Raw genomic sequence first — 72,089 nt, forward strand, 5'->3', positions numbered from 1 at the left:
ATATTTATATTTATATTATAGTACTATATTAGTACTACTTTATTATTACTACATTTGCTTTCTTTCACATAGATGTGACTAAAATTTGTTTTTAGTTGCACACTTGCACACTTGCACATATTATATATATACATACAATATATCCGAGAACCCCCACAACCAACTTGTATTGTTTTCTGTTTGTGTTTCTATTCAACCACATATATTAGTCAAATATTGTACAAGTCAATAACACTATATATGTATTAATCAAATAGCCTAACAAACCTTACCATTTTTTTATTTCTATATTCTATCTATCTATATGTCTCTGCTTCTAGTCGATTACTTAAAAATCACCTTTATCAATTCCAAGCTCCCATCAACAGCCACAATCATCTTTGTTCTCTGCAACCTTTGATCACCATTAATCACCCAAACCGCTACCACCTTGTAACTTTGAGCCATCTATCTCTCTCTCCTAATCTCCATTGTGGATCACCATTTTTTTTTATCGACCTTGATCACCCCTTGTAACCATCTTCAACCATAACCACCATCATCCACCACCTTAAACTTCACCACCTTCTTGAATCATACATCACCACGGTTCCATTTTGATCACTACAACCATCATCCCTCAATTTTGTTTCGGTTACTTTCTTGTTAAGCACCGGCCACCGCTACACCATACCGGACTACCACTTTGTACAACCACCTTCGAACCACCCAACATCTGCCATCTCTATCTCTCTCTTCTATCTCTATTTTAAAACCAAAAAAAAAAAAAAAAAACACCATCGCCTACATATTCCCGCTGCTACCTGCGTACGGTTTCTGTTCCTAGTTCTGCTCGAAACCATGTTGTCATTCGATTGAGCTGTTACGATATGTATATATTTCTTTTCCGTATGATCAGCCATCAAGAACGAAGCCCAACTCTATTCTTTTTGTGAAATATCAAGTCTATTATAAACAACCCCTTAAACGGCCCATACCATCACCATACATCAAAATAACGGTTACTACTACTGTCCAGCGAAAACAATGATGTTACGAAGATAATGTTAACAACGAAGATGATTCGAAGATATTTTGATTTTTATGTTGATACTATTACTGTGTTCTTTTCCTATTTCTTCTTCTATCCCTAATAAGTATTAAAATGATGATGAGAACGATGATGATCAGGAGAGGAAGATGAGAATTGTGATGACATGCATATGATGGTCATAAATTGTGATGATGATCACGATTTATGTATGACGATGGTAAGGTTACAGCTAGATTTCATGATGATAATGATCGTGATTATTATTTTTTTTTTCTGTTTCGTTAACCAAATTGTAATTAAGAAGATTGGATGATAGATGATGATTACAATCTTGGAGGCGATACAGTGATGGTATTAAGGAACCGAATTCTTTAAAAATACATGGACTCATTACTAGATGGGTTTAATAATATAAGTTATTGGGCCGTGACTTGTTTAGGTTATTGGGTAGTGTAATTGTTTTTGTTGTTGGGCCAAGAGCTGTTATATTCTAGTGGGCCAAGAGTTAAGAAAAATGATGATGATTGTCTGATCGAAGTAATGAAGGAGAAAAAGAAGCTGGACGAAATTATGGTTTAAATTAAATTGGTCTGTAAATTAATCCAGAAATGAAATAGTTAGAGGAATGGTGTGAGTGAGTGTTGGGTTAATGAGAGGTTGCAAGTTCGATCCTTGTCTGGGGGATTTTGTTATTGGAAAAGCCATTTAAGGTAGTATTACATTTTTATTATTATTATTATTATTATTATTATTATTATTATTATTATTATTATTATTATTATCACTAACACAAGTATTATTAAATTATCATTTATTATTATTATTATTATTATTATAATTACAATTATGGTTATCATTATTATTATTATTATTATTAGTATTATTATCAAAACTATTAATATCAGTATCATTACTAAATCTAATTATTTTTAGCATTATTATTATCATAAAAAAAAGATACAAATTTTTATTTATTATTATTATTATTATTATTATTATTATTATTATTATTATTATTATTATTATTATTATTATTATTATTTTATCAAATACATAGCTATATAAGAATATATTTAATACATCTCACATAACAACATTAATATTTTCATAATAAATACTAAAAGTATATCAAATAAATATAGCTAATTTAGTTATTAATAAAACATACAAGTTACTAAAATAACAATTACTAATAATACATAAACTTGTTCGATTACGATTATATGTTTTAATATATATAACTGATATAGGTTCATGACTGATATAGGTTCATGAATCTGAGGCCAACCTTGCATTGTTCAATTCCGTCGTATGCATATTTTTACTACAAAATATCGTATTGTGAGTTTCATTTGCCCTTTTTACTCTTTACATTTTTGGGCTGAGAATACATGCAAATTCTTTATTAACTGTTTTACAATATTTATATGCGTGAGTTTCATTTGCTCCCTTTTACTCTTTACATTTTGGGACTGAGAATACATGCGCTGTTTTTATAACTATTTTATTAAATGCTTTTGAAATATATTTGAAACTGCGAATACATGAAATGCTTTTATAAGTGTTTGAAGAGATAGACACATGCAAAACATTCCTCGAATGAATTATTATCCAGACAGAAGTTCTGAGGATTATTATTGAATTATGTGGACATGATAATTGTCACTATTGAATCATGTGGATATGATAATTGCCACCATTGAATTATGTGGACATGATAATTGCCACCAGTTGATGTGAATGTTATATATCGAGAGAATGATTTTATACACAAGTTATGTGTATGTTATTTTTGTACACAAGATATGTGTACGGTTACTATAATTTATGAAAATGGTTTCGTACACGAGAAAGATGTACTGTATTTAAAAGATATCGCATGTACATTACAGGTGGGTATAGGATTCGGGCCCATTTGTACCATGTAGCATTTAAATCTTGTGGTCTATCAAAATGATGAATTTTATTGTTTTATGATAAACCTATGAACTCACCAACCTTTTGGTTGACACTTGAAAGCATGTTTATTATCAGGTATGAAAGAAATCTTCCGCTGTGCATTTGCTCATTGTAAAGACATTATTTGGAGTCGATCATCGCAATGGAACCAGATGTTGGTGACTTTGTCCAGATGGATTGGGACGGGGTATGACACATGGTCGATTGCAGGTCAGACCATGGGAGTCATGTAACTTGGTTTATGAGAAACCAGGTGCACGGTTGACTCCACGGCTGACCGTGGATCGATCGCAGTTCGTTCTGTCCAAATGTCTTGACCAAATAAAGTTTAACCACTTTGGAGCATCTATAATTCACGAAACCTTTTTCAACATGCTTAGAATAGTTGCCCTCTTCATATCCAAAAGTTTTTTTGTCACTAGAACGCTAATCTTGGTTAATCACACTTAATGACATCTTAGTGATGTTTTAGCCTTGATTAAGGATAACACATAAGTGTTACAAAATAACTTGCTCCTAAAATATATCTAGACATACTTAGGATGGTCATCAAGTCCCAATTAAGAGTTGCTCTTTCCTTGTACATGTGTTGGACATTAATATACTTATACATTAATCTTGCAAAGTGTCGTATTAAAAGTAAAATTACATAGCCTTGGTGTATTGCTATGTCACCACTATGTATTTGGTACTAGATTAATCATTAGTAAACTCTTTCTATCACTACATAAGTATTACTTGATTACTTGCTAATGTACATGAGTATTGCTTGACTATGTGCTAATTGCAAACTTGCTTATACTCATTTAATATGTATAAATGAATCTTGTCTTGCTATAAGCTATAAGTTAGGAAATCACAAATGTATGCTTAACCTACCCAAATGCATTAAGCGTAACTTGATTGATAATATTTGAAGGTTCATAATCAAATGGTCTTATATGTTTAGGATCATTAATATACAAATCGATATGTCACAAGAAACATGCTTAAGTCTAGCAATATGTCCAAGTATGATTTAGTCTTGTTTAATATGATGTCTTGCTTACAATGAGCTTAATTGAACTTGCATGTTAATCTATGTGCAAGCTTAAAGATAAATTATAATATGCCTAGTGATTAATTAGGATAATGACATGTTGACTAGCCAATAGTATTTAAGCATGTGTATTGAATACAAACAAGTGACTAGCCAATAAGCATGTGTGTTAAATACAAACAAATGGTTATGACAAATCTGAGATTACCTCAAATGATTATCAAGAAGTGTATCCAAGAAAAGTAGACTTGCCTCTTTGGTTTTGACAAGTTACTATCAAGGTAATACATCCAAGAGGAATCAAGCACTAAATGAAGTAAAGAGGCCTAAAGAATCAGGTTTGAATGGATTCAAACGGCCATATAACAGCTAGGTGAAAATGACCTGACGACGTGTGGTCAGCCCACGGTCGACCGTGGGCTGAGCCGTGACAACGGCTATATTTTTCTATCTCACTATAAATAGCGGACTTAGAGAGATTCAAATGGGGACTCTCTTGTAAGCTTCAATTCCAAATATATCAGAAGAATCACAAGACCTACATTCATATATGTTTGAATTTGGCAAGAAAGATATTCTATAATCTCATAGATTGTAGAATTCATGTAAACTTACTTTCAAATTACTATCTTTGTGAGTTAACTTAGTGTGATATTATCCTTTGAATTGTCTTGTTAGTATCATCACTAGAAGAGTGAATCTTGTACTTTGTAATAGAAGCAAAAGCTATCTTAGGGATCATCTTCCTTAAAGGGAACTAGAAGGTTAAGTAATTCCATTAGGAATTAATACTTGTCCAATGTGAAGACAAGTTGATCTAAGTTGGAAGTAATCTTTCAAAGGGATAGAAAGATTAGATGTGTTGTCTACAAAGAGTACAATATTTGTAAACTGGATCTCTACCGGGTTTGGAGAAATGGCTTAGTGAAGCAAAATCTCGATTAGTGAATCGGGAAATGGATTAAGGTAGATTAGTTAATATCCAACCGAACCACTATAAATCCTTGTGTTTATGTTCTTTACTTTACTTTCCACATTACTTCAAACATAAACACTACACATATTGAGTTTCAGTTGATTAAGTTAATCAAGGTTAATTAAATCTTGTTAATCATCGAAAAAGTTGTAAGAACGTATTAAGTAACTATTCACCCCCTCTAGTTACTTGCACAGTTTGTTAGCCATATCACTCATCATCATAATATGCTCACGTATACCACTAACCCCATTATACTTGGTAGTCAGCATTTTGAGGATCAAAGTACTTGCATGGACTTTTGAAGTTCCCTTAAATTGTTCCTCTACGGAGCTTAAATATTCCTTTGCATTATCGAATTCAGGAATGGCTCCTCGAATAGCAACGAATAAGGAGTTTTTTTGGTCCCTTGATAAACAACGGGAGTATTGTGGGGGGTGAATACAATTCTTCTTTATTAACTTAATCAGTTAAGGCAGTTTAGTATTCAAGCAAGTAAATTACATAGTGTAACATCCCGCCTTTTTCCGGTTACTTTCCGTTTAACTATTTTAAAGTCCGTTATATATTTATAACATCTTTCGTTAATACGCGTTTTAAATTATTTCGATTAAGTAATTCACGTACCCGATTCAAACTTGAGGGACTAAACTTGCCAAAATTCTAAAATGGTGACTAGGTCAAAGGAGTCAAACTCCTCTCACCCATTCATTTCATCTCCTCCATCTTTCTTCTTCTTCTTTTTCTCTCAAAAACACCAACAAGAATTCATCATCTAAATTCGGATTAGGAAGTTAGCAACAAAACAAATTACAAATTCGTGATCCTTGCATCTTCCTCTTCGATTCCATACCGATTTCATTACATTAGGGTCAAGACTAGCATTGTTCTTTGCACATGTTTACTTGTTGAAGTACTTTACTACTCGTGCACTCAAGGTGAGATCATAGTCCCACTTTTACTCTTTTGAAACTTACATTTGGGATGAGAAAACATAAACGTTCCTTTTTAACTAAGTGAACACAAGTACGGGAAAACAAACATTCTACATACGAGTTTAGAACAAAAATCCTCAATTTGATTATCATTAGTTACACTTGCCGGGTGTAAGCGAGAACTTATGTTATATGGCCATATGGGTTTGACAAACCCTCATTCAAACGGTTCGCTACCGTTTACGAATGAAATATATTTTCGAGAAACAGTGTATGTTCTAGCACTAAGGTGATGGGGTTCTATGGAAGGAATGTTAAGCATTGATAATTGGGTGCTCGTGATAACAAATTTTTGGAATGGTTAACTATTATTGAAATGTTATAAATCTTGTGGTTCATTTGTACTTACTTACTTAAACCTATGATTTCACCAACGTTTTCGTTGACAGATTTCTATGTTTTTCTCAGGTCCTTGAACGATACATGATACATGCTTCCGCTCATTATTTTGATACTTGCATTGGATGTCGAGTATATATGCATACATGGAGCGTCTTTTGGCTACTTTTAAATTGTGTCGCATAAGTTTCATTTGTACTTATAACTTTGTAACGTAACTTGTGGTGGAACTATTCTTATAAACTTTGAACAATCTTTACATTTGAAATAAATGCGACATATCTTTTGGTCAAATGTTGTTTTAAAGACTTATGACCACGTAACGGGACCTAAGTAGACGGCGCTGTCAATGACGATTTTGTCGGGTCACTACAGATGGTATCAGAGCGTTGGTTGTAGGGATTTAGAGTTCATTGGTGTCAACCTCGAGTCATAAGGTACATTGGTGAGTCTAGACTACAACCGGCATATAGACTTGAAGTAGGAATTACTTGACTACTTGTGCATTTATACTCGAACGCTTCTACTCATATCTACTCTTAGTTCATCTTAATCTCACGTTGTTTAATTTGATTGACACGCCACCTTGACTATATGAAATGATGTCGAATGCACATATGAATCAGGGTAATATAATTTCCGGGATTATATTACGGTGACTCATATGAACGTTCCGACATTGTGGCATAAAGAATTTAAGGCGAGTCAAGGAAAATTTTCTCTCTATCTTTATTCCGTATCACGGTTAGTATTATTTAGAATACTAACCAACGGTATTCTTTTGTTTTGAAGGAACAATGCCTCCTCGCCGTGCGCCACGCCGTGAAACTCCCGAACAAGCTCTACAACGCATGATAGCCACCGCCGTAGATGCGGCCATGGACAGTCACTCATCCAACAACAATAATAATAACAACCACAACAACAACAACAACAACAACAACAACAACAACAATGGAGCCGGTAACTCAAAAGAGGGATGCTCCTATAAAGCTTTCATGGGGTGCAAACCTCACACTTTCGATGGAACCGGAGGACCGGTTGCTCTCACTCGATGGTTTGAGCAAACGGAAGCCGTTTTTAGCATAAGCGGTTGTCGGGACCAAGACAAGGTCAAGTACTCCACTCACACTTTCTCCGGCGTCACTCTCACTTGGTGGAACACCTATGTACAATCGGTGGGTACCGATGAAGCCCACGCTCTCTCTTGGTCCGATTTGAAAGGAAAGATGATCACCGAATACTTTCCGCGCGAGGAAACCCGAAAGCTCAAACAAGAGCTAAGAACTCTAAAAGCGGTCAGAAACGATCTCAAGGCCTATAATCAGCGATTTTCTGAACTAGCCTTGATGTGCCCAAACCTTGTGAACCCCGAGTCTTTAAGGGTTGAACTTTACATGGATGGTCTTCCAAAGAGCATCAAACACGGAGTAATGTCATCCAAACCCCCTAATCATCAAGAAGCTTTGAACATGGCCCGCAAATTCATAGAGACGGTGGACGAAATCGTAGTACCGGCACCTAAAGCCGAGGACAAGTCGGGTAACAACAAAAGAAAATGGGAAGCTCCCCAATCAAGCAACAATAACTTTGCCAAGAAATCTTTCACCTCCGACGGCAAGAAGGGTTATGCCGGAAATCTACCTCTTTGCAACAAATGCAACAAACATCACTTTGGCGAATGTAGTAAGCTAATTTGCCATCGGTGCCAAGGAATTGGTCATAAGGCCAACGATTGTAAAAGTGCCACTCCCGTCGCTCGAAAGTGGCCCAATGCACCAAAGACGGGCACTTGTTATGAATGTGGCCAAACGGGTCATTATAGAAATGCATGCCCAAAGAAGAAAGATAACCCCAACACGTGCGGCCGAGCTTTCAACATCAACATCGAGGAAGCCCGGGATGACACTGAACTAGTCACGGGTACGTTTCTTCTCAACAATTCTTATGTCTCTTGCTTATTCGATTCGGGTACCGATAAATGCTTTGTATCCAAGACTTTGACTCATTCTTTTAGCACTCCACCTCTTCCATTAGATACCACTTATACCATTGAAGTGGCTAACGGGAAACTATTAAGTGCCGACACATATTACCGGGGGTGTACGTTAAACATTTTGGGTAAGGAATTTGAAATTAACTTGATACCCATGGAACTAGGAAGCTTTGATGTAATAATCGGTATGAATTGGTTAGTCAAAATGAAATCTCACATCCTTTGTGATCTTAACGCAATCCGAATTCCTATCCAGAATGGTGAACCTTTGATTGTTTATGGCGATATGAGTTGCACCAGACTCAACCTCGTTTTGTGCCTTAAAGTTAGAAAACTACTCCGTAAGGGTTGTTTTGCGATCCTTGCCCACGTTAAGAAAGTCGAGTCCGATGAGAAGCATATCGATGATGTGCCAATTGTTAGTGACTTTTCCGATGTATTTCCCGACGAATTGCCGGGTCTTCCACCTCATCGACCGGTAGAATTCCAAATCGATCTTATTCCGGGAGCCGCACCCATAGAATGTGCACCGTATAGACTTGCTCCATCCGAAATGCAAGAATTGCAAAGTCAAATCCAAGAACTACTTGACCGTGGTTTTATCCAACCTAGCCATTCACCATGGGGCGCTCCGATTTTGTTTGTTAAAAAGAAAGACGGATCCCTACGAATGTGCATTGATTATCGTGAACTAAATAAATTGACGGTTAAGAACCGATATCCTCTTCCTCACATCGATGACCTCTTTGATCAACTACAAGGGTCTTGTGTATATTCGAAAATCGATCTCCGCTCGGGTTATCATCAATTAAGGGTTAAGGGGGAAGATGTCTCCAAAACCACTTTCCGGACTCGTTATGGTAGTTATGAATTCCTTGTCATGCCATTTGGTCTCACTAACGCACCGGCGGTGTTCATGGATCTTATGAACCGCGTGTGCAAACCGTATCTCGATAAATTCGTTATTGTGTTCATCGATGACATATTGATCTATTCTAAAAATGAAGAAGAGCACGAACAACATCTCCGATTTGTGCTTGAACTCTTGAGATAAGAACGACTTTATGCCAAATTCTCCAAGTGTGAATTTTGGTTGAAGGAAGTTCAATTTCTTGGTCATGTTGTAAGTGATCAAGGTATTAAAGTCGATCCCACGAAAATCGAAGCCATTAGTAAATGGGAGACTCCTACTACTCCTACTCACATTCGTCAATTCTTGGGTCTCGCCGGGTACTATCGTAGATTCATCGAAAACTTCTCTTTGGTTGCACGTCCTCTAACCGCATTAACTCACAAGGGAAAGAAATTCATTTGGGCGACCGAGCAAGAATCCGCGTTTCAAATCTTGAAGACAAAGCTAACCACCGCTCCTATCTTGTCACTTCCCGAAGGCAATGATGATTTTGTTGTATATTGCGATGCCTCGAAACATGGTTTTGGGTGTGTATTGATGCAACGGAAGAAAGTCATTGCTTATGCCTCTCGACAACTAAAAATTCATGAACGGAATTACAAGACTCATGATCTCGAACTCGGAGCCGTTGTCTTTGCACTTAAAATGTGGAGATACTATTTTTATGGAACCAAGAGTACTATCTTCACCGATCACAAAAGCCTTCAACACATCTTCGATCAAAAGCAACTAAACATGAGACAACGACGGTGGATTGAAACTTTGAACGATTACGATTGCGAGCTTCGTTACCATCCCGGGAAGGCAAACGTAGTAGCCGATGCCTTAAGTCGAAAAGAAAGAGCGGTGCCTCTTGGTGTCCGAGCTTTAAACATCACCATTCACACCAACCTCAATAGTCAAATTCGTGTAGCCCAAGATGAAGCTCTCAAGGATGAAAACATCTCTCTCGAACACTTGAACGTCCTCACCTCTCGATTCGAAGTTAAAGAAACCGGACTCCGATATTTCGCCGGAAGAATTTGGGTACCTAGTTATGGGGACTTGCGAAGCCTTATTTTGGACGAAGCCCATAAGTCAAGATATTCGATTCACCCCGGTGCCAATAAGATGTACCACGATCTCAAAGAACAATATTGGTGGCCGAACATTAAAAGGGACGTCGCTACTTATGTTGGAAAGTGCCTAACTTGCTCCAAAGTCAAAGCCGAACATCAAAGACCGTCCGGACTACTTCAACAACCCGAAATCCCGCAATGGAAATGGGAAAGGATAACGATGGATTTTATCACCAAACTACCAAAGAAGGTTGGCGGTTATGATACTATTTGGGTCATTGTTGACCGACTCACCAAATCTGCGCACTTCCTAGCCATGAAGGAAATTGACAACATGGAGAAACTCGCACAACTCTACATCAAAGAAATCGTAGCCCGACACGGTGTACCCTTATCGAATATCTCCGACCGAGATGGCCGTTTTGTTTCTAGATTTTGGCGTACTTTGCAAGAAGCATTGGGAACGCGTTTAGACATGAGCACCGCATATCATCCACAAACTGACGGACAAAGCGAACGCACAATTCAAACCTTGGAAGACATGCTATGAGCTTGCGTTGTCGACTTTGGAAAAGCTTGGGATAAGCACTTGCCTCTCGCCGAATTCTCCTACAACAATAGTTATCACGCGAGTATTAACGCCGCACCATTCGAAGCATTATATGGCCGAAAATGTCATTCTCCTCTTTGTTGGGCCGAAGTAGGCGACAAACAAATCACCGGTCCCGAACTTATTCATGAAACAACCGAGAAGATCGTTCAAATCCGAGATAGGCTTAGGACGGCCCGTAGTCGTCAAAAGAGCTATACCGACACTAGACGCAACGACCTCGAATTCCAAGTCGGTGATCGCGTAATGTTAAAAGTCGCACCTTGGAAAGGTGTAATTTGTTTCGGGAAACGCGGGAAGCTAAATCCGCGGTATAGTGGTCCTTTCGAAATCTTGGAGCGTGTTGGAACCGTTGCTTATCGTTTAGATCTTCCGCCTCAACTGAGTTCCGTTCATCCTACTTTCCATGTATCTAACTTGAAAAAGTGTTTAGCCGAACCCGAACTCGTCATCCCTCTCGAGGAGCTTACTATCGATGACAAACTTCATTTTGTGGAGGAACCGGTTGAAATTGTGGACACCTCCGTCAAAACGTTAAAACAAAGCCGAATTCCAATTGTCAAGGTCCGTTGGAATGCCAAAAGGGGACCCGAGTTTACTTGGGAAAGACAAGATCAAATGCAAAGGAAGTATCCTCATCTATTCGTGAATTCGGAAACGCAAGATCTCGAGGAAGAAACAACGACTACTACGCCTACTTAAATTTCGGGACGAAATTTCTTTTAAGGAGTAGGTAATGTAACATCCCGCCTTTTTCCGGTTACTTTCCGTTTAACTATTTTAAAGTCCGTTATATATTTATAACATCTTTCGTTAATACGCGTTTTAAATTATTTCGATTAGGTAATTCACGCACCCGATTCAAACTTGAGGGACTAAACTTGCCAAAATTCCAAAATGGTGACTAGGTCAAAGGAGTCAAACTCCTCTCACCCATTCATTTCATCTCCTCCATCTTTCTTCTTCTTCTTTTTCTCTCAAAAACACCAACAAGAATTCATCATCTAAATTCGGATTAGGAAGTTAGCAACAAAACAAATTACAAATTCGTGATCCTTGCATCTTCCTCTTCGATTCCATACCGATTTCATTACATTTGGGTCAAGACTAGCATTGTTCTTTGTACACGTTTACTTGTTGAAGTACTTTACTACTCGTGCACTCAAGGTGAGATCATAGTCCCACTTTTACTCTTTTGAAACTTACATTTGGGATGAGAAAACATAAACGTTCCTTTTTAACTAAGTAAACACAAGTACGGGAAAACAAACATTCTACATACGAGTTTAGAAAAAAAAATCCTCAATTCGATTATCATTAGTTACACTTGTCGGGTGTAAGCGAGAACTTATGTTATATGGCCATATGGGTTTGACAAACCCTCATTCAAACGGTTCGCTACCGTTTACGAATGAAATATATTTTCGAGAAACAGTGTATGTTCTAGCACTAAGGTGATGGGGTTCTATGGAAGGAATGTTAAGCATTGATAATTGGGTGCTCGTGATAACAAATTTTTGGAATGGTTAACTATTATTGAAATGTTATAAATCTTGTGGTTCATTTGTACTTACTTACTTAAACCTATGATTTCACCAACGTTTTCGTTGACAGATTTCTATGTTTTTCTCAGGTCCTTGAACGATACATGATACATGCTTCCGCTCATTATTTTGATACTTGCATTGGATGTCGAGTATATATGCATACATGGAGCGTCTTTTGGCTACTTTTAAATTGTGTCGCATAAGTTTCATTTGTACTTATAACTTTGTAACGTAACTTGTGGTGGAACTATTCTTGTAAACTTTGAACAATCTTCACATTTGAAATGAATGCGACATATCTTTTGGTCAAACGTTGTTTTAAAGACTTATAACCACGTAACGGGACCTAAGTAGACGGCACCGTCAATGACGATTTTGTCGGGTCGCTACACATAGAGTCAAAGATAATTTTCAACGGTTTATTCTTTATTGATTGAATCACAAAGAATTACAACTATCCTTGATGGAATGATAGTTGGTTGATACAAATTTACCTAAGTTATAGCTATTGGGGATATTCTAAAGCTATTACACATTTGAACTCTAAATAAATAAAACCCACACCACTAGTTGTTACAATAGTGGATACACTAATTTATAGTAGTCCTATTAACTGTGTAATTATTCTATTATCCACTGGTACATAAGATGTCTGTACTTGTGAGGACAACTGCATCAGAGAGCGTGCTCTCCTCTTTCCTCTTTGGTAGCTATTTGCAGGAACACCCCAATTCAGTTTGGCACCACTATTTGATTAAACAAATAGAATGTTGTGTTCCCTAGGCGTTGACAAAGAATAACCCACGTGGTCTTGTAAGGTCACTTGTCAGCCGCCGACGCGTGTCATTTTCTGTTCAACTTTGTCTTCGACTTCTGTTGAATGGTACAATTGATGTAGACCACTCAGGAAACCACTATGCTTGTAATGGAGCATAGCTGTCTTGTGTAGTAAGCTGCATTCCAACCATGCTGGTTCTTCATTGCTGAGTCACTTGATATTCTTAAATTGCTGGGTACACATCCCGTGCTAATTGAAGAATACTGTCTACCTTGTGCTGGTAGACTAGGCAGCAAACTAAACACTTGATACGGCAATATTTGATGTCTATATATAAACAAACTTGTGATGGCTGCACATTACATTTTAGTGCAAATAAATTTCTGTTTTGTCATAATTAAATCCTTAATTATATTGGGGACTCAACAGAGTTCTTAATGATCATGAGAGAAATATGGTTAGATCGCTCCCACTGTTCATAAGCACGTTTCTGATATGAAGTACTAGCATCAGTAACTGCAGTAGGAGAATCAGTATGAAGTGCATGATCGAGATCCATAACTCCGAGAGTAAGTTTCACTTTATCTCTCCATATTGAAAAGTTAGTACCAGTTAACGGTTCAATTTCGGATAAGTAACCCGTATTAGAAGTTGATGTAGATGCTGAAATAGATTGACAATTAAATGTATACTCAAATAAAGCTAATAAATATTAATTGGATATAAACGAGTAAAGTCAAGTATATTAGTAAAACATAAAACCTATTATGAACACCAAAATAATAGACATATAAGATGTTGTGCTCTATTATTAACCTCACGTTGGTTTAGTTGATAATAGATCCATTAGACATATTTAACTAAACTAAGCATTCATGCATATTACATATCACCGTTGGGCAGAAACGTAGCACGTACGCTAATTATGCTTACAATATATAACATATTTCATTATTCAAGTTATCGTACAATTAGCCGTTGAGTTCATTGAATAACAACACTTAAACAATTATATACTATGGTAATGCTTAAACTTCTATGTTAATTAAAAAAAACCATTCGTTGGGCCGGTTATCTAAATTAACATACCATAAAAAACCATTCAATTATTAGTGTTAGACAAATAGAAGGCAACAACAATCATAACATTGTTGACATGCTCTCATTATCCATGAATGATATCATGACTTGATTAAAATTTGTCTTTCAAAATTATACTAACAATTCATGAGGTATCATATATTCATATCGCAATCTTTCATACAAGTTCATATATAATGGTGTCAGTTAATGGTCACAGAGTATGTGATACTCGTATATCATTATATAATTATCATTATGACAATTAATAATTAAATCGAACAGAAAACATTAATTATTAAATGCTTCATTGGTGCACTAATAATTTATGAACATTAGTTACTTCATTAACCATTTTTTTAATTAAACTTAATTAAAACCATTGAAGTCATCCATAAATTTAAATAAAGTTATTGAAGTAATCGATGGAGAAATTAATATTAACATTTAATATTAATAATAATAACAATTCATAAATTATAATCATGATTCACGCATGATTCTTTTGAATAGATCAAAATTTTGTGAATCAAAGTCACTACCGGACGGTATACACATTTAATTGAAGTTAAGGCTATCATCAATTTCAACATATTAAATAAAAATTATTGATTGTCGGTTACTTTGGTTTCATGATTCTCCATGAACAGAATCATGAATCTAAAATCGTATCATCAGACAGTCAATTACGATTTACTTTAACGATTAAAATATAAAATTAATACATGGATTACATGTTCTTAATCGCTCTGATACCACATGTTGATTAATTCATAATATTATACATGATCAAACACATGTAATCACAAATTAACAAGAACATTAACGTAAAACTTACTTTATGGAAGAATCAATTTACCACTAGGGTTTGATGATGAAGCCATGATTAAGGTTAATTAATTCCGGTAGTAAATCCAATAGTCCAATGGAGGGATTTTATCTCTTAGAGTTACGGTGTTCTTCAGAGAATATTGAACTGGCAGAATACTGAAAAATGAACCACGCCTGAATTCTTATAGTTATGATAGTTATTTATTAAATAACTGTCAATTATTAGTTAGGGGTGATTATTGTCATTTAAGCAAACATAAGTGGATAAAATGTCAAATGATAATAGTTCATTTAATATGGACGTATCTAACAATTGTAACAATCTAAAATTGAAGTATGATCAAACATTTTCAATGCTCATTGACCGACAGACAATCACACACTTGATCTCCATACTTCAATTCAAAACATACAACTTTCACCGTTTGTGATTTGTGATATACTCCATACTTCAATTCAAAACGTACAACTTTCACCGTTTGTGAATTGTGATATATACAGGTTCTCTACCAGCACGTATATCTGATTCTTAAAGTATCAATTCCAGTCTACTGAGCTACTCAGCTACTTGAAGTAAACTGATAAAAAAGATTACTCAGCTACTTGAAGTAAACTGATAAAAAAGATTTGTTTTATCAATGACATTCATTACGCATATGATATTAAACTTGACAAGACATAAGATGTATAATGATTCTTAAGGAGTGAAGAAATGGTCTGTTCGTTGCTACGAGAAATAATTTGTTAGATAACTTGAACATTGTTTTAACAATAGAGATGAACCGCGCATTTGTGGAAAATTGTTTGCAACAAATATATGGTTTCGCTATATGCATTAGACACTTTTTCAATAATAAGATGAAAAATAATGTGATTGTTATGATATGGATGGATTCTCATTTTGTACGCATGCAGATGAATAGAGATGATTGATAATCATGCACAGTAAAATTATGAATTATTGATTACTATTTCACCTACTCTATAATTGATTGTGAAAACGAGTAATGTACAGTTAACTTTTAGTATTATAAATTCTCACTCAATTGTAAGGATATGTACACCATTCTTGAATAAGAATTTAATCTCTTCTATCTTCCTTCATATTAGTATCTTCCTTCATATTAGTAAGATATATTTCATATACAATATGAAATTATAACACGTTATCAGCACGAAGAGCTCCGTATAATCATGTTGATTCTTCTAGTTACTCAACCACCACTTCCACCTCTCAAGATTCCCGCCGGACATCGTCCTCCGCCGCTAAAACCACCGGAAGATCTAGAAACCTCCGAAGTGTCTTCTGATCAAAATTTTATCAGCTTGGATTCTTCCACCACTGAGTTATACTCATCAGGTATTCCAAAATTGTTGACGTTATTTTAAATTACTTTGAATTAATTAATTAACAAGAAAACCAAGACTTTACAACGATCATAAAATGAACCTGTTTTGAGAGGGATAGTTAAAAAAGGGAGATATTAAAATTTACATACATGTAAGAACACAAACCTTTCTTTTTTTTTTTCTGTTCGAATACCATTACTTTTATCAAACCTCCAACGCCGTAAATGAATGCTATATATTTCTGTCCGACCCATTTAAGCACCATAATCCACCACCTTGAAAACGTTTATGGAACCGTATTACTATTCCTGTTTCGTTGAAATTATAACACGTTATAATCAAACGATCAAAACCAACTTGTTTGATCTAGCTTTTGTTTCTCATCTTCTTTCTTGAGATAATAACAGCAACAACAAAAAGAACTCCTTTTTGACTTTGTAAATTTATGCCAAATCAGTGAAACGCTTTCTTAGTTCTATTGTGTTGAACCACAAAATATAATCAAGAAAATAAAACTATTACTTTTGTGATAATGATGATGTGGTATATATACAAAACAATTCAACAACCCCTTAATCATATTTGTATTTTTGTGGTTGTCATGTTCAACAAAATCCATAAATCAAGCGGCCAATTTTAATCATATATCTTGTACGTATATTCCATCACACACAAGTAGGAATTTTAAAATGTTTTTAAGTAACCTTAATTAAAATAAGCCCATTTAATTTGTTTATTTAATTGCACTAAATTAAATAAGCCCATCTTATAATTTGTATTTGTGATTGAACTATTAAACGGAGAAAGTAGATGTTTTCTATTAGAAAATTAGTGTGAGATTATTTGATATTTATAATTTTCTTTTGTTTTATACAAGTACTATGTTTGTAAATTACTCAGTATTTGTTAGTATGACTTTCATTCAATTAAAAAAAAAAAAAAACCAAACCAACTGTTTACTGATGACGACGGTGAGACCCATGTGGGATCCATTTCACACACAAAATAAAAAGAACAATTACATAGTATTAAGATATTGAATGAGAAAATATAAAGTCAAATTGAGGTGACAGAGTCACAGGGTTACTGGGGAGATTGTGCCAAAAAGTTATGCAAGTGGGAGGTGATAGAATACTATAGTCAAAAATTCCTAAGGTGAATAATCCACTTGATTATTTAGGGATTTAGAAAACAGATTTAATTGATTGTTTGGAGTACGCTTGCTAAATAATTTAAAAGGGGTTATGAGGGTTGTTGTACCCACTCGATTCCTTTATCAAAAGTTGATGTTACGGGGTATTATTTAAATTATTGTGGGCACCGAAATTCTATCAATAATAATAAAGATTTACAGCAAGTGAAAAATAATTTCTCAAATAGGTGTCTCATCAACTACAATAAATCCAAAACAATGAGAATGGCATTTTTGTCCGATTAAATTTTTTTTCTACTAACCAAGAATTTGTTAAAACTAATTATTTGTCAAATTTATCTATAGGGTCATACAAAACACACCCGTGCACATATAATTATCTCAAATTTATTTATATAGTAACACAAAACATACTAAAAAATCACATTAAATTCATGTTTACTTAAACAAACCTTCACCTTGATCGTGGTGGGACCATTACCCATGACGGTGAAGACGTGGATGAAGACGAAGTGATCACTCCACTGTGAGTCATCCATCGACTAAGTTTAGAAATAACGTACTCCACGTCCCATGCTTGAATCATTGTCACTTTCGTTTTGGTTTTATGTGTGTTAGCTTCAAATATACGTATTGATACCTTACCATTCTTACGAAAGATTGACCAGTTTTGATTTTCATTCATTAATTTTGTTATTGTGATATCTAAAATGTATGTTATGGTAATGAAACATCTTAATTGGTTTACCCCACTCAAAAACTAAAAAAAAAAAAAAACTTCGTAGTAGATTCAGATTGAAATAATTAAGTATTTCAATTAATTTCATTTCATAATTATAAAAAATAACAAAAGCGCATATGATAAAAAAAGCGCATATGATGAAAAGTGCATATGATGAAAAGCACAACGCATATGATTAAAAGCGCATATGGTGAAAAGGATATATGATGAAAAGCGCATATGGTGATTAATGAAAAAGCACATATGGTGATTAATGAAAAGCACATATGGTGATTAATGAAAAGCACATATGGTGATTAATGAAAAGAATATTGAGAAAGAATCACCAATGTTTCTTGAAAGAATTCAAGGTTATATATATAGACCAATTCATCCATCATGTGGACCATTTTGATATTTCATGGTTCTAATAGACGCATCTAGCGGATGGTCTCATGTTTGTGTGTTATCAAGCCATAATATGGCATTTGCAAAGTTTCTTGCACAAATTATTAAATTAAGAACACGTTATTCTGATTACACCATTAAAAGGATGAGGCTTGATAATGCTGGTGAGTTAACATCTCAAACATTTAATGATTATTATATGTCTTCAGGGATTGTTGTTGAACATCCAGTTGCTCATGTGCATACACAAAATTGGTTTAGCTGAATCAATAGATAAACGCTTGCAGCTAATAACTAGACAGTTGGTAATGAGTACAAAACTCTCAATATTTATATGGGGACATGTAAATTTACATGATGCGATATTAATTCGCATTAAACCAAGTGCAAGTCATAAGTATTCTCCATTATCAACTTAATTTTGGTCGAGAGCCAAATATTTTCCACCTTAGAATATTTGGTTGTACAGTGTATGTTCTAGTTGTACCACCACAACGCATTAAAATGGGTCCTCAAAGGAGGATGTGAATGTATGTTGGATATGAAACATCTTCAATCATAAGATATATTGAACCCATGACGGGTGATGTTATTACAACACATTTTGCTGATTGTCATTTTAATGAAATATTGTTCCCTAGATTAGGGGGAGAAATGAAATATAAATAAGATGATGTTTCATGATGTGAACATCAATCAAGGTATATTGATACTCGCACAAAAGAATGCGAAACGAAAGTTCAAAAATAATGCATATACTTGCAAATCGATTACGTGATGCATTTAAAGATACAAAAAGAGTGACTAAATCATATATAATAGCAGTAAATGTTCCAGCTCGAACTGAAATTCCAAAAGCTGGCAATAATGTCACTCTTGAGTCTTTGCCACGCATGAAACGTGGAAGATCAATTGGTTCCGAAGATAAAAAATCCTCGAAAAGAAAATCAGCTGATAATGAGGTAAAGTAAAGTGTTCAATAAGAACCAAATATCAATACTCCTTCTGCAGAGGATATTGATAATGACTACAGAAATTGCAATAAATTATGCAATATTATGAAACCGAAACGGAATGAATAATATTGATGAGAATTTTTCATATAATGACATCATGAATAAAGATGATGATCTAGAACCAAATTTGTCATTGAGTGTCAAAATAGACATGACTGAGCTCAATTGAAAGGAGCAATACGAGCTGAATTAGAATCGCTCAATAAAAGAAAAGTTTTCGGATCAGTCGTTATCATTTTTAAAGATGTGAAACGTATGAAATACAAATGAATTTTTATCCGAAAAAGAAATGTGCAAATGAAGTTACAAGGAAAAACTAGACTTGTAACTCAAGATTTTCCACAAAGACCAGAAATGAATTATGAGGAAAACTTATCCTCCTGTAATGGATACAATTACTTATTAGATAACTAATCAACCTGGTAGTTACTTAAATGCATCTCATGGATGTTGTTACTACTTATCTATATGGATCACTTGATAGTGATATATATATATGAATATACCTGGTGTAGTGACCCGAACTTTTCCATGATTATATATATTAATTGAGATTGATATTTACATGATTAAATGTTTCCAACATGTTAAGCAATCAAACTTGTTAAGACTTGATTAATTGAAATATGTTTCATATAGACAATTGACCACCCAAGTTGACCGGTGATTCACGAACGTTAAAACTTGTAAAAACTATATGATGACATATATATGGATATATATATATAGTTAACATGAAACTATGATAAGTAAACATATCATTAAGTATATTAACAATGAACTACATATGTAAAAACAAGACTACTAACTTAATGATTTTTAAACGAGACATATATGTAACGATTATCGTTGTAAAGACATATAATGTATATATATATCATATTAAGAGATATTCATACATGATAATATCATGATAATATAATAATTTAAAATCTCATTTGATATTATAAACATTGGGTTAACAACATTTAACAAGATCGTTAACCTAAAGGTTTCAAAACAACACTTACATGTAACGACTAACGATGACTTAACGACTCAGTTAAAATGTATATACATGTAGTGTTTTAATATGGATTTATACACTTTTGAAAGACTTAAATACACTTATCAAAATACTTCTACTTAACAAAAATGCTTACAATTACATCCTCGTTCAGTTTCATCAACAATTCTACTCGTATGCACCCGTATTCGTACTCGTACAATACACAGCTTTTAGATGTATGTACTATTGGTATATACACTCCAATGATCAGCTCTTAGCAGCCCATGTGAGTCACCTAACACATGTGGGAACCATCATTTGGCAACTAGCATGAAATATCTCATAAAATTACAAAAATATGAGTAATCATTCATGACTTATTTACATGAAAACAAAATTACATATCCTTTATATCTAATCCATACACCAACGACCAAAAACACCTACAAACACTTTCATTCTTCAATTTTATTCATCTAATTGATCTCTCTCAAGTTCTACCTTCAAGTTCTAAGTGTTCTTCATAAATTCCAAAAGTTCTAGTTTCATAAAATCAAGAATACTTTCGAGTTTGCTAGCTCACTTCCAATCTTGTAAGGTGATCATCCAACCTCAAGAAATCTTTGTTTCTTACAGTAGGTTATCATTCTAATACAAGGTAATAATCATATTCAAACTTTGGTTCAATTTCTATAACTATAACAATCTTATTTCAAGTGATGATCTTACTTGAACTTGTTTTCGTGTCATGATTCTGCTTCAAGAACTTCGAGCCATCCAAGGATCCATTGAAGCTAGATCTATTTTTCTCTTTTCCAGTAGGTTTATCCAAGGAACTTAAGGTAGTAATGATGTTCATAACATCATTCGATTCATACATATAAAGCTATCTTATTCGAAGGTTTAAACTTGTAATCACTAGAACATAGTTTAGTTAATTCTAAACTTGTTCGCAAACAAAAGTTAATCCTTCTAACTTGACTTTTAAAATCAACTAAACACATGTTCTATATCTATATGATATGCTAACTTAATGATTTAAAACCTGGAAACACGAAAAACACCGTAAAACCGGATTTACGCCGTCGTAGTAACACCGCGGGCTGTTTTGGGTTAGTTAATTAAAAACTATGATAAACTTTGATTTTAAAGTTGTTATTCTGAGAAAATGATTTTTATTATGAACATGAAACTATATCCAAAAATTATGATTAAACTCAAAGTGGAAGTATGTTTTCTAAAATGGTCATCTAGACGTCGTTCTTTCGACTGAAATGACTACCTTTACAAAAACGACTTGTAACTTATTTTTCCGACTATAAACCTATACTTTTCTATTTAGATTCATAAAATAGAGTTCAATATGAAACCATAGCAATTTGATTCACTCAAAACGGATTTAAAATGAAGAAGTTATGGGTAAAACAAGATTGGATAATTTTTCTCATTTTAGCTACGTGAAAATTGGTAACAAATCTATTCCAACCATAACTTAATCAACTTGTATTGTATATTATGTAATCTTGAGATACCATAGACACGTATACAATGTTTTGACCTATCATGTCGACACATCTATATATATTTCGGAACAACCATAGACACTCTATATGTGAATGTTGGAGTTAGCTATACAGGGTTGAGGTTGATTCCAAAATATATATAGTTTGAGTTGTGATCAATACTGAGATACGTATACACTGGGTCGTGGATTGATTCAAGATAATATTTATCGATTTATTTCTGTACATCTAACTGTGGACAACTAGTTGTAGGTTACTAACGAGGACAGCTGACTTAATAAACTTAAAACATCAAAATATATTAAAAGTGTTGTAAATATATTTTGAACATACTTTGATATATATGTATATATTGTTATAGGTTCGTGAATCAACCAGTGGCCAAGTCTTACTTCCCGACGAAGTAAAAATCTGTGAAAGTGAGTTATAGTCCCACTTTTAAAATCTAATATTTTTGGGATGAGAATACATGCAGGTTTTATAAATGATTTACAAAGTAGACACAAGTACGTGAAACTACATTCTATGGTTGAATTATCGAAATCGAATATGCCCCTTTTTATTAAGTCTGGTAATCTAAGAATTAGGGAACAGACACCCTAATTGACGCGAATCCTAAAGATAGATCTATTGGGCCTAACAAACCCCATCCAAAGTACCGGATGCTTTAGTACTTCGAAATTTATATCATATCCGAAGGGTTTCCCGGAATGATGGGGATATTCTTATATATGCATCTTGTTAATGTCGGTTACCAGGTGTTCACCATATGAATGATTTTTATCTCTATGTATGGGATGTGTATTGAAATATGAAATCTTGTGGTCTATTATTATGATTTGATATATATAGGTTAAACCTATAACTCACCAACATTTTTGTTGACGTTTTAAGCATGTTTATTCTCAGGTGATTATTAAGAGCTTCCGCTGTCGCATACTTAAATAAGGACAAGATTTGGAGTCCATGCTTGTATGATATTGTGTAAAAACTGCATTCAAGAAACTTATTTTGTTGTAACATATTTGTATTGTAAACCATTATGTAATGGTCGTGTGTAAACAGGATATTTTAGATTATCATTATTTGATAATCTACGTAAAGCTTTTTAAACCTTTATTGATGAAATAAAGGTTATGGTTTGTTTTAAAATGAATGCAGTCTTTGAAAAACGTCTCATATAGAGGTCAAAACCTCGCAACGAAATCAATTAATATGGAACGTTTTTAATCAATAAGAACGGGACATTTCAGTTGGTATCCGAGCGTTGGTCTTAGAGAACCAGAATTTTTCATTAGTGTGTCTTATCGAGTTTGTTAGGATGCATTAGTGAGTCTGGACTTCGACCGTGTTTACTTGAAAAATGATTGCTTAACAAATTTTGTTGGAAACTATATATTTTTAACATGTGAATATTATGTGATATATTAATCTCTTAACGCGTTTGATATTATGTGATAGATGTCTACCTCTAGAACAAGTCCCATTGACTCACCTAATAATAATGAAGAGTCAAATGTAAATTGGAATGATTCGTGGACTGATTCACAAGTTCCTGAAGAGGAACCGGAAGAAGAGTCGGAACCGGAAGAAAAATCGGAACCGGAAGAAGAATCGGAACCGGATGAAGAAATAGAACCGGTGGGGGAAATAATAAAACGGTTAAGTAAATGAAAATCCTCAACCAACCGACCAAGGTTAATTATGGTCAATGGTGTTTCCGCCAAGGAAGCAAAATATTGGGAGGATTACCAATTCTCCGATGAATCGGATTCCGACGAGAATTCCGATGATGTTATAGAAATTACCCCAACTGAATTTAAAAAGGCAAAAGAAAATAATAAGGGAAAGGGCATAAAAATAGAGAAATCTAATTCCAACCCCGATGAACTTTATATGTATCGTCAACGCCCGAAGTCCTTAAGTTGTAACAATGACCCGGGAACCTCTAAACCACCAGGTTTTTCTAAACCAATGTGGACAACGACGGATCGTATTAGGGGAACAACATATATCCCTAGAAACTTGGCAAAACGAACAAAAACCGAAGAAGAAGAAATGAGCGAGTCGGAATAAGATAGTTGTATTCGTGTGGTGTAATATATGTAATATAGTGTTCTTATGCTTTATGATATATGTAAAAATTGCTTGTATTAATAAGTATTTTTTTATGAATCTAACTCTTGTCTATTTTACAGTTTAAAAACACAAAATGGATAGACAACCTAATATTTTAAGAGACCTACCCGGAGACATGATTGATGAAATCTTGTCTAGAGTCGGCCAGAATTCCTCGGCACAACTATTTAAGGCGAGATCAGTTTGTAAGACATTCGAAGAACGTTCCAAGAATGTCTTGGTTTATAAGAGACTTTCGTTTGAAAGATGGGGGATATCACATTGGGAAACCCATAAGTTACGATGTGTTTACTTTGACGCATATATTGCGGGGAACCCAAATGCTATTTTACGCAACGGGTTAAGAAATTATTTTGACTCAATATATCCGAATATTGGACTTCGTGATTTAGAAAAAGCGGCTAACATGCAACATAAAGAAGCATGTTATGCTTACGGATTAGTAATGTTCGCTTCTCACCAAAGTGAGAACAAGAACATCGGGCTACAACTATTAAACAAAACGTTTCCACAAGTGACGGAGTCGGTAATTGGGGTAAGAAATGAGGTTTTTAGATTATTACGGGACTGTTGGACATTACGTAACCCTCGTCCCTTTGACGACGTTACAACACGTTGTCTTATCAACGGCCATAACGGTTATGTTGCACAAGACCAAGGATGGGAAGTAGTCCTAGTAAAACCAGAATGCATGACTTGTTTCTGGACGTATGAATTACGTGTCTTTATTGCCTTTGCTGAACGACTTGTGTACTAGCTAGAATTATCTTCACAACTATCTTGTATCAAAGTTATTGTGTGCTATATTTCATGCTTTATGTAAAATAAGCTGTATTGTAAGTTTGTAAAATATTGTATAAAAGTTTGAACGCAAAATATTATTATAATCAGTTTTTCATATAGAATTGTAGTAGTTGAATTGTATATTAGCTACTAAGTATGAACTTAACGGGTAGGTACTACCCGAATTTAAACTTATAAAACGCTAATATGAAGAAAAAGCTTTTATAAATGAGTTCATATTATGCTACGAAATACTATTAACTACTCTTAATATTCTGTATGATTAACTTGTTCCATTTAACTATTTTGAAGGAAATGGCACCGACTACTCGACACACCGTGAATATGAATGAAGAGGAATTCCGTACTTTTCTAGCTTCAAACATAGCCGCAGTACAGGCTGCGCAACATACCAACAATAACCTTGGATCTAGCAGTACAGGAAATCGTGTAGGATGCACCTACAAAGAATTCACTGCCTGCAAACCTTTGGAATTTGATGGAACCGAAGGACCGATCGGATTGAAACGGTGGACCGAGAAGGTCGAATCGGTGTTTGCCATAAGTAAGTGTACTGAAGAGGACAAAGTAAAGTACGCTACGCATACCTTCACAGGTTATGCGTTAACATGGTGGAATACCTATCTAGAGCAAGTGGGACAAGACGATGCGTACGCACTACCGTGGTCAGCATTCAAGCACTTGATGAACGAGAAGTACCGTCCCAGAACCGAGGTCAATAAGCTCAAGACAGAACTTAGAGGGTTACGAACCCAAGGATTTGATATTACCACGTACGAAAGACGATTCACAGAATTGTGCCTATTGTGTCCGGGAGCATTCGAAGATGAGGAAGAGAAGATCGACGCGTTTGTGAAAGGATTACCGGAAAGAATCCAAGAAGATATAAGTTCACACGAGCCCGCCTCCATACAACAGGCATGTAGAATGGCTCACAAACTCGTGAACCAAATTGAAGAAAGAATTAAAGAACAGACTGCTGAAGAGGCCAATGTGAAGCAAGTCAAAAGAAAGTGGGAGGAAAACGGTGATAAGAATCACCAATACAACAACAACAGCAATTACAACAATAATCGCAACAATTATCCCAACAATCGCAACATCAATCGCAACTACAACAAATGGCCCAACAACAACAACAACAACAACAACAACAACAACAGCAACTACAACAATCATCCCAACAACAATAATAACCGCAACAACAACAACAATCAGAAGCAGCTATGCCAAAGGTGTGAAAAGAATCACTCGGGGTTCTGCACCAAATTTTGCAACAAGTGTAAAAGAAATGGTCATAGCGCGGCAAAGTGTGAGGTCTACGGACCAGGGGTTAATAGAACGAAAGGAACAAATGGTGTCGGAACGAGTAATGGCGGAGCAAGTAGTGTCGGAGCAAGTTATGCCAATGTAGTTTGTTATAAATGTGGAAAACCGGGCCACATTATTAGAAATTGCCCGAACCAGGAGAACACGAATGGACAAGGCCGTGGAAGAGTTTTCAATATTAATGCGGCAGAGGCACAGGAAGACCCGGAGCTTGTTACGGGTACATTTCTTATTGACAATAAATCTGCTTACGTTTTATTTGATTCGGGTGCGGATAGAAGCTATATGAGTAGAGATTTTTGTGCTAAATTAAGTTGTCCATTGACGCCTTTGGATAGTAAATTTTTACTCGAATTAGCAAATGGTAAATTAATTTCAGCAGATAATATATGTCTGAATCGAGAAATTAAACTGGTTAGCGAAACATTTAAGATTGATTTGATACCAGTAGAGTTAGGGAGTTTTGATGTGATAATCGGTATGGACTGGTTGAAAGAAGTGAAAGCGGAGATCGTTTGTTACAAAAATGCAATTCGCATTATACGAGAAAAAGGAAAACCCTTAATGGTGTACGGAGAAAAGGGCAACACGAAGCTACATCTTATTAGTAATTTGAAGGCACAAAAACTAATAAGAAAAGGTTGCTATGCTGTTCTAGCACACGTCGAGAAAGTACAAACTGAAGAAAAGAGCATCAATGATGTTCCCGTCGCAAAAGAATTTCCTGATGTATTTCCGAAAGAATTACCGGGATTACCCCCACATCGATCCGTTGAATTTCAAATAGATCTTGTACCAGGAGCTGCACCAATAGCTCGTGCTCCTTACAGACTCGCACCCAGCGAGATGAAAGAACTACAAAGCCAATTACAAGAACTTTTAGAGCGTGGTTTCATTCGACCAAGCACATCACCGTGGGGAGCTCCTGTTTTGTTTGTCAAGAAGAAAGATGGTACATTCAGGTTGTGTATCGACTACCGAGAGTTGAACAAACTTACCATCAAGAACCGCTACCCACTACCGAGAATCGATGACTTATTTGATCAACTACAAGGCTCGTCTGTTTATTCAAAGATTGACTTACGTTCCGGGTATCATCAAATGCGGGTGAAAGAAGATGATATTCCAAAGACTGCTTTCAGAACACGTTACGGTCATTACGAGTTTATGGTCATGCCGTTTGGTTTAACTAATGCACCAGCTGTGTTCATGGACCTTATGAACCGAGTGTGTGGACCATACCTTGACAAGTTTGTCATTGTTTTCATTGATGACATACTTATTTACTCAAAGAATGACCAAGAACAAGGTGAACATTTGAGAAAGGTGTTAGAAGTATTGAGGAAGGAAGAATTGTACGCTAAGTTTTCAAAGTGTGCATTTTGGTTGGAAGAAGTTCAATTCCTCGGTCACATAGTGAACAAAGAAGGTATTAAGGTGGATCCAGCAAAGATAGAAACTGTTGAAAAGTGGGAAACCCCGAAAACTCCGAAACACATACGCCAGTTTTTAGGACTAGCTGGTTACTACAGAAGGTTCATCCAAGACTTTTCCAGAATAGCAAAACCCTTGACTGCATTAACGCATAAAGGGAAGAAATTTGAATGGAATGATGAACAAGAGAAAGCGTTTCAGTTATTGAAGAAAAAGCTAACTACGGCACCTATATTGTCATTGCCTGAAGGGAATGATGATTTTGTGATTTATTGTGATGCATCAAAGCAAGGTCTCGGTTGTGTATTAATGCAACGAACGAAGGTGATTGCTTATGCGTCTAGACAATTGAAGATTCACGAACAAAATTATACGACGCATGATTTGGAATTAGGCGCGGTTGTTTTTGCATTAAAGACTTGGAGGCACTACTTATATGGGGTCAAAAGTATTATATATACCGACCACAAAAGTCTTCAACACATATTTAATCAGAAACAACTGAATATGAGGCAGCGTAGGTGGATTGAATTATTGAATGATTACGACTTTGAGATTCGTTACCACCCGGGGAAGGCAAATGTGGTAGCCGATGCCTTGAGCAGGAAGGACAGAGAACCCATTCGAGTAAAATCTATGAATATAATGATTCATAATAACATTACTACTCAAATAAAGGAGGCGCAACAAGGAGTTTTAAAAGAGGGAAATTTAAAGGATGAAATACCCAAAGGATCGGAGAAGCATCTTAATATTCGGGAAGACGGAACCCGGTATAGGGCTGAAAGGATTTGGGTACCAAAATTTGGAGATATGAGAGAAATGGTACTTAGAGAAGCTCATAAAACCAGATACTCAATACATCCTGGAACGGGGAAGATGTACAAGGATCTCAAGAAACATTTTTGGTGGCCGGGTATGAAAGCCAATGTTGCTAAATACGTAGGAGAATGTTTGACGTGTTCTAAGGTCAAAGCTGAGCATCAGAAACCATCAGGTCTACTTCAACAACCCGAAATCCCGGAATGGAAATGGGAAAACATTACCATGGATTTCATCACTAAATTGCCAAGGACTGCAAGTGGTTTTGATACTATTTGGGTAATAGTTGACCGTCTCACCAAATCAGCACACTTCTTGCCAATAAGAGAAGATGACAAGATGGAGAAGTTAGCACGACTGTATTTGAAAGAAGTCATCTCCAGACATGGAATACCAATCTCTATTATCTCTGATAGGGATGGCAGATTTATTTCAAGATTCTGGCAGACATTACAGCAAGCATTAGGAACTCGTCTAGACATGAGTACTGCCTATCATCCACAAACTGATGGGCAGAGCGAAAGGACGATACAAACGCTTGAAGACATGCTACGAGCATGTGTTATTGATTTCGGAAACAGTTGGGATCGACATCTAGCGTTAGCAGAATTTTCCTACAACAACAGCTACCATTCAAGCATTGAGATGGCGCCGTTTGAAGCACTTTATGGTAGAAAGTGCAGGTCTCCGATTTGTTGGAGTGAAGTGGGGGATAGACAGATTACGGGTCCGGAGATTATACAAGAAACTACCGAGAAGATCATCCAAATTCAACAACGGTTGAAAACCGCCCAAAGTCGACAAAAGAGCTACGCTGACATTAAAAGAAAAGATATAGAATTTGAAATTGGAGAGATGGTCATGCTTAAAGTTTCACCTTGGAAAGGCGTTGTTCGATTTGGTAAACGAGGGAAATTAAATCCAAGGTATATTGGACCATTCAAGATTATTGATCGTATCGGACCAGTAGCTTACCGACTAGAGTTACCTCAACAACTCGCGGCTGTACATAACACTTTCCACGTCTCGAATTTAAAGAAATGTTTTGCTAAAGAAGATCTCACTATTCCGTTAGATGAAATCCAAATCAACGAAAAACTTCAATTCATCGAAGAACCCGTCGAAATAATGGATCGTGAGGTTAAAAGACTTAAGCAAAACAAGATACCAATTGTTAAGGTTCGATGGAATGCTCGTAGAGGACCCGAGTTCACCTGGGAGCGTGAAGATCAGATGAAGAAGAAATACCCGCATCTATTTCCAGAAGATTCGTCAACACCTTCAACAGCTTAAAATTTCGGGACGAAATTTATTTAACGGGTAGGTACTGTAGTGACCCGAACTTTTCCATGTTTATATATATTAATTGAGATTGATATTTACATGATTAAATGTTTCCAACATGTTAAGCAATCAAACTTGTTAAGACTTGATTAATTGAAATATGTTTCATATAGACAATTGACCACCCAAGTTGACCGGTGATTCACGAACGTTAAAACTTGTAAAAACTATATGATGACATATATATGGATATATATATATAGTTAACATGATACTATGATAAGTAAACATATCATTAAGTATATTAACAATGAACTACATATGTAAAAACAAGACTACTAACTTAATGATTTTTAAACGAGACATATATGTAACGATTATCGTTGTAAAGACATATAATGTATATATATATCATATTAAGAGATATTCATACATGATAATATCATGATAATATAATAATTTAAAATCTCATTTGATATTATAAACATTGGGTTAACAACATTTAACAAGATCGTTAACCTAAAGGTTTCAAAACAACACTTACATGTAACGACTAACGATGACTTAACGACTCAGTTAAAATGTATATACATGTAGTGTTTTAATATGGATTTATACACTTTTGAAAGACTTAAATACACTTATCAAAATACTTCTACTTAACAAAAATGCTTACAATTACATCCTCGTTCAGTTTCATCAACAATTCTACTCGTATGCACCCGTATTCGTACTCGTACAATACACAGCTTTTAGATGTATGTACTATTGGTATATACACTCCAATGATCAGCTCTTAGCAGCCCATGTGAGTCACCTAACATATGTGGGAACCATCATTTGGCAACTAGCATGAAATATCTCATAAAATTACAAAAATATGAGTAATCATTCATGACTTATTTACATGAAAACAAAATTACATATCCTTTATATCTAATCCATACACCAACGACCAAAAACACCTACAAACACTTTCATTCTTCAATTTTCTTCATCTAATTGATCTCTCTCAAGTTCTACCTTCAAGTTCTAAGTGTTCTTCATAAATTCCAAAAGTTCTAGTTTCATAAAATCAAGAATACTTTCGAGTTTGCTAGCTCACTTCCAATCTTGTAAGGTGATCATCCAACCTCAAGAAATCTTTGTTTCTTACAGTAGGTTATCATTCTAATACAAGGTAATAATCATATTCAAACTTTGGTTCAATTTCTATAACTATAACAATCTTATTTCAAGTGATGATCTTACTTGAACTTGTTTTCGTGTCATGATTCTGCTTCAAGAACTTCGAGCCATCCAAGGATCCATTGAAGCTAGATCTATTTTTCTCTTTTCCAGTAGGTTTATCCAAGGAACTTAAGGTAGTAATGATGTTCATAACATCATTCGATTCATACATATAAAGCTATCTTATTCGAAGGTTTAAACTTGTAATCACTAGAACATAGTTTAGTTAATTCTAAACTTGTTCGCAAACAAAAGTTAATCCTTCTAACTTGACTTTTAAAATCAACTAAACACATGTTCTATATCTATATGATATGCTAACTTAATGATTTAAAACCTGGAAACACGAAAAACACCGTAAAACCGGATTTATGCCGTCGTAGTAACACCGCGGGCTGTTTTGGGTTAGTTAATTAAAAACTATGATAAACTTTGATTTTAAAGTTGTTATTCTGAGAAAATGATTTTTATTATGAACATGAAACTATATCCAAAAATTATGATTAAACTCAAAGTGGAAGTATGTTTTCTAAAATGGTCATCTAGACGTCGTTCTTTCGACTGAAATGACTACCTTTACAAAAACGACTTGTAACTTATTTTTCCGACTATAAACCTATACTTTTCTGTTTAGATTCATAAAATAGAGTTCAATATGAAACCATAGCAATTTGATTCACTCAAAACGGATTTAAAATGAAGAAGTTATGGGTAAAACAAGATTGGATAATTTTTCTCATTTTAGCTACGTGAAAATTGGTAACAAATCTATTCCAACCATAACTTAATCAACTTGTATTGTATATTATGTAATCTTGAGATACCATAGACACGTATACAATGTTTTGACCTATCATGTCGACACATCTATATATATTTCGGAACAACCATAGACACTCTATATGTGAATGTTGGAGTTAGCTATACAGGGTTGAGGTTGATTCCAAAATATATATAGTTTGAGTTGTGATCAATACTGAGATACGTATACACTGGGTCGTGGATTGATTCAAGATAATATTTATCGATTTATTTCTGTACATCTAACTGTGGACAACTAGTTGTAGGTTACTAACGAGGACAGCTGACTTAATAAACTTAAAACATCAAAATATATTAAAAGTGTTGTAAATATATTTTGAACATACTTTGATATATATGTATATATTGTTATAGGTTCGTGAATCAACCAGTGGCCAAGTCTTACTTCCCGACGAAGTAAAAATCTGTGAAAGTGAGTTATAGTCCCACTTTTAAAATCTAATATTTTTGGGATGAGAATACATGCAGGTTTTATAAATGATTTACAAAGTAGACACAAGTACGTGAAACTACATTCTATGGTTGAATTATCGAAATCGAATATGCCCCTTTTTATTAAGTTTGGTAATCTAAGAATTAGGGAACAGACACCCTAATTGACGCGAATCCTAAAGATAGATCTATTGGGCCTAACAAACCCCATCCAAAGTACCGGATGCTTTAGTACTTCGAAATTTATATCATATCCGAAGGGTTTCCCGGAATGATGGGGATATTCTTATATATGCATCTTGTTAATGTCGGTTACCAGGTGTTCACCATATGAATGATTTTTATCTCTATGTATGGGATGTGTATTGAAATATGAAATCTTGTGGTCTATTATTATGATTTGATATATATAGGTTAAACCTATAACTCACCAACATTTTTGTTGACGTTTTAAGCATGTTTATTCTCAGGTGATTATTAAGAGCTTCCGCTGTCGCATACTTAAATAAGGACAAGATTTGGAGTCCATGCTTGTATGATATTGTGTAAAAACTGCATTCAAGAAACTTATTTTGTTGTAACATATTTGTATTGTAAACCATTATGTAATGGTCGTGTGTAAACAGGATATTTTAGATTATCATTATTTGATAATCTACGTAAAGCTTTTTAAACCTTTATTGATGAAATAAAGGTTATGGTTTGTTTTAAAATGAATGCAGTCTTTGAAAAACGTCTCATATAGAGGTCAAAACCTCGCAACGAAATCAATTAATATGGAACGTTTTTAATCAATAAGAACGGGACATTTCACCTGGAGGGTTTAAGGTATCATAAGCATCTAATGCAAAACCCAAGGGAATGTATTCCATTAAATCACAAAGATTTTTAAATGGGTTTATACAATCGGGACGTATGTGGTATAACCCATTAAATGACTACTTTATAAGAAAAGGGTATACATATAAACTTATTTGCATGTGTGTTTTATAAAAACAATGTTCAGATATGTGAACATAGTTGTTTATATCAATTATCTTAAATAAAGAAATCTATGAAGCCATTCAACTTCTAGAGAAAGATTTTGAAATGGGAAAAAAATCAAGTAATACGTTGATTTACATATTGAGCATATGACTAATAACTTACTTATACATCAAACAACTTATACCGAAAAGATTTTTAAAATATTTTAATATGGAAAAGATAAAAACCATTAAGTACTCCTATGGTTGTTAGATCTCAATATTGATACTGATCCATTTCATCCTCTAGAAGATCATGAAGATCTTCTTGGTTCAGAAGTTCCATATCTTAGTGCAATTGGGGATATTATGTATTTTACAAATTGTACAAGACCTGACATTTCTTTTGCAGTTAATTTGTTGACAAGGTTCAGCTCAACCCCTACAAAAAAGACATTGAAATGGGATCAAGCAGATATTTTTGATACCCTTGAGGAACTGCTGATTTAAAATTATTTTATTCTAACGCTTCAAAACAAGATTTGGTTGATTATATATATGCAGGTCATTCATCAAATCCTCGTAAAGATAAATCTCAAACTCGATATGTATTCCTAAATGGGGGTACCACAAAATCATGGCGTTCTTAAAACAAACACTTATTGCAACATCATCAAATCATGACGAAGTGATTGCATTATATGAAACTACTAGAAAATGTGTTTGGTTGAGATCAATGACAAAAATCATTGTTGATTCTTGTGGACTAGAACGCTATAAAAGACCAACAACTATCTTCAACAACAACTATATATGAAGATAATGCAGCTTGCATAATACAAATGAAAGAAGAGTATCAAAAGTGACAGAACAAAATATAAATGCTGACGAGGCGCCAAAGTCATAGACGGTCTAAACAGTCATAAGTTTGATGGAAAAGAATGGTATGTTGGTAAGGCTCGGAAAAGACTGAAAGGGAATAAGAATTGAAACAAGAGTTTGAGCAAATCATGAAGGAGACTGTAGACAAATCATAGGGGTTAAACTTGTACATAAAAGATTTAAATGATACAGTTTCAGATGAACAAGATCTCGTAAAAGACAACCAGATTAAAATGAGATACGTTCAATCAACAACTCTGCTGATCTTTATACCAAAGCACCGTCAACCACTATTTTCAGAACACACGTTCACAATATTGGCATGAGGCAAGTTCAAAAGATGTGACGACTCAGCAATGTCTACTTGAGGGGGAGTCAACTCTATACTGCACTCTTTTTCCCTTGACTAAAGTTTTTATCCCACTGGATTTTTCTTTAGCAAGGTTTTTAACGAGGCAGTACTAGTTGATCTCTAACGAAACAAAATTATCATCCAAGGGGGAGTGTTATGATATGGATGGATTCTCATTTTGTACGCATGCAGATGAATAGAGATGATTGATAATCATGCACAGTAAAATTATGAATTATTGATTACTATTTCACCTACTCTATAATTGATTGTGAAAACGAGTAATGTACAGTTAACTTTTAGTATTATAAATTCTCACTCAATTGTAAGGATATGTACACCATTCTTGAATAAGAATTTAATCTTTTCTATCTTCCTTCGTATTAGTATCTTCCTTCATATATTTCATATACAATATGAAATTATAACAGTGATTAATTTGTAATAAGTGAAAATACCTAGTAATAATTAAACAAGATTAGTGAAGAGCTAAGTATGAAATTTGAAAAAAAAAAGGAAAAGCGAAAAATGTATAACCTGCAACTGCAATTGTAAGTAAACAAGAAATGGGGACGAGATCAAACTTGTACAAGAACCCTTCTTTTACATACAACAAAGACTTCGATCTTAACTCTGTGCTTCAAAACCTAAAGGGTAACCAACCCCAACATGTTAAACTTATTCTGTATATTTATATTTACCAATATAATAATAAATTCAGTAAAGTAATTTGTTTGATTACATGTTACAGCTTATAATGATGCAACCGGGAACCCTAATCTGGCGGAGGCAGAAGCATACTCCGGCAAAGAAAAAGTAATCGTACAATCAAACAACAAAAGCCGCAAGAGACCAAAGATTTCTCCTTTACCGGATTCAGGACATGATGATGAACCTCCTCCTATCATGTCTCACTCTGATTATATTCACAAAATTAGGTCATTTTATCAATTTTTCATTACACAGTATGTATATGTATTACGGTTAACATTACTTATACTATATTTATTAGAATAGTAGTAATAATCATAGCATGATATAATATGCTAGTAGTATAGTCCCAGACATAATTTATATCACTATTCTAACCATGGTTCGGTATATAATTTCTAAATGACAGCCTGATAGGGGATAAATTTGTGATTGTAATAATACCGGAATGATCGTAGTCTATTATGAACAGATTATACAGGGGAGGTTAAAGGAGCACATTTTTAGTCTTTATAGTCTAAAGTTTAGTGTATTTCTTTGTGTGTGTACGAAACAGGAAGGAAGCTAACTCAATTATACCATTTGAGGAACTAACTAATGATGTCTTGGTGGTATTCTAATTTCCATTTTCATGATGGTTGATATATTAAAAACTTAACATCACTTAATAATTACTCGGTAATATATTAATCCTGTTAATTAATCTTGCAGGACAATTTGGCTTCATATGGACCACCATTAGTTGGCTATGATAGTAAGTTCATGTTCATCCATCAACTAAAATCATGTTAGCCTTAGCTTTATGTGTTTTCATTTTATAAATTTGCTCTCTGATCCTTCTACTAGTATCAGTATGGGGTAATTTTTTTTTAGGTTTATATATATTTATAAATATTACTAATATCAATATTTATACCACTATATCTTCCATATGTATCTGAATTTATAATCGAGGTACATACAGGTGATACTAGTACTTTCTCTCAAGGTGAAGACATCCAGAAGCCTATAGATAACTGCAAAAGCAAGGCTTCTTATAATGTTGGTTGGTACTCACTTCGTTCTTAGGCATATGTATTATTACTATACTACGATACGTAAGGATATATTTGTCTGTGCTACTGTTTTTATAATAATCTGTTGTGTTTTGTCACGTTAAAACTTTCTTTTAGGACACGTGAACACTGCGGATGATGTTACTGAAAGAAATGAGCAGCGGTTTCCTGTTCCAGGGGAGCCTGTATGTGTTGTCTGCGGAAAATACGGGGAATATATATGTGATGAGGTGGGTTAGATGGATAACCCATTTTTTTTTTTTTAAATGTGGTTAATATAGACATGCATATTCAAGTTAAAAAGCTTATCTTTTTGCTCCTACCAATTGTTTTGCAGACAGATGATGATATTTGCAGCATGGATTGCAAAGCTGAGCTTTTGGAGAATCTTAAGATTTATCAGGTAGTAACTACATTCGTTGATATATATATATTTTTTTTACCTATTTTATATTCTGCCCATCTATTTTTCATAAACTAATGACGAAGAAAGTACTTTATGAAGTAAAATATGATTTGTTTTTAGAGTTTTAACAAATATTATCATATAGTCCCCACCCTATGCATTCACTGATTGTTTGTACCTTTTATGTGAGGTTTAGAATCTGGTTCCTTAAACGTAAACGAATATGATGAAATATCCTAGTTTCTCATAGTAATAAAGAGGAGTTGTACAAAATAAGATGCTTCCTGCTCTTATCAGATTAGTCAAGTAGAACCCAAAATAACTGGTAGTATTAACATTTTAATTATTAATACAACTTTGTAGGGGACTAGAAGCAACCAAAATTTAGTTTCGGTATCATGTGTACGACCCAAATTCCCATCAGAGCAAATTTTTGAAAGTGGAGGTGACACTTGGGATTTCAACCGTCATCTCTGGTCAACAAGGAGATCTAGCCTCTCTTGTTATCAATGGTAGGTATCTTCACCCCACTTATTAACACACACACACACACACACATGAGAAACAAACGAATTATGAATTCATGAAATGAAAAGCAACGCGGATCACAACAATGTATATGTGCTTTTTATGTCTCCCAATGCTTTATCCTGCCTATATTTTATCACCCCGTGTTTATTATATTAGCTGGAAATGTAAAAAGGCGGGTCATCTTGCAGAAGATTGTTCAGTGATGACATCAGATTCCAAATCTTTCGTATCTGGTTACCGGGTACCAATTCTATCTTTACCTATCTCGAGCTCTCAATTAAAAATGTTTATAGGCAAATCATCATAAGTGACCTCATTAATATGCTTCTTTTCTATCTAGGCATCAACATCTTCAAGTGGTTCAAGTGTTATACCAAAGGATCTTCTTCAACTATACAAGAGGTTAGTATTATGTATTCCACTTCGTTAGCTTATTTATATACTCTCGATTTGTTGCTTGACGATATATTTATTAGTTACACACATCTCTTAGTGACGTTGTAAGCTTGTTATTCCTATTACAACAGGTAATTTAGGCACTTAAAAGTACATACACTAGAGAAAGGAAAACTATGTGCACTTTTTCTTTATATTAATATTAAATATAATATAAGATGAAATTGATCGTTATACATTTTTTTTTTTCCTTTTTTGGTGCAGATGCCACCAAATTGGAAAGCAGTCTGCAGCAGTCAAATGCAATTCATGCCATAGGTTTTCTAGTTTGGCCATGTGCCTTGATTGTAGAATAACTTTTTGTGATAGGTAAGTAACTAACTTTTATCAGAGTTTTCCATTGTAACAATCTGCCTATGGGGTTGTTCGGTGTTAACAACATGCATAAATGGATGTTCCCTGTTCATGTTACCCGCGAAGGGTGATATGTGACCTAACCGGATTATCCCGTAACCCTTTCCCTAGCCAACCGCAAGATGCGTTGCTAATGAGTTTTAAACCTGAGAGGTTTTGTGAATCTTGTAATAGTTAGTGTTAACCACATGTATGATCTTGTATATATATAGGTAAGGTACCCGGGAAATGGAGTATTTTACTCTGATGTACGCGGCCTAATCGGGCTATGCGTAACTATTTACGACCCTCTCTGTTCACACTATGTATAATTTTGTATAATCACTATAAAATCACATTTATAAAGCCAAATACCAGATATGTTATACTCCATAATAAAATTGTTCAGTTGTAGGTGCGGCAAAATAGGTTGCGGGTCACATCGGGTAGTTTTATAGGATGGGTGAAACTGGGATTGGGCCGACACACAATCACCTATCTTTTTCCTTTCACCTAAATATATTTTGTCTTACAATAATACTAATCAAAGTTGTTGGTTCACAGTGCAGGACACTTGATGGAGCATATACATACACATCCTTCACATACCAAGTACTACTCTTTTAAGCTCAACCGCCTGGCAAGTATTCTTTCCATACAGTTTGTTACTTACTTGCATCTGTGTATACCGAATATGCTTTTTTAATAGATATTGTACATGGTAACATTTTGACAATATTACATCATCTCTAGCTTTGTATACAATATGTGTATAGATTTTTGCTCTAAAGTTTGTGTGTTGTGATGGTTAATGAATGAATGATTGTGATAGGTTAAATGCTGTAAAACAACCTGTAAGGTCACTAATATCAAGGATCTCCTTGCTTGTCATTTCTGTTTCGATAAAGCATTTGACAAATTCTATGACATGTGTAATGCCACCTGGTATACTTTCATCTTCATCAAAATTCATACAACTGCATGTTCATTTCGTTATTATTTTCATCATATACATTTTTAAGCATGAAATGACTTGACTAGTCATAGTGTGTGCGTTTTAATATCTGGCGTTTCAGGAAAGCAGCGGGAATTTCAATCGTCGCTGGCTCAATTTGTTGTGAAGATCACTTTACTTGGTATGGTTTGTTACTTTTGCAGTACGATTTTACTGGTCTTTGTGAACAAAAGTTCAACTTCTCTGGTCCTATTTGTTAATATGAAACTAGCAAAGTACTGAGTTTGAATATGAGCTTTCAACATGAAGTCAACTTGGATTTTGGGACAAATGTAGTTGTTTGTTTGACAAAGAATGTTTCCAAAGTCCATTACTAATCCTCTGAATGAATTACAGGCACAGGATGAATTGTTTGAATGCGGGTGTGGAAGATAGTGCATATATTTTTAAGCACAATAAGGCTGAAAGCCGGTCTCAGTTGAGCGATTTCATATTTTAAAAGCGTGTGTTTTCGAGACTTTTGGTACTCATGAAAACCGAAGGTATAACATGATTCGTTTTATTTTGGTATAGAAATTATCCATGTAACATGATTCATTCGTGGTGAGCTAACTTCCCATAACGGAGGTCAGGGGTTCGATCCCCACGAGCTTTAAAATATTTCCCTTGGGGTTACCCGCCCATTTCATGGGCCTCAAAGGTCTCGGACGTCTTGCGTTCGAGCCTCACCCGAGAGGGTTTTACCGCACGCGATGCCCGTATGGATTCCTCGTGGGGGTTTCCTCTTGAGGTGCGGTAGGACTGTAATAGATTGTCCTAGGAAATGATCGGGTGGGTGAGTTCCGACATCACGTTCCGACCCCGTCGGTGACTCTTAACCGCCGTCAGAAAAAAGTTTATTTTTTAACCAGAAGAGAGACTCTTTGGGGGTGGAAATTACCATAATTCTCATTAATGGCCATATTTTTTTTTGTATTATCCCCAAACTTCCAATTTTCTATATACGTATTTTTATAAGTGTCACTCTAGTTGAAGTTAACTTTCTACAAATTTTGCCCACAAGATACAATCATATTGATTGATGTTCATAGAATATTAGAATTTAAAGATTTTATCCTTTAGAAGATATGGTTATTTACATGTTAAAGTAAAAGCATATGGAGCAAGGGTGGAAAGCGTAGATGTTCTGGCCCAAAGTCCCAAACGTAGCTGAACTTTGTTTTTTTACTGTATTTTCTATTGGTTGAAAGCTTTACTTGTGCACTCGTTTTAACTCGATACATTTACATTCACCTCTCCATTTTTCACTTCAGTGTTTCTAAAAGATGCTAACTTTGAACAATGAACTTGAACCGTGGTCTTCAATACTGGTGCTCTAATGTCATGCCAAGGTGGATGGATGGGTGTGATAGTTGAAGTATTGCATATGAAGTTGTAAGGGTGTTGTTTTGTGGTATGTAGACCCTCTGATTATACCCAGAATGTAAGTTAATCCTTTGTATTTGATTGAATGATATTGATATTTTTGGTTGGATTAGTTAATACTCCAAACAATAAAAACTCGACCAACAAATAAATGAATACCTTAAGTAGTTTTAATTTATTTGATCCGAACAATAAAAAGAAATTTGCCAATTGTATTACAACACATTAGATATAAACTGACAAGTTAAAGCAAAACATAATACATACAAGCGAATGACTTCTTTGCCAATATTAACTTCCGTTTTCACACTAGTATGTTTGTTTACCTCTTAATTAAATAGTTATATATTGAATGTTAAATCATTCAGCATCTCGAGCTGTTGTCTATGACTTCTGATGAGATATGGTGCCTAATTCATTCAAAGTTAAAACATTCTTTTAAAAATCGAGACACATAAATTTTCTGTAATATCCAAGACACTTAACAAACAAGTATTTTGAATTTGTATTCATGTAACACGTTAATAAGGTAATTTTACCCAATTTACATTCTTCATTCATTATGACTATCAAACAACTTATTTTCATTCAGAATCAAAATTCAGATACTTTGAATCATTTAAATTGAAACCATTCAACGCTAAATCATCCAGTTTTATCAAACGCAACATTTACTTTTCTTCCTAATGCAATTAAAGTTTTTCATCAAATGTTTTACATAGAACATCTAACCTAGACTATCAAGTGTCAAAAGTAACTAAATAATAAAATTATACGTATTTTGTTTGTTACTTCATTGTTTGATGAATTTGTATTAACTTCTTTTCGAATCTATAGAATTAACGTCATTTTAACATATTATTACTTTCGACCAACCTGCAACGTACCCAAATAGAACATCGCCGCTGCCGTTTTAAAATTATTAACGTGAATCTTAAGATAAGTCAGAATTGATCAGAAATATTTTTAAAAAATAAAGATAATTGGTGTAATTTTATAAAAACAAAAGGACTATTGTTGTAATTTTCAAAAGATTAATTTCATGTAATTTAGACAAGACCATTCATATAATTCACTCCTACTAATATAATGTAATAGTTTTATTTATTACTAAAATAACGAATATTAGACACAAATTCATTGAAAGATGAAAAGGCCGCACCAGAGTACAACAGTTTTACGACTAGGCTCGGAACTTATAAACAAAGATCCTAATCATTATCCACATTCGAGCCAAGCTGGGCCAAACGGACAAGCAACAAACCGAACCAAAAATACGACAACACCAAAAGACAAACATCGGAACAATCCAAGAAAACCAACAACAAAACATCTAAACCACGTCATAAACACAACAAAAGAAAAGCCGAAAGAGTACAAGCCGGAGACCTAACGATCCTCGACGTCCCGTTTTACCACTATGCCATCGACTTTGTCGTGCGATTCTTTTTGCCCGAGCGACTATCAAACCTGTATGTTAAAACGCTAGACGATCCATTTCTGAACAATGTAGCCGTCGAGGGAGGAATAACACTGCCGCGGGGAGAATTACCCGACTCGAAATAGCAAGTTTTAATCGAAGAATTAGCCGTACAAATACTAGATTCACCTTTATTTAAAGAGATAGATTGAATACCAAATACAACATCGTCCATGTCCCCTTCGGATGTTGTATCCGAATAGGGCTGTTATAAGAGGACAGTACCTTCTTCACATCGTGGTTCGTATTACTCACAGATTTGCAAACCGGTGACTAAACAACCGGTGATGCAACACCAGACTCGAACACAACCTTACTCGAACATAATTTAAGGGAGGTGATATATTTCATTTTAAATTTAAATTTCGATAGAACCACACTTATTTTCAAAACTCCTTATATATGTGTAAGAAAGTGAGAGGTGGTGAAAAAAAAAAAAAAAAAAAAAACAACATTGGGCGTATGGTGGAAATATCATATATCTTTCATAATTTAATAGTTGTATAATTAACATAAAGTGTGGACTAAATAAAAGGAAGGTCACACATCACTTTTTAATCCATGCATATCTAATTACATATTTTATCTTTAATTATACTTACAATAATAATAATATGGAAACTGATATTTCCACAATTACTCTTACTTCTTCCACCTAAAATGTCTAAATTGTCCTTAATAATACATTTGCAATAACTTTTTAAAAATTTTAATATAATTTAATAAAGGATATTTTAGTAAAGAATCATAAAATGATGGTAAAAGAAGTAAAAGTCATGTTGAAAATATCATCTCCCTAATAATTAATAATATAGGTTCTAACTCTATATTAATCTAAGGGCCGAGACATCCAAATAAAAAGCAAGTTATATAATCGGGCAACGGCGTATTTTTATTATTTTTTTATTGTTATTATTATTATTTCTATTTTTATTATTAGTATTATTATTGCTATTATTAGTGTTATTATTATTATTATTATTATTATTATTATTATTATTATTATTATTATTATTATTATTATTATTATTATTTCTATTATTATTATTATTATTATTATTATTATTATTATTATTATTATTATTATTATTATTATTATTATTATTATTATTATTATTATTATTATTATTACTATTATTTGTAATTTGTACTAGCAATATTATTACTTTATCACCAACCTTATTATTATTATTATTATTATTATTATTATTATTATTATTATTATTATTATTATTATTATTATTATTATTATTGCTACTACTTTTATTATTATTATTATTATTATTATTATTATTATTAATTATTATTATTATTATTATTATTATTATTATTATTATTATTATTATTATTATTATTATTATTATTATTGCTACTACTATTATTATTATTATTATTATTATTATTATTATTATTATTATTATTATTACTATTGACTATTATTAGAATATTATTATTATTATTATTAATTATTAGCTTTAGTATTATCAATATTAATACTATTACTACTTTTTTACTAGCTATTAGTTACTAATACTATTATTAGTATTACTAGTACTATCGTCTTTGGGCTATTACTAATACTATTGACTATTATTAGCATTTTATTATTATTATTATTAATTATTACTATTAGTTTTATCAATATTAATACTATTACTATTTATATTATATATTAGTTACTAATACTATTATTAGTATTACTAGTATTTCGCATCGTTCGGTGCATTTTGGGGCTATTATGACTGAGGACGATCCTCTTTGCTCTTGAGCTTGGTGGGTTTCCTATAGTTGTGTGGCTTCGGGGATGGCTACCGTAAAGGTGCATGAGTGGTGCTTTGGTTTGTTACGGGTGGTTGGCTCTTTGCTTGCGCAACAACTTCCACCTGGCATGCCTTTCGAGTTTCTGTCCACAAGGTTTTTTTTTTTGGCTCTATTTTCTGAGGCAACAACAAACGTCGATTTATGGCGACTTGATTGCCGCTTAGAGCCTAAATTGATTTTCAGACAGGCTTTAACACCCTTGGAAATTTGATCTTACTATTTCCATGGAGTCCCATTTTCTTTTCTATTTATTTATTTAAAACTTTTTTTAATGGCTGGAGGTCCTCACAGAAGCAATCTCTCTGCCCTGGTGTAGAGAAAAAGATGACTTTCTCCTTCTATGGGTGGAGAATTTTTTCTTGACTCATGGTTAGAGAAACGACTTCTCTTATACGCTACGGTAGAGGAAGGATTGTCTACATCTCACCTCCCCATACCCCGCATGTGCGGGATTGGGTATTGTTGTTGTCTCCCATAAAAATCCATTTGTTTAGATTAACGATCTATTAGTTTGAAACCCTAGGCAATCGCCGGTAACGATTGTTTGTGTTCGAAATATAGTGTTAATTTGATTTGCATTATAAAAATCATTCAAAAATCGGCGGGATTTTTATAGTATGGTATATGTATTAAATTTGATTCAAGTTATTTGTAAATCTAATGAAAAATTGTTTTTTTCTCTCCTTTCTACGAATATTACTTTCCTCATAACTCCAGAATACACATGAGTTATTAATCTTTATATACTAAAAGGGGTGGGGAATCATGTCGTTTCATACCCACCCCAATGGAAAAAAAAATGTCAAAACGACATTGATCCAAAGTCTAGTCCAAAAACTGCAAAAAAAAAAAATCCTCCTCAACCATAACCAACTTACAAAAACTACCCTGAACTCTAGGGGGATAAAACATAAATTCTCTTATTTAAAATAAAAACTTCACCCAAGCACTTCGACGGCCCGTATCTTCCTCCTCGCCCCGAATTAAATTTCACCGACCACATCATTAAACTCGGAATATTTTTATAAACAAAACGAAACTAACTACATTCAAAACGGACACTTTTTAAAAAACGCTAAACACGACGACAGCTCGTATCTTCCCACTCGTCGCGAGTTAAATTTTTTCGACAGCAGCGTCAGACTCGAAATAATTTTATGAACAAAACAAAAATAAGTACGTTCGAAACGGACACTTTTAAAAAACGCTAAACACAACGACAGCTCGTATCTTCCTGCTCGCTACGAGTTAAATTTTTTCGACACCACCGTTAGACTCGAAATAATTTTATCAACAAAACGAAACTAAATACGTTCGAACCAGACACTTTTTAAAAAACACTAAATACGACGACACCTACAACGGCGCTTACCGCCGTTTCCCTTCTGTAAATACATAAAGCTACATTAAATATGAATATGCAGGCCGAAAGCCCCCCGCCGCATCGCGTGGGCCGGATTCGGACTAGTTTTATATTACATTTCTTTCTTTCATTATTGATCATATACATAGCATTGTATATGTATGTTTTGTTAGCTAAGGGCTAGAAGCAGAAGCTATGCGAGCTATGACCAAAAGGTTTGGAATATTCGCTTAAAATAAAGATAGCGGGTCAGTTTCCGCGCTAATAAAAGACTGCGGGACATTTCTGTGATGACCCGTCCTAATCCATCCGAACGAAGTCCATATCGATTATAAACGATTCATAACAGTTGATTACATCGCGAGGTACTTGACCTATATATGATACATTTTACAAACATTGCATTCGTTTTTAAAAAATACAATCTTTCATTTCATCAAAAGTTGACGGCATGCATACAATTTCATAATATATCCAACTATAATTGACTTAATAATAATCTTGATGAACTCGACGACTCGAATGCAACGTCTTTTGAAATATGTCATGAATGACTCCAAGTAATATCTCTAAAATGAGCAAGTGCACAGCGGAAGATTTCTTTCATACCTGAGAATAAACATGCTTTCAAGTATCAACCAAAAGGTTGGTGAGTTCATAGGTTTAATTTCTATATAATAATCATGATATTTAATAAGCCACAAGATTTCATTTAATTAAATGTGCAGGATCATTACAACTGTAAAAATCATTCATACGATGAGTCGCCTGGTAATCGACCTTAACATAGAGCGCTTAAGATATCTGGCATCATACATTCCACTATTCAAATGTATGACAAGAACCCTTCGAAGTACTAAAACATTTCCACTATTCGAAAATGGGAGTGGTTGGTGCCCGTAGATCTACCTTTAGGATTCGCGTCAATTAGTGTTTTTCACTAATTCTTAGGTTACCTAGCATAATAATAATAAGTATAGATATCTGGTATAACAAAACAATCGTAGAATGTAGTTTCATGAACTTGTGCTTATTTTGTAAAACATTTATAAAAGCAGCGCATGTATTCTCAGTCTCAAAAATATATATTGCAAAAGTATTTAAAAAGAGAGCAAATGAAACTCACCATAATGTATTTTGTAGTAAAAATACATATGACTATACTGAACAATGCAGGGTTGGCCTCGGATTCACGAACCTATATCATTTGTATATTTATTAATATATATACTCGTAATCGAATAAATCCATTTATTATTAATAGTGTATTTGTTATATTAATAATTTATAAGTTTCATTATTTAGTTATACATTTTCATTTTATATAAATAGAGATATTAATATAATTAAATTATGTACTTTAGATATATCTTTGTATATAAAAATCTTTATTTTTACACCTATAGTCTTAACAACGTTAGTAAAACTTTTATTTTTATATTCATAAGCTATTTTTAGTAATAATAATATTGATAGTTTTATTGATAACCTTAGTAAAATTGATAGTAATGATAATAAATTTTTATAATAATTGTATTAATAATGATAATCATAATATTACTAATGATAATATTAATGATAATATTTATAACAATAGTAAGGTTAAATATGATATTAATAATTATAAATATATTGATAATACTAATATTTATAAAATGATAACAATCCTAATATTAATGATAATAATAATATATTTTTATTATTTTTCTACAATAATAATAATAATGATAATCATAATGATAATATTAATTATAATACTTGTTTTATTAATAATAATAATAATAATAATAATAATAATAATAATAATAATAATAATAATAATAATAATAATAATAATAATGATAATGATAATACTATTAATTTAATTAAGGATGGTATTAATCATACTTCTATATTTTTTTTATTTTTTTAGGAGTAATAATAACTAGCATAATAATAATAACAATAAATAATAATGATAACAATAATAATAAAAATTTTAAAATTAAAGACTACCCTTAAAAGGTCGATTTAAAAAAATTGCACAAGATGGGGGTCGAACCCGAGACCTCTTGTTCCCCGAACCAACACTTAACCATATGGGCTGATGCCCATTTTCTGTTTTAAAAACTACTTCGAATTATTATAACCCGTATTCGTTTACCATCATCTTCTTCATGTATACAATCGACCAGGTTCCAAACTAAAACACATTAGATTTTCTGATTAACCTTTAGGTTTTATGGTTGATGCAAAAATGATATTAGGTTGATTAACTTATTTAAAACAGGATCAAAATTAAAAAAAAAAAACGAACTGTACAGATAGTTGAAGAACACGACTAAAACTCAAGATCACTTTCGAATTTTTAGAAGGTTTTAGGCTGGGATTATAACATGAAATATGTCTAAAATCCTTCTTAGAAACTTTAGAAACCATTAATTTCAGCAGAGGCCCTACAACAGTTTCGAATTTCTTTATAAACACAATTTTTGACTTTTTGAATACAAACTTTGACTTCTGAAATTCGAACTCGATAGGTTAAATTGATTCTTGAAACTTTACAGATAGTTTAGACACGAGATTTATAACTAAACTGCATTTATACATTTTGTTATTGATTTCAAATTCAAGTAAATTAAAAAAAAAAAAAAAAAAGAACAAGAACAGGGTGTCGCCTGAGTTCTTGGATATTTTGAAAGATTATGATCGAATTCATATTGTAAAGGGTAATGGTGCAGGACGGTTGATATTGTATGTCAATTTGGTTTCATTTATAACTGGAATTGGTAAAATCAAATGAGTTTTGAGGTCGACTGCCCCATTTACGCAGGTATATATATATAAAATAAATAAATAAATAAATGAATAAAGTGAGAATGAGATTGATAACAGATTTTGATGTTATTAGAGATTTTATTCGATTTGGTAGACAATAACAAAATTATTACACAGTACGATTGCGATATGAAACTGCTTCCATGCTTTAATTCGTTCATGATATTTATTATTATTATTTTTTTAATATAATCATATTAATAATAATAATTTCTATTAGTATTAATAATAATAATTGATAATAATACTGATTAAAATCTGTATATAACAATATCCTTATATCTGTATCTATATCAGTTATTTGAATATCCCATTCATTTATAATACTATATTTATAAATTATATTTAATCTTATTATTAAATATAACTATAATAATAATACACTTAATATCATAGTAATACAAATTTATAATATAAAAATCATAATAATATTATTACTAATGATGTTGATAATAATTACTATTATATATATATATATATATATATATATATATATATATATATATATATATATATATATATATATATATATATATATATATATATAACAATAATTTTATTAATAATAATAATACTAATTATAATAGCACTAACAATAATACTGCTTATAATAACACTAATAATACTAATATTGATAATAATGAAAGTAATATTAATAATATTAATGTTATTACAACAACTATATTTTTATCTTGCAATTTAATATATTAATATTACATGTTATAATATTTTATAATTATAATATATTTTATATTTTGGTACATATAAAATATTTAATATTTATATCTTCCAATATATTACAATATCCATATATAGAATTTCATATATATATATATATATATATATATATATATATATATATATATATATATATATATATATATATATATATATATAATATATTTTATATTTTGGTACATACAAAATATTTAATATTTATATCTTCCAATATATTACAATATCCATATAGTCAATATTCATATATAGAATTTCATATATATATATATATATATATATATATATATATATATATATATATATATATATATATATATATATATATATATATATATTATGTTTTTAAATATCAAGTTTTAAATTATCTTCAGTTATTTGTCATAATACTAAATCACATAATAATTTAATTAATAATGTATAATTATTTACATATATACTTATTTATATATACATCTTTATTTACAACAATTGTTCGTGAATCGTCGGGAATGGTCAAAGGGTAAATGCATTCATGTAATCCGTTCCAAAGCTTTCGAGACTCAACATTACAAGCTTGCTTATCGTGTCGGAATAATATAAAGATTAAAGTTTAAATTTGGTCGGAAATCTCCGGGTCGTCACAGTACCTACCCATTAAAGAAATTTCGTCCCGAAATTTGAGTGAGGTGGTCATTGCTAACAATAAAAATGTTTGCATGGCGAATATGAGTTGATGAATAGAGTTTTATCATTATTGAGTAATATGGATAAAACAATTCGGTTATTCAAAGAGTACGAATGAAGCTATCATAAAAGAGTGAAATGAATAAATTCAGATTCGTCTTGTCTGGTGCCGTAGTCACGGTTGTTTCCAGAAATCAAGGAATTTAAAGAAAATCTTCGGAAATCTAAAAGATTTGATTCTTCGGCGAGTAAGGAAATTAAGATCTCTATAATTAAATACGGTGATCTCCCTCGATTACTCTGTCTGATATTTCCAGTATAAATTTACCTTTTCCGTTCCATTAGTTTTCACCACTTCTATACTCAATTCCCAAATTCAAAAGTTTGTGAAAATACTTAATCCAGTTCTGATTCTTGTTCTTATCCTCACTATCGCAACAATCATTCTCCTTTTCCAATTACCACCAGAGGAATCTATTTTCTTCTACTTCGCCCTTGGGGTTATAATGTTTTTAATTTTACCGTGTCTTTATGTTGCGATAAACATTGATATACACGGTTTGTAATTCCTGTGTTTGTGATCGGCTTCATATTTTCCTTTATTTTTCGGAGTTCCATGCTCTTGTTTTCTCTTCCTGACTCCAAGTCAAGCGAATAATGGACCAGAATTTGTAGATATAGAATTTCGAATGATTATAATGTTCTAAGCAGGAAGGAACGTGATAGCACATTTTGATTTTCAAATTTATCAAAATTACAGAAGATAGAACTATCAAGAATATATTCTTATTGATATGTTCGGTGGTTATGTAGAATGAAAGAGTTATGTAACATGACACATGATGATGGTATGATCTACTGTGAATCATTATCACGTTTCATTAGAAACTCAGCATGACTTACTGTAATATAATCACGTTGGTCGGGCATCATTATATTATACTAACTCATGCTTCAATTCCCAACACTTCTCCAGAATTCATTCATAATTTATACGTAGGTTTTACAGAAGTTTCCAATATAATGAAATGCAGAAAGCACGAAGAGGTAGATAATTTCGGACAAGAGTATTTATGAAAATATCCTCAGAAATGTCAAAGATATTTATGATGATATTTTGGAATTTCTAAGTTCGAAGGTTGATGAAGAAAAATTTTCATTTTAACATGACTTCGGAGCAAGATATTCTCTAAAGATTTCATCGAATCCAGAATTACCTGAATTCTTTGAATATAGGGTTTGGTCCTTGTATTTGTCCTTGGTCTTCTTCATGGTTTGCTCAATTCGTTTTTCAGTACCAAATTTTCTATCGAGCATTCCCAACATTCCATTCTTTATTGTCAAACTTTTGACCATTTAGACCATCTACAATTTTACTGTTTCCTCTGCATTTAATGCAGCCATATCTGAATCGTCGGTTATCAATCCGAGGTGTTTTCAAGAGAATTGTGTTTTTAGATGATTAAACGCTGATGGTAATATGGTGGAATATAAAAAAAATTCCCTGGTAACAATAAAAGAGCACGCATATATATCAAAGTTATAATAAGGTTGTTTCGAATGAAAAGTCGAAGTTGACTTGCTGGAGCTGTGACAAAATTTGCTACTTTGAAAAAGAACTGCAAAGTTATTTTGGGTAATAATAACACTAAAGGAATTAGCACAGCTACTTGTTAAACGTTTACTCAGTTTCCGAGAGTTTTTCAGGTGCATAACTATATGCATAAATCTTTCCTTCCGTAGATGAAGTGCGGTTGGTTCATTCTCTTGATTGAGGTGTTTTTAAGAATCATGAAAGGTTTGAACGCAGATTATAATTGTCAAGGTACAAATGAGGTTTAAGATGAAATCAAGTGGCAAACTTAAAGAATTGTTTAGTTTCATATGTTATAATCAATATTTTAATTCATTTTAATTGTCCAATAATGGCAGTCCTTAGTTGATAGTCCAATAATCGGTTTATATATATATAATCTTAGAATTACCCCACGACGTATTGTATACATATTGTCTTTGCATCAACCCAGAGACGTATTGTATACGTATTGTCTTAGAATTAACTAAGACGTATTGTGTACGTATTGTCTTAGGATTTATCAAAACGTATTGTATACTTATTGTGTTAGGATTGTACCAAGAATATTATTATACATATATACAATTACAGAATTCGTGTACATGTCTCGGACTCGATCACAACTCAAAGTATATATATTATTGTAGAATCAACCTCAACCCTGTATAGCGAACTTGAGCATTACAGCATATAGAGTGTCTATGGTTATTCCAAATAATATATATATACATGCGTCAATATGATATGTCAAAACTTTGTATACGTGTCCCAATATTTAAAGTGCGTAAAATAAATAACAGAAATTAAATGACGATAAATAAAATTGTGAGAATGTAAATTGCGATAAATAAAATGTAACCAGTTAGCTAGGAACAGTTAGCTAGGAACACTTAGCGTGGATTCTTAACAGAATTTCTCATAGTTAATTTGTTTGTTTCTAACAAATTTTATTTTGTCCAATGTTTCTTCATTATGCCACTTGTTGGATTCTGATAAATCAAAATCCAAATATGAAATTGAATGAAAATGGTTATTCTGTGGTGAATGAATACGTATATCGGTGGATGTAAATAGGATAGTAAATGACCGTTGAATCAGATTCGAAGAATGTACAGTGTAACTTATTAATGCGAAATCTTAGATATTCCTCGGGTATTACCTACCCGTTAAAATATTTTCATCATTAACAGTTTGTAAGAAAGAATTTTTAATTACAATCTTTATGAAAATATACTTGCATATATATTTTCTTCGGATGTAATCATGGATCTAATGAGTTAATATGATATTAATCTCATTTGCTTTACGGCTAGAATTAGAGTACATAATCTCTAAAACATTAGAGATTACATAATCGCCATTGTAACAACCCGACATCGTTTTACCAAAAACACGACACAAAAAAAAAAAAAAATTCTGTGACTGCCCATTTGGACGGCGTCCCATAATCTGGACGGCGTCCAGCCTTTACAACTGGGACGGCGTCCCATGATTCGGGACGGCGTCCCAATGGACTAAAAAGTGAACTGATCAGTTTTTATTTACACGCGAGTGGAAAACCCGCTTCCCGACACTTTTAAACGTAACCAATTTCACAATATGTCATATCAAGTAAAACTAAGATATTTCCACCATAAAAACAAGTTTTACAACACCGGGCCCACAATGAGCCGTTTTACAATTAATGTAGCAATTTCGACCCATTTATCTCTTTAGACGGATTAGGACTCTATAACCCAACCCAATACCAAGAGCATAATCCCGGAGACTACCAAATCCCTAATCCGCGTCCATATAACCAAAAGCTACCCCTTCGAGCCCAAGCGCTCCTATGCCTCTAGTCTAACAACTAGCTAGCTTCATAACAAAATACCTGTAAAAAGGTAAACAACGAGAGGGGTAAGCCGAGGCTTAGTGAATGCAATAATTATACGAATACATATATAATTATACCTACTTGCATACACTTACATTAACCGCAAACATGCTAGCAACCACAATTAGCTTATCGTCACAATAACAAGCTATAAATCTCCAATACCACAAGCTAGCATTACAACCGCATATAAATATAACTCGAATAATATACTATGCTTACAACACAAATAACCATGGTTAACCAATAGTACAAGGGAACGGCGCTCGCGAAAACGTCATCGGTGTTCATAACATCCGTTAGGGCACTTAACACCTCGCACCACTAACCCCTAGGGTGGCACCTTAACACCTCGGCACATCACCCCGAGTGGCATCTTAACACCTCGATGCAACACTCATTATTTTACAGAGTGGTGTCTTAACACCTCGACACTACACTCCTAGGTGGCATCTTAACACCTCGATGCTACACCCGAGTGGCATCTTAACACCTCAATGCTACACTCTTCACGTGAAACATGGTGTCTTAGCACCTCGACACTACACATTTCACGCTACAACAAATAGATACATTATATACCTACACATATAATTATTCCACTCACCTCGAATTGCCCGCACAAGTTATAAACGTAAATCGCCTCCAAAAGCAACCGAGCAAACCTTTTACCTATAATACGCATATAGATATACAAACAATCAACATACATTCTCTACGAGAGAATTCGACTTCAACACCCTTAACCAAGGGTTTACACCTATCACCACAAACCGCCCATTTTGACATAAGTCCCAAAAACATCTTTAATCACTAACGGCTAGTGACTAACTTTCCAAAATAACATTTAACACTTGAATTAAACATTTATATACTTGGTTCATCAAATCTTAACCCATAACTTAGTTTGACACCGAATCAAGCTTACTTGACCCAAAATACCCATTCGACCCATTTTGACCTAGATTAGGGTTTACACCCAAAAATCAAGTCAACATAAGTGTTCTAAGGTTTAACTAACACATGCAAGGTCCAAACTAACAATTCCATCAATTGAAACCCTAAGTCACCAATTCGGGTTTACATACATGAATCTTCCCCAAAAACCCCCAAACTTCACAATAAATGGGTTATAACTCTAACTAGCACAAACTTTAACTCAAACAATAATCTTAACAAAGAAATTCGGATTTAGAGCTTACCAACACTACCACCACGTAGCCGTGAACGAGGTGAACAACATTAACTCTTGCACCTTAACCCGAAATCAACATCCTTCTTCTTCAATGGAGCTTTCCTCCCTAAAACTCTCCCTCTCTCTCTAGGGTTTGGAGTGTTAGTGAGAAGGTGGAAGAGGTGAAAATGAGGATAAGATAGAGGTTGGATCAGTTTTAGAGGCTCAAAACCGACCCCCAAGTGAAAAGACTCAAATACCCTCTTTTAAAACCTTTAAAATACAGCTGCTGGCCTGTCAGGCACTTTGGACGGCGTCCAAAAAGCTTGGACGGCGTCCTAACCTTCATTTCAGGACGGCGTCCTGAAGTTTGGACGGAGTCCCAATTAACTGAGTCTGAAACTGAACTTGTTTTGGTCGTAACTTTCAAACCGTAACTCCGTTTTCGACGAATCAAATATCGTTGGAAACGTAATGAGATTTACTATCCAATGGTAAGGTTTTAGAACATCAACTCCAACTTTTTTTGGGATCCAAATATACACTTACATACCTCGTATTTCGAATGACGCTCGAAATAACGTGTAACTGAAAAACGGGTGTTACAACTCTCCCCCACTTAAATTGGATCACGTCCTCGTGATCCGCACAAACATTAGAAGTTAAGCACTTCTCCCACGAACATTTCGGCTTCCAACGCGGAGTCACACAAGTAGTAAACTCATCCGAATCCTCGCTTCATGCACTAACGCATCATAATACCACAATATTGGGTAATCAACCCACGAGTCGAAACAACCGTAACCGTTGCTCCTACGCCGAGTATCCAAACTCATACCATACACTTCACAATCGTCCTAAGAGTAGAACAATTTTCCGACAAACATCGTCGTCACGCCTCACGATCTTACGAAACACAACCAAGCCCGACATCCATAACATCTTCTACAAATCCGAAGATCTAACCACACGCTAATAATCACTAGCGTGCACTACCGCAATAAACGATATCTCATTCACTCAACGTCCAGAATTTCCATTTAGGAAAATACGAAAATCACTACATATACCTTCAAGTTCTCTCGGCTACAACTTACCACAAGCTACGTTCGTAACCATATCACTCAATCAGTCAATCCGCACACGACCAATCCGTCACTGGATTAATCCAGGACAACAATAATACACCACGAATTAGACGAAGCATCAACACATCGTCATAGGGTTTCTCCTCTGAACCATACAATACGGCTTCCTAGTACTAGCATAGAAGCTATTCGTATACCAAAATCCCGTCCACGGCGAATCATCATCACAAAATTTCCGCAATTCGCCACACGACTCACAAAAATATTCACCACGCCGGGTGAACTTTTCTACCTAGACCGTCCGTTAAGGATGGTCTCAACATTTCAATGCAACTAACAGTCGCATCACTAGGGAGCACACTCTCGCAAACAACAACATCTGCGTGTCTCGATGTGAGACAATCAGAATCGACACTCTCCGCCTCACATTCGTCCATAAAGTGGAATAATCCACTGACAATCTCCACGATTGCATTTCCCGACAGGGAAAATACGATATTCGTCACGATATCGAACTTGTTCTCATTCAATTATACTGTCCGGGTTTTACGAGAACCCAGATTTTTCACTACGGGAGCACTCGCAACATCACTTCATTTTCTCACTCCGGGATCTCAAACTTCACATTTGGTCTCATACCGCACATTGGTACTACACGACCACCTTACATAGGAAGTCTTACACTTCCTTCGATCCCATCATCACAATCTTCACGCATAACATTCTCGAGTTGTAACTCACAATCGTAAAGCACGATCTCGAGTCGACATTAGCAACCCGTCACTCTTCCTCGTTAGGAGCTTCGAATACCCATTGAGGCTTAGCACGGTACGCTCCAACATTTCACTATACATAACACCACTGGAGTTTTCCTCGGCGACAGTAAAAACTCCCCCACTTAGGATTTATCTCCCTATTCTCACCGCCAAGATGATAACATCCCGTGGAATTGTAATTCCACGTCACACCTGACCATTCTCACCGTTGGTCATAAACATCAATTCACCGCAAATTCGCTTTAGGCTCTCAGAGCCGACATGCACAATCACTTGAGACGTCGTACACGCGATGAAATCACACCTTCATACCACAATTCACAACTAACTACCTTAATCGTTCGAAAAGCAAACTCCACCAAAATCTTACATATGCCTCTAAGCCTAGGCATATGTCACGCCGCTTACTTAGTCGTGATTCTCAGTCGAGATCACCCGACCTTCCACTTGACGAATCGTTATCAACAATTGCTCACTCTCATGGAGAAGAGTGACCAATTCTGACACCATAATTGCGTCCACCACAATATCAACACTTCATCAAAACCCTTCGGACTAACCGACCATTAAGTCCGTCACCGGCTCGCCGGTCATCTTTACCCGTCTATCACTTAAGAGCAACAAGATTTGCTCACCCATCACTTCATAAGAAGTATTCGTCACAATGCTCTTAAACTTCGACTTTCGCAACCGTCTAATTACCATCACCCGTCGATCACTATTATAATCTCCGATGCTTCCAAGGGTATCTCACGGGCACCCTAAGCACAAAGTGATCACACCACTACCGGAGTTGAACATTACACTAGCAGGTATAAAAAGGCACCTGACGCAGTGTCATGCAGACTCCCACCACAATCAAATGAATTTTAGAAAATCGATCTTTAGGTTCCATACACCCGATGTCACCCATCTCTCTATAATAATGACCCGAAGTCATACCTACCCGACAACCTTACGGTTTATTGTCTTATCGAAAGTTCCTAGCGATCACACGATACCCGCAGTTTCCACAAGGCCAAACGATATAGCCTAATGAGGCCCTTCATCTAACACAAGGAGATGCTCGGGGATACCAAGTCTTACACCCTTCTACATCTCGATAAAACCACTACTACAAGGGATATTCCATTAGGAATGTTGCCCTATAATCTACAACACACTAACGTAATCAACATTACACGGGTCCCACTCCCATGAGTTTAACGACCCGAAGACTCCTCGATTCGCCAATTCCAAGGCGACTCACAACAAGAATCCTAACACGATTCTCTAACCACACACTCTACCGAGTGTAACTCAAAACTACAATCATTAGACTTGTCGCATTCCATTACAGAATTCAAGTCCTCGTCGCACACACGCAAGCGTAAATCGGTCATCCTAGTTACGATGGGTAACTAAAACCAATTACAATCTCAATAATGCACCCACTACTTAGGGTGGCTAAGCACGCACCAAACTCGTGAGTTAGCTCGCTCACTTAACTAACCGATTCCATCGTAACACTTCACGACTCGCAACAAACCCGATGCGACTACAAGCACATCACCCGAGACAACTATCACTTAGGAACCAATAAAGATTCCTCATTTATCCCGAATCTACCCCAACCATGCCACGTTTCCTCCGTTCGGTACTCGTCATGTCATGCTTGATGTCAAGATACACTTTCGTAATAATGGTGATCGGTCACTATTACAAATGCGTACCTTACCATTTCCACATGGTCACGCAAAGTACTTTACCCGGACTGACGCAACATTCACACAAAATAACACGCGATAACTCCTAGTACCCGAATGACCAAAGTCCTTACCGTGAACTTGATCACTCAAAACCGCCAAACCTTTGAATCTCTCCAATAGATTCATCTCTAAGACAACGCACCAATTAGATACCTGTATATATATATACACCAATATACAATAGTAATAAATGTACACAAGTACACAACAACGACAAGTCAACCTACAACCTAGGTGACTATCACTAAAACAACGTCCAAGTTCGCCTACTTACCTTAGGAACTAGCAATCTAAGGCACTAATTTACACACGAAATAAGGCCCCACATCATCACACTTTGGACAAAAACAAGTCCTAGTTAGTCACCTACTCAAAGGCACTAACAAATCTCAATCCGACCCGTAATCCTACAAGTCCCGCAAATAACGCACAACCGCCAATAAGTCTAAGACAAGGCACCTATTCCAAGGTCACCTAATTCCCTTAGACTATGCTCTGATACCACTTGTAACAACCCGACATCGTTTTACCAAAAACACGACACAAAAAAAAAAAAATTCTGTGACTGCCCATCTGGACGGCGTCCCATAATCTGGACGGCGTCCTATGATTCGGGACGGCGTCCCAATGGACTAAAAAGTGGACTGATCAGTTTTTATTTACACGCAAGTGGAAAACCCGCTTCCCGACACTTTTAAACGTAACCAATTTCACAATATGTCATATCAAGTAAAACTAAGATATTTCCACCATAAAAACAAGTTTTACAACACCGGGCCCACAATGAGCCGTTTTACAATTAATGTAGCAATTTCGACCCATTTATCTCTTTAGACGGATTAGGACTCTATAACCCAACCCAATACCAAGAGCATAATCCCGGAGACTACCAAATCCCCAATCCGCGTCCATATAACCAAAAGCTACCCCTTCGAGCCCAAGCGCTCCTATGCCTCTAGTCTAACAACTAGCTAGCTTCATAACAAAATACCTGTAAAAAGGTAAACAACGAGAGGGGTAAGCCGAGGCTTAGTGAATGCAATAATTATACGAATACATATATAATTATACCTACTTGCATACACTTACATAAACCGCAAACATGCTAGCAACCACAATTAGCTTATTGTCACAATAACAAGCTATAAATCTCCAATACCACAAGCTAGCATTACAACCGGATATAAATATAACTCGAATAATATACTATGCTTACAACACAAATAACCATGGTTAACCAATAGTACAAGGGAACGGCGCTCGCGAAAACGCCATCGGTGTTCATAACATCCGTTAGGGCACTTAACACCTCACACCACTAAACCCTAGGGTGGCACCTTAACACCTCGGCACATCACCCCGAGTGGCATCTTAACACCTCGATGCAACACTCATTATTTTACGGAGTGGTGTCTTAACACCTCGACACTACACTCCTAGGTGGCATCTTAACACCTCGATGCTACACCCGAGTGGCATCTTAACACCTCGATGCTACACTCTTCACGTGAAACATGGTGTCTTAGCACCTCGACACTACACATTTCATGCTACAACAAATAGATACATTATATACCTACACATATAATTATTCCACTCACCTCGAATTGCCCGCACAAGTTATAAACGTAAATCGCCTCCAAAAGCAACCGAGCAAACCTTTTACCTATAATACGCATATAGATATACAAACAATCAACATACATTCTCTACGAGAGAATTCGACTTCAACACCCTTAACCAAGGGTTTACACCTATCACCACAAACCGCCCATTTTGACATAAGTCCCAAAAACATCTTTAATCACTAACGGCTAGTGACTAACTTTCCAAAATACCATTTAACACTTGAATCAAACATTTATATACTTGGTTCATCAAATCTTGACCCATAACTTAGTTTGACACCGAATCAAGCTTACTTGACCCAAAATACCCATTCGACCCATTTTGACCTAGATTAGGGTTTACACCCAAAAATCAAGTCAACACAAGTGTTCTAAGGTTTAACTAACATATGCAAGGTCCAAACTAACAATTCCATCAATTGAAACCCTAAGTCACCAATTCGGGTTTACATACATGAATCTTCCCCAAAAACCCCCAAACTTCACAATAAATGGGTTATAACTCTAACTAGCACAAACTTTAACTCAAACAATAATCTTAACAAAGAAATTCGGATTTAGAGCTTACCAACACTACCACCACGTAGCCGTGAACGAGGTGAACAACATTAACTCTTGCACCTTAACCCGAAATCAACATCCTTCTTCTTCAATGGAGCTTTCCTCTCTAAAACTCTCCCTCTCTCTCTAGGGTTTGGAGTGTTAGTGAGAAGGTGGAAGAGGTGAAAATGAGGATAAGATAGAGGTTGGATCAGTTTTAGAGGCTCAAAACCGACCCCCAAGTGAAAAGACTCAAATACCCTCTTTTAAAACCTTTAAAATACAGCTGCTGGCATGTCAGGCACTTTGGACGGCGTCCAAAAAGCTTGGACGGCGTCCTAAATTTCATTTCAGGATGGCGTCCTGAAGTCTGAATGGAGTCCCAATTAACTGAGTCTGAAACTAAACTTGTTTTGGTCGTAACTTTCAAACCGTAACTCCGTTTTCGACGAATCAAATATCGTTGGAAACGTAATGAGATTTACTATCCAATGGTAAGGTTTTAGAACATCAACTCCAACTTTATTTGGGATCCAAATATACACTTACATACCTCGTATTTCGAATGACGCTCGAAATAACGTGTAACTGAAAAACGGGTGTTACAGCCATGAAGAACGAAGATAATTGATGTATATCGATACGTAGAACAGTGATTATACTCGAGGCACAGAATGAGATGTTGAGGCATGGATTGTTGATGGTACTGGTGCTGTTATTGATGGTACTGTGGGTGCCGGTGATATTGCTGAAGCTGGTAAATTTGGCACCATATTCTCCTAATTGATTACTCGAGCGCGAAGTTCGTTGACTTATTCTATTATTCCGGGATGATTGTCGGTCGGAACGAGCGGATGAATAAGGTTTAGAATTTTAGATAGAATATAATCGTGTTGAGATATTCGGGAAATGAGGGTGAAAATGGTGTTTCGGACTGATTCGTCGGTAAATACTTCAGGTTCATCGCCAAGAGGTAAATTCGGTTGGTGAAAAGGATCGCCTTCTTCGCGTCTCCATTGATTAAATTGACTACGAACCCATCAGATGAATCGAGGATGACTGATTGATTGATTCATTCTGGTGACACCGCTTTCGGGGCTTAGGTGAATATCCATGTCAGAATAGCTGTCGGAATAGCTATCGAAATCTGAGGGACTCGAACTGGTGGAGGGATTCATTTCGTACGATCAGATGAAGGATTTTTGATAAGAAATAGATTATAGGATGTAGATTAGTACCCTGCAATACATAATTTACATATGCATATATAATACTAAAATCTCATAAGTTACGGAGGAATCTACGGAAGCTGTCAGACAAAGGTAACAATAACAGATACGCTAAGATATGAATTTATCTATACACTGTCTGTGACAACCCGGAAATTTCCAACCAAATTTAAACTTTAATATTTATATGTTTCCGACACCGGAAATTTCCAACCAAATTTAAACTTTAATCTTTATATGTTTCCGACACGATAAGCAATATTTGTTAAGTTAAATTGCAAGAATTTTAAACTATGTTCATACATTCATTCAACCTCGACCAAGTTCCAACGATTCACGAACCATTCAACGAATATGATTATATATGTATATGTGTGTATATATTATAACTTGAAACGTAAACAAAATATTAGATTAAATACTTTATATGATTGTATCTGTTTCAAAATATTTATCAATGGAATTAGAAGATAAGATCAAATGATTGAATTATCAGATATATTGAATTATGATTACAAGTCTCTGTTGAAAGGCCCACGTTGATTTGAGAAATCTTTCCTATTTGGAAAATGGTAAAGTGATTTATAAATAAGAACAAATTGTCAATCATTGAGAACTAGACAAAGGATAGTGGAAGATTGAATCTCATAAAGACTCGATTGATCTATTTAGTTTCAAACGTACAAAAACGTTTTCAGTTTAAAAAGAACTTTATTATTAAAACGTATATAACTTTTATAAATATCTAGAACCACTTTTGACAACTCATTACTTAACTAGTATGATAAAGATAACGATATTTATATTTTATTTTATTAAATATATATAACGATTTAAATTAATATTATATATATTTATACGCGTATTATACGTACATAGTTTTATACTTTTACTATACTTAAACTTTACCCTTACTTTATTTTTACTTTACTTTAACTTTAATAATTCACTTTAATAATTCATACTTTAATAATTCACTTTAATAATTCATACTTTAATAATTCACTTTAATAATTCATACTTTAATAATTCACTTTAATAATTCATACTTTAATAATTCACTTTAATAATTTAAAAATCTATTATAAATAGAATTCAATAGGTTTCATTATTTCATAGAAACTTGAAAATATTTTTCTCTAAACTCTCTCAATCGATTTACATATATATATATATTTACTCTGTATTATTTCAAGATATTATTAGTATACATAAAATATTACGACGGAGTGCTGTCTGAGTGATTTCGAAATTGTTTTTCGAGTAGGATAGGATTAAGGAAATTATGGGTTATAGCTATGGAGGTGATTGAGTATGGTTCATGGGTATGCTCGTGAGGTCAATATAGTGTTTATCATTTCCGTTGCGTCTACGTACCTTTCCTGCAATATTGAATCTCAATATTGATACGTGAGTACTCATAATTTAACTTTTATATACTAATAGTGTATCCCTGACTAGTGCTAGAGTATTTAGGATTATGCATGCTTGTACTTTTGATATTGCCCTTAGATAGGTTAGGTTGAATCTTGAATTAGTTACACTTGCGGTTGAGATAAGGTATAAGATATGCATGTCCTTGGAAAGCTAGCGAAAAATTAAGAACTTTTCCTTTGGATATCGAATGGTTTCGATGAACGGATTAGAAGTTATAATCAATTGAATTTTCGATATTTTTATTAAAAATGATTATTATTATCGTCGTTTTTATCTTCGTTCTAGTTTTATCTTATTATTATCATTATTATTATCTTTATCAATAAAAGGGATTTATCATTAAAAATTGTTATTTTTATTATTACTATCGTTATTATCGTTAAAGTTATAATTAGTATTATTATTATTATCCAATTATTATTATTATTATTATTAGTATTATTATTATTATTATTATTATTATTATTATTATCATTATTACTATATATATCATTATTTAAAAATGGTTATTGTTATTGTTATTATTATTATTACTATATTATCATTAAGATAATTATTAGTATTATCGTTAATAATGTTATAGTAACTATCATTATTAATATTAGTGTAATTAAAACAAATATTTGTAACACCTAATTATTTTGATTACTATTATTATCATTATTATAAACACGATATAAAAGACGATTAAAAGCTATTAAACGAAACGATTAGGAAATAATGAGTAAGAGTATCATGATGAAATTAAAATATTATAAGATATTGATTTAGATAAAATTATCGTTCTTATTATTTTTATCATTACTATTATTATTAAAAGTATCGTTAGTATTAAAACTATCATTTTAACAAAAATTATCATTTTAATAGAAATGTCATTGTTACTATAAAATATCATTATTATTATTATTTTAAATAGAATTATTATTTTAAAGATAATATTAAAAATTATCGTAAATATTAAAGTTATCATAATTAGAATTATCGTTTTATCATAATGTCATCTTAGTAATTATAAATATTGATATTTTTATAATAATAATTATTATTACAAAATAATACAACTTTTACTTACTATCATTATAGATATTATTTTATCAAATAAATATGTGATACAAACATATTTTACTACGTGTAATAACTTACTTTAATAATACCTATCATATTATCATTATGATATTAAATGAACCCTATAAATTTTATTACTTAATATATATAAAAGTATATTTTATTATATAAATGTAATATAAAATTTTATTTATTAATAAATAAATTATATTATTTACTCTAATAAATCTTTTAAAAATATTTAAAAATATAAAACGACGATATTTAAACTATATATTAATCATGTATAGATTTTTGGAAATTATTTTGAGTCATATTTACTTTTGTTGACTTTTGCATATTAGTCTCGAGCATTAGGATTGTGGTACACTATGACTTGGCCTAATTTGTTAGACAAATATTGACCAACACATAAATATATATAATTAATTTAGGTTCGTGAATCCGAGGCCAACCTTGCACTTGTTCAATGACGTTATATGTATTTTTACTACGAAATACAGTATGGTGAGTTTCATTTGCCTTTTTACCCTTTATATTTTTGGGACTAAGAATACATGCGCTTTTATAAATGTTTGATGAAATAGACACAAGTAATTGAAACTACATTCTATGGTTGAATTATCGAAATCGAATATGCCCCTTTTTATTAAAGTCTGGTAATCTAAGAATTAGGGAACAGACATCCTAATTGACGCGAATCCTAAAGATAGATCTATTGGGCCTAACAAACCCCATCCAAAGTACCGGATGCTTTAGTACTTCGAAATTTATATCATGTCCGAAGGAGGATCCCGGAATGATAGGGGATATTCTTATATGTATCTAGTTAATGTCGGTTACCAGGTGTTCACCATATGAATGATTATTTTTGTCTCTATGCATGGGACGTATATTTATGAGAACTGGAAATGAAATTCTTGTGGTCTATTAAAATGATGGAAATAAATGATTATGATAAACTAATGAACTCACTAACCTTTTGGTTGATACTTTAAAGCATGTTTATTCTCAGGTGTTAAAGAAATCTTCCGCTGTGCATTTGCTCATTTTAAAGATATTACTTGGAGTCTTTCATAGCATATTTCGAAGAACGTTGCATTCGAGTCATTGAGTTCATCAAAGATTATTATTAAATCAATTTATAGTTGGATAGTGGATATTATGAAATGGTATGCATGCCTGTCAATTTTCGATGTAAAGAAAGTTTGTCTTTTAAAAACGAATGCAATGTTTGTAAAATGTATCATATAGAGGTCAAATACCTCGCAATGTAATCAACTATTGTGAATCGTTTATAATGTATATGAACGGGTCCTTTCAGTTGGTATCAGAGCGGCGGTCTTAGCGAACCAGGTCTGCATTAGTGTGTCTAACTGATAAGTCGATAGGATGCATTAGTGAGTCTGGACTTCGACCGTGTCTGCATGTCAAAAGTTTTGCTTATCATTTTGTGTCAAAAATTAACTACTTATCATCCTCAGGAAATTACCTGCTTATCATTTTTAGTCTAAGACACGTCTTGCTGCATTGATTGCATGAATAGTGTATAGACAAAAATTCATATCTTAGCATATCTGCTAAATCATATCTTATCGTATCTGTTACGAAATGGAATTCGTCAACAGTTCAAGTCACTCAGATTCCGAAATGGAATCCCATTCAAGCTCCGAAAGCAGTGTGACCGGAATAGATCAACCAATCAGTCATCACCTATTCTGGATGAATTGGGGATGGGTTCGTAGCCTCCTCAATCATTGGAGACAAGAAGAAGGTGATCTCTTCCATCCACCACATTGCCCTCTTGACGAAGAAACTGAAGCACTTACCGGCGAACCTGTCCGAAACACCATTTTCTCGCTCATTTCCAGAGTATCTCGTCACGATTATATATTACATCAAATTTTAGATTTTATTTATCCGCTCGTCCGAACCGACAATCACCCCGGTGTAATAGAAGAAGTCAACGAGCTTCGTGCTCGGGTAGTGGCTTTGGAGAATATGGTGCAGAGATTACAAACACCAGCAGCAGCATCAGCAGCATAACCAGTACCACCATCATCAACGCCAATAGTACCATTACCACCTCCAACCACAACCGCGTCGTAAACCTCAACTTCACAATCTGTCCCACGAGCTTCAATGTCATACGCACCATAGATACCAAGGAGTACCAACAACAATAATTGACGAAGTATTAATTCATAACTTCATTGGAGAAACATTCTGCGGTGATTATGTAATCTCTAAAGTCTTAGAGATTATCTAATCTAGCCCTAACCATAAATCAGTTAAGCGAACCAAAATGATAGAAGGAAGAGTAGAAACCCTGACAAAAATGGTGTGTGATTAACAAGCTAAGCTTGCTTTACCAACAGCATCAACAGTACCGTCAGCGTTATCAGCATCGTCAGTACAGTCAACATCCGAATCAACAACACCGATAACATCACAAACTCCGTCAGTTCAAGAATCACTGTGGACATCATTACGAATCAATAACGTGTATATTGTATCAACGAGTTATGAAGAATTAACTCATTCCCTCTGAAGAAATTATATGTATATTATATATATATATATATATATATATATATATATATATATATATATATATATATATATATATATATATATATATATATATATATATTGAAATAAATCTTTCCGTGCTAAGCTATTGTGTGTGAATCTTAACTACTCGGTTAATTCATATTACAAATATGCAATAATGTACATCCTTCGACCGCATCTTAACCAGCGTTAACTACAATCTCTGTCGCAATTCAACAAATTCCAATTCATAATAAATCAAGTATATATTTGATTTTACACTTTCATCATCGATGTACCCGAAACTTTTCAGATAACATCATTCATACTTTTCGAAATTCACAAGAATTCCACGAACCGAACATCATACATCAACAAATAACGGAGTATTGATTCATAATTTCAATGTCATTAAAGAAATACTGCGTAAAAGTTATATACTTTTTAAAGCCTTTAGGGATTATTCAATTCTAGTTTCAACCGTAAATCAAATGAGTTTAATTTAACATTAACTCATTAACATCTGAAGAAAATATACATATATATATATTTTCATAAAGACTGTAATAAAATTCTTTTGTACAAAATATTAATTGTGAAATTTTTTTAACGGGTAGGTAATACCCGAGAGATATATAAATTCACAATTAATATGTTACATTCTTCGAATCTGATTAAGCATATCATCCATTATACTCCCTACTTTCACAACAATATACATTCTTTTATAGAAATCAAAACAACCATACTCATTCAAAATTTAATTACATATTCTGATTTTGAAATCTCAAAATTCAACTTGAGATATGACCAAAATCATCACTCTTTGATCCTTACATCTTTCACAAGCTATATTTTGACTTCAAAACTGTGTTAGAACATCAAATGTATGTTAACGATTACAATCTGTGTTCAAACCCTTCGAAAATTTCTGAAGACACTTCGAATGATGAGCAATCGAGATGATGATCCAACCACATGTTACCCACAGTTATGTACCCGAAAAACTCTTGAAACCAAATTAAAAGTTTAAACAACGTATCTGCGTCAGATTCTTTGGCATTTATTAGCAAAAATAACTTTGCGACTCCTATTCAAAGTAGCCAGTTTTGTCACAGCTCCAGCAAGTCAACTTCGACTTTTCAGTCAGACTAACCTTATTATAACCTTGAGATATACACCATCGTTACCAGGGAACCTTTTATATTCCACCACATTATTAGCAGATGTACCAATAACTTCATTACCCTTTGACTTTAGCCTCTCCAAAAAGTCATTATAATTATTCATTGAAACCCCATCATTTACTCATTCGCATCTTGTAATGAGAATTGCCATACGAATCATTGGGAATTAGCAATCAGTATTTTGAAATCTCGCAGCATGTCTACGCCAACAGTTATATGTGTATATATAACGTCTATCTTCTGGACTTAATTTGAATGTGAAGTTTCTGAAAAACACTCCGAACTACGAATTGGTTCTCCGAAAATGGAAAAAAAAAATGCTGATGAAGCAGCAAAAACTATAAACGACTTTAAATGGTAAAAGCTGGATGATAATGATGAAGTGTGTTGGCAAAGCGCAGGAAAAGAGAAGTTTTGGAACTGGAAAACGGATTGAGAAAAGTAGGAAGGAGGCTGTGGACAAATTACAAAGACTGAACCTGACTTCAAAGGATCTAAATGATTCAGTACCTGCTGAAGTCATTAACGAATACCTTGCTCCTGACTCTAAACCCCTGCGGACAATATTCTTCATAATCCTCTGATATTAGAAATTCTAAAATATCATCATATCTTTCATTATAAATATCCTCCATATTTCTGAAGATATTTTCTTAATTTTTCTTATTTCAAATCATTTACCTCTTCGCGCTATCTGTATTACATCATAAAAGAAACTATTTTAGTTTCTAAATTCTGAAACATTCAAGTTTAAAATAGAAATATTTTGAAGTAGTGTTGGGAACTGAAGCATGAATTAGTATAATATAATGACACTTGATCAATGTGATTATATTACAGTAAGTCATGCTGAGTTTCTAAATGGAACGTGATGATTCACAGATCATAACATCATCATGTGCCATGTTATACGACTCTTGTATTCTATTTAACCTCTAAAATATCAAGAAAATATTTCTTGATGATTCGGCCTTTTCCAAGGTATTCTAGTAATTTGACAAGTCAAGATCGTGCCATCACAATTTCCTTCCTAGAACATTAACAATGTTCATTCCGAAATTCATATCTGTGAATTCTGGACCATTACAAGCGGTGCTTAATCGCAAGAAGAAGAAACGAAAGGACAAAACTCCGAAAGAGAAATTGGGGTATAAATTGCAGCAAATAAAAGAGAGCATTAACTGTGAATGATAATGATTATAGAAGACAGAAGCAGAGACTTTGAAATATAAAGGAACATATAAATCCCAACGACAAACCAGAAATTATAAACCATATATATCGATGCATATAGCAATATAAAGACACGGGAGAACTAGAAACACTATAAACCCAAGAGTATAGTAGAAGTAAATAGATTCTTCCGGCGGTAGATAAAAAAGAAGAATGACCGATATAAAAGTTAGAAGTATATCGAGAATCAGAACTGGATGGAGCATATTGATGAATACTTTAAAATATGAGTTGAGGGGGAAAGAATAGAAGGTGATGAAACATGACTAGGAACTTAGAAATCTACAGATTTAACTCACACAATGGCGGAATAAGTGAATCAAACCCTCTAGTGAATAGGTTAAGTTTTTTTTGATTAATTTAGTCAAACCACAACTAAATCAAGTGTGATTAGATCAACACCTAGAGCTATTATTCACCACCTGGGTGATTTGGACTGAGAGAGAATCGGAGGAGCTCACTAGATCTGAGTGTGTGTAACAAATGAGAGGCTTAACCTAAAATGAAGAACATAAGACTTTATATACCCCTACTGTTGACTCACCCATACGATTCATTCATCACACGTACGAGTTGGCTTCATCAGTCGTACGGGTGATCACTCACTCGTGTCTTCTCATTTAGGTTGTAATTGTGACTTAGCTCAGCATCAACCGTGCGTATGAGCCTGTCAGCTGTACTAGTGAGGCTTCACTCGTACGTCTGACTAAGTCTAACATAGTCAAACATAGTCAAACATCTAAATCTCGTTCCTGCAGTTCATGTGACCACATACAAACACGGATAGGATAATAACGAGCAATCATGGTGGCCTGTAAACTGTTGTACCTGCAATGGACGTGGGTAGATGTCTAGGGACTTGCATAAAATGCATCAACAGAAGGTGTGAGTTGTAAGGAAACGAAGGAGGTGAATTTATAAGAAAATCCCCGACAGAACAATTAAAATGGACGATCGCATTTAAAGCGGATCCTAATTCCCTTGATTACCGGAGAGTCAAATCTTATTAAGAAGATTTTCTTCAAATCCCTTGAAATCTGGGAATCAATCATATCTACGTCAAATGATAAGATGCTACACTTACTCATTTCACTCTTCTATGTTAGCTTCATTCGTACTCTTCATATAAATGGATTGTTTATCCAAATTATTCGCTGATGATAAAACTCTAATTTTCAGCCCGTATGCATCATGAAAACATACTTATTATCATTCACGACCTTTTCACTCAAATTTCGGGACGAAATTTCTTTAATGGGTAGGTACTGTGACAACCCGAAAATTTCCAACCAAATTTAAACTTTAATATTTATATGTTTCCGACACCGGAAATTTCCAACCAAATTTAAACTTTAATCTTTATATGTTTCCGACACGATAAGCAATATTTGTTAAGTTAAATTGCAAGAATTTTAAACTATGTTCATACATTCATTCAACCTCGACCAAGTTCCAACGATTCACGAACCATTCAACGAATATGATTATATATGTATATGTGTGTATATATTATAACTTGAAACGTAAACAAAATATTAGATTAAATACTTTATATGATTGTATCTGTTTCAAAATATTTATCAATGGAATCAGAAGATAAGATCAAATGATTGAATTATTAGATATATTGAATTATGATTACAAGTCTCTGTTGAAAGGCCCACGTTGATTTGAGAAATCTTTCCTATTTGGAAAATGGTAAAGTGATTTATAAATAAGAATAAATTGTCAATCATTGAGAACTAGACAAAGGATAGAGGAAGATTGAATCTCATAAAGATTCGATTGATCTATTTAGTTTCAAACGTACAAAAACGTTTTCAGTTTAAAAAGAACTTTATTATTAAAACGTATATAACTTTTATAAATATCTAGAACGACTTTTGACAACTCATTACTTAACTAGTATGATAAAGATAACGATATTTATATTTTATTTTATTAAATATATATAACGATTTAAATTAATATTATATATATTTATACGCGTATTATACGTACATAGTTTTATACTTTTACTATACTTAAACTTTACCCTTACTTTATTTTTACTTTACTTTAACTTTAATAATTCACTTTAATAATTCATACTTTAATAATTCACTTTAATAATTCATACTTTAATAATTCACTTTAATAATTCATACTTTAATAATTCACTTTAATAATTCATACTTTAATAATTCACTTTAATAATTTAAAAATCTATTATAAATAGAATTCAATAGGTTTCATTATTTCATAGAAACTTGAAAATATTTTTCTCTAAACTCTCTCAATCGATTTACATATATATATTTACTCTGTATTATTTAAAGATATTATTAGTATACATAAAATATTACGACGGAGTGCTGTCCGAGTGATTTCGAAATTGTTTTTCGAGTAGGATAGGATTAAGGAAATTATGGGTTATAGCTATGGAGGTGATTGAGTATGGTTCATGGGTATGCTCGTGAGGTCAATATAGTGTTTATCATTTCCGTTGCGTCTACGTACCTTTCCTGCAATATTGAATCTCAATATTGATACGTGAGTTCTCATAATTTAACTTTTACATACTAATAGTGTATCCCTGACTAGTGCTCGAGTATTTAGGATTATGCATGCTTGTACTTTTGATATTGCCCTTAGACAGGTTAGGTTGAATCTTGAATTAGTTACACTTGCGATTGAGATAAGGTATAAGATATGCATGTCCTTGGAAAGCTAGCGAAAAATTAAGAACTTTTCCTTTAGATATCGAATGGTTTCGATGAATGGATTAGAAGTTATAATCAATTGAATTTTTAATATTTTTATTAAAAATGATTATTATTATCGTCGTTTTTATCGTCGTTCTAGTTTTATCTTATTATTATCATTATTATTATCTTTATCAATAAAAGGGATTTATCATTAAAAATGTTATTTTTATTATTACTATCGTTATTATCGTTAAAGTTATAATTAGTATTATTATTATTATCCAATTATTATTATTATTATTATTATTATTATTATTAGTATTATTATTATTATTATTATCATTATTACTATATATATCATTATTTAAAAATGGTTATTGTTATTGTTATTATTATTATTACTATATTATCATTAAGATAATTATTAGTATTATCGTTAATAATGTTATAGTAACTATCATTATTAATATTAGTGTAATTAAAACAAATATTTGTAACACCTAATTATTTTGATTACTATTATTATCATTATTATGAACACGATATAAAAGACGATTAAAAGCTATTAAACGAAACGATTAGGAAATAATGAGTAAGAGTATCATGATGAAATTAAAATATTATAAGATATTGATTTAGATAAAATTATCGTTCTTATTATTTTTATCATTACTATTATTATTAAAAGTATCGTTAGTATTAAAACTATCATTTTAACAAAAATTAT

General features: G+C 33.6%; 1 protein-coding gene across 7 annotated transcripts; it reads left to right on the forward strand.

Moving 5' to 3' along the window:
• Positions 1–35,323: 35,323 nt before the first annotated feature.
• LOC139857528 (uncharacterized) lies at positions 35,324–40,895 on the forward strand. 7 transcript variants are annotated; one of them, XM_071846325.1, is made up of 16 exons: positions 35,324–35,462; positions 35,560–35,746; positions 36,076–36,130; positions 36,231–36,273; positions 36,484–36,564; positions 36,692–36,804; positions 36,912–36,977; positions 37,344–37,492; positions 37,668–37,752; positions 37,852–37,913; positions 38,172–38,276; positions 38,865–38,940; positions 39,133–39,245; positions 39,377–39,436; positions 39,652–39,797; positions 40,569–40,895. In XM_071846325.1, exons 1-15 carry the CDS (start codon positions 35,375–35,377, stop codon positions 39,752–39,754), a joined length of 1,386 nt encoding a protein of 461 aa, XP_071702426.1. In that variant the 5' UTR covers positions 35,324–35,374; the 3' UTR covers positions 39,755–39,797; positions 40,569–40,895. The 7 variants fall into 7 exon arrangements, 6 of the variants coding, with proteins under 6 accessions (XP_071702426.1, XP_071702428.1, XP_071702427.1 ...); XM_071846327.1 differs by having other exon boundaries at positions 38,870–38,912; XM_071846326.1 differs by having other exon boundaries at positions 36,076–36,127.
• The last annotated feature ends 31,194 nt before the right edge of the window (positions 40,896–72,089 follow it).

This window comes from Rutidosis leptorrhynchoides, chromosome 7 (genome assembly GCF_046630445.1).
Source record: "Rutidosis leptorrhynchoides isolate AG116_Rl617_1_P2 chromosome 7, CSIRO_AGI_Rlap_v1, whole genome shotgun sequence".
NCBI lineage: Eukaryota > Viridiplantae > Streptophyta > Magnoliopsida > Asterales > Asteraceae > Rutidosis > Rutidosis leptorrhynchoides.

Coding starts and splice junctions, on each gene's coding strand:
- LOC139857528 (XM_071846325.1), top strand. CDS start 35,375: ATGGGGACGAGATCAAACTTGTACAAGAACCCTTCTTTTACATACAAC. Junction 37,493..37,667: donor AGCCTCTCTTGTTATCAATG/GTAGGTATCTTC, acceptor TTATTATATTAG/CTGGAAATGTAAAAAGGCGG. Junction 37,753..37,851: donor CTTTCGTATCTGGTTACCGG/GTACCAATTCTA, acceptor TTTTCTATCTAG/GCATCAACATCTTCAAGTGG.